The 50,830-nt window shown below is 37.0% G+C and overlaps 2 protein-coding genes and 1 long non-coding RNA gene across 4 annotated transcripts; 2 read left to right on the top strand and 1 right to left on the bottom strand.

Annotated features, from left to right (window-relative positions):
* Positions 1–29,126: 29,126 nt before the first annotated feature.
* ttc36 (tetratricopeptide repeat domain 36) lies at positions 29,127–32,508 on the top strand. Its single transcript, XM_039647366.2, has 3 exons — positions 29,127–29,286; positions 30,441–30,629; positions 32,015–32,508. The coding sequence occupies exons 1-3, from the start codon at positions 29,181–29,183 to the stop codon at positions 32,281–32,283; spliced, it is 564 nt and encodes a 187-aa protein (XP_039503300.1). The 5' UTR covers positions 29,127–29,180; the 3' UTR covers positions 32,284–32,508.
* A 613-nt stretch (positions 32,509–33,121) lies between these two features.
* LOC120459892 (F-box only protein 40) lies at positions 33,122–39,384 on the bottom strand. 2 transcript variants are annotated; one of them, XM_039647368.2, is made up of 4 exons: positions 39,040–39,384; positions 38,592–38,610; positions 36,650–38,482; positions 33,122–34,049 (listed from the first exon to the last, which is right to left on the bottom strand). In XM_039647368.2, the coding sequence occupies exons 2-4, from the start codon at positions 38,592–38,594 to the stop codon at positions 33,831–33,833; spliced, it is 2,055 nt and encodes a 684-aa protein (XP_039503302.2). In that variant the 5' UTR covers positions 38,595–38,610; positions 39,040–39,384; the 3' UTR covers positions 33,122–33,830. The 2 variants fall into 2 exon arrangements, with proteins under 2 accessions (XP_039503302.2, XP_088991474.1); XM_089135348.1 differs by lacking the exon at positions 39,040–39,384 and having other exon boundaries at positions 36,650–39,033.
* A 6,200-nt stretch (positions 39,385–45,584) lies between these two features.
* On the top strand, positions 45,585–49,548 carry LOC148977297 (uncharacterized). The gene is made up of 4 exons (XR_016169848.1): positions 45,585–45,695; positions 46,125–46,212; positions 46,349–46,443; positions 47,639–49,548. It is a non-coding gene; the product is annotated as an uncharacterized LOC148977297 (long non-coding RNA).
* Positions 49,549–50,830: the final 1,282 nt, after the last annotated feature.

The raw sequence follows: 50,830 nt of genomic DNA on the forward strand, positions 1-50,830 counted from the left end.
TTTCTCCAAAAGAGATCTTCGAGCAGCTGCCCGTCTCCTTTATGAAGACATTACAAACGCAGAGGAAAACTGTTCTAGGTTGTGCTGTCGAGTTACTGATGTTATGAAGTGTTAGTGCACCTGTCGCTCATATAATTTAAACTTACAAACTTATTACATACAAGATCATGGAAAGATACCATAACAGTCATAATGACAAAACAGAAAACACAAAGATCATTGGTTTGTGTACATAATATGACATCATAATATAATATTTATACACAGGAAAAAGGAACAATAACAAGGCTAAATATCTTTAAATAGTTCTTCATAATACATAAAAAATGTTGTTATAAGTCTGAGGGATGAAATGAGGTAAATTCATCAAGAAAAGGAGGAAAACTTAAAGGAGAAACTTTTTGGGTATAAAATAAAGAAATTAACAACATATATTCAAGAGGTGACGATTTGGGGGTTTCTTAATAAAAAAATATATCGTTATAAGAATAACACTGTGGGTCAAATTAGTAGGGTTTAAAATATAACAACTTAAATCAACCTTAAAGGCAGCTTTTTCTTCAACAATACCACAACAGAATGAGCAAGTTTCATCAATGTTAAGATATTTATAGATAGAAGAATTAAACGTGTCGTTCTTCATTTCTTTTAAGTTGTTGCGCTTGTGATAGCCTATGATAATAACGCGTCGTAGTAGGTCACATGATAACGTCAACATGGCAGATGTCCGGTTCTCATTCATACTCAACGAGATTTGCCTATAAAGTACCTACTCTTTTAGCGCTCGTTGAGTAAGTACTTATTGAAATTAAGTACCTACTCATTGAGTATGCGGTTTTGGACGCAGCCAAGCAGTTAGATCTGGTTGATGATGCTCTGGGAAAACAGATTGGGGGTTTTCAACAACAATAAATCATGTGATCAATGAGAGTTCATATACTTGTGGTGTTGTGGTGTGGTTGCTGCTTGAATTTCCCGTCACTGGAGGTCCAGTACAGGTGATGTTTTTATTGAGATTAATATGGTTTACTCACAGTCTCAGGCTGCTCACGGTCCATCCATTGACTGTCTGATACACAAATGTCAAGAGCTGACAGGAATCATCAATATGATGAAATTGAATCCTTGAGATATTGAAAGTTTTTTTTAGCCTTTTAGTAGCATGTGATATCGACAAGAATAACTGTTCTTTGTTGCCTGATTAAATAGTTTGAATGTGTTAGATAAACAAAAATCACAATCATTTTAGTATTTACTGTACAACCAGTGTCTACATTACCATTTAGTTTACAATGTATTGTGGTAAAATATAAATGAAACAATCTTAAAAACTTATTCAGATGTCTGCCAATATGCTGCATCTTATACATAGGCCCCACAGATTTGAGCTGGCTTCCAAATACATGAACTTTTGCCTCAGAACAACAGTCTCCAGTGTCTTTTCCTTGTGTTTGGGCACCCTCATTTGGTGCATGTGTACAACTGCACTGCCACCCATTGAGGACTGGATTTAAGCAAGAATGCACACGTGTGAAAATGTCTGCCTCAACCTGTATTTTAACCACAGTCTTTCAGAGTAAACCTACCGTCTGTCGTTAATGTGAAATTAGGTGCATTTCCCTGCGTTAACCCTTGAATGATCCTGTGAATAACCCTACTCTGTTTATCGGTACACAAATGTGGCAGGCCATAAACATCAGACATCTTTGAGACGGTTTGCTTTGGTCTAATCCTGTGTTTGATTTCACTTCCCTCTCCTTCGACCGCTGTCTCTTTTTTTACTATGTACCAAGATGAGAAATTAACTCTTTTTAGTATATTCCAGCAAAAAATCTAGTATCTAAAGTCTAGTAATCTAGTATATTAAAACACAAAAGCTTATAACGATCATTGGAGGGAAGGTGCAATATAAATAATATTATGTCAAGTTTCATGCATTGACTGTAAACAGCAAAACTCTTACACTCTTAAAATAAAACGTTATTTATAAGCATTGATGGTTCCACAAAGAACCTTTAACAACAGAAACTTTCAGATCACACAAAAAGTTTTTTATAGTTTTTTTGTGGTTCTTCATTGCAACAGTGGGCTGCCTGCACCATTCAGGTGCGTTTGTTTATTGATTTGAACAGGTATTATACAACGTATTTTTTAATTCATCGGCAATACATACTTTACCACGGTTCGATTTTGCATGTGTAACGCAAGAGATGCAAAGGCAATTTATTTGGAGACAAGCAGCTTTGAGAATGCATTATAGATTAATAAGTGTGACCAAGAGTGTGAAAAGATTTAAATTATGTGCAGTCAATAGTGGTTCTCTTCCATGATTTAGGACTGTCCAACTGCCTTTTGTAAAATACTCAGGTGTGTTTCAATGGTGCACATTCGGATTCGGAACACCTCATTCCCACACCAGCCAATCGAACAATCTTAATGACAAAGATCAGTATATAGTTCATTTTACTGTGGCGCAAAAGAGGAATTTCGATTTGTTTAGCATACAAATGCAAGTCTGTATAACACGTTTTTGACTTACGTTGGGATACAGACTCATGCGACATACCATTCATTTAGTCCTGCCAAAGACAGTAGCAAGATACATTGCAGGGCACTCTTCCATTGCATTGACTGGCTGAGAGGCATTTGTCTCTTGCACACTGGACGACTATTAGAGATGCCTCATAGCTGAAAAGAACTTTACATTTTCCGTATGAGTTACCCCGCCTGGACAAATGCTCTAGGTGCATGACATCAAGTGTTAAATAAGCTCCGGGACCAAGCTATTCATTCTACTTTATGGCTTCAATGTAATGTGTGTCCCACCATAACAATCTTATTTTCCACCCGGGGAAGGTAAATGACAGGCAGGGCTTGTCTGTATGCAAGTTTAATATGGAGATTTTAGGACTGTCTGATACACTTCTTCAAAGGCATCCATGTATGAAAGCACGTCTTGAGTGTGTGTTTTTTTCTTTTGAAGCAAATTTGGAAGGATCAAATGGAGGTCTTATCTGAAAGGAATGGCAATCCATAATGGTTTCCAGAAACAGTATCAGTGTGGAGTAAGTGGTTTCAAACTTTTGCATTTTATCCAAAATGTGTCGCATTTTTCTGCATAGTCAAATGTTTAAAGATTGATAATTTTTCTGTGAAACACCAAAGAAGATATTTTGAAAATCAGTCAATGGAGTAAAGTGTTGTGTTGGATTGCATTTACTTACGTTGTATGACCCAAATTCAGTTCACAGCAATGAATTACTGCAGAATTGGAGTGTTGTGAGGGTTAATTTCTTTTTTTTTCTGTCTTTTTTTTTTTTTTTTGGTGAACTAACCTTTTGTATAGAAACAGTTGGCAGAAAAATTGTTGACTGATAACTGAAGAATATTAAAATGAAGGGATAATTAAGAACATGTGAGACATTGAAGGTCTCAAATTATCTCTTTGCACAGGAACAATGTGAGGACTTGTGATTTTATTTTTAATCTTCATTTACAGATAAGATGACAGCTCTAATCCTAATGCAATTTGCACTTCTAACAAAACTTGGGAAAAAAACTTGGCAAACTAGTTTAAGAAATACACGACATTTTTCAGACATCATTGTAGGTTTTTTTTTAGGATAAAGGTAACTGCTGTACCTCTTATTACCTATATCATGGCTGTACCTACATGAATTGTAATTTTCTTAAAAGTAGAGATAGATTATAGGTGTCACGAACTGCTCTTTGAACAGGGTCCAAATCCAGGCAAGGGTCATACACAAACAAGATATCCAAACAAGAAAATAATAGGGTTGAGGCAAGGAGAGAAATCTGAGGGAACAGGCAGAAAATCAAGGTAACCAGAAGACACGAGAAACAGGACACAAAAACTTTCAGAAGTGAAAACCAGGCTTATATGGGGTGAGCTAAACAAGGTAATGACATACAGGTGCATGTGATCATCGCTGATTAATCTGGGCAAAGGATTATGGGAAATGTAGTTTGTGGAGGTGTGGTGATTGACCGGGTTGGAGTGCCCTCTGATGGCTATCCCGGGCACTCTCACTGGTGATTACAATAGGGTTCAATTTTGTATTACATTTTTATAATGTTGTTAAATTGTTATATCGTTGTTATACATTACGACTCTCGATTACATTACGATTACTAACCCAAAAGAATTGAAAAAGTGGAGATCCCTGCATTTATCCTTTTTCTCAGTCTTTATTCTGACTGAGAAAAGCTCTTGTTTTGGTATTTGCATATCATTTTGCAGTGTGATGACAGAGACAAATGTATTTAGTTTTTAGAGGGCATTCAAACCATTTTCAATGGCAGTGATGAAGTTTTTTAAGTAGTGCTGTAATAAATTACATTTTTCTTGGGTTCACTTGCAACACACTGTCCTCAAGTTCAACTGGATGATCTATTGCTGCTCGAGGTCATTTGCATATATGAATTACTTTGTATTTGAACATATAAAAAAGCCTGAATAATAAAGTGTATTATCTTGCATAAAGCAAATATAATCATGACAAATGGGGTATCACCAGGTATTACTAACAGCCTTTGAATGACCAGTTTCCTTATTTAACCTCGGCGGAAGTCAGGCAGTCAATCATTTTCCCCTATTAACATGTCAATTACAGCACCAATCATGTCTAACCAAATGTATGGCTCTGTCCAAAATCAATGGCTTGGCTTTACAAAATGCATCATAACACAACCCCTTCTCACTCAGAAACTGAATGTCAAGCCTTGCACGATAATAAGACGTTAAATTTAGCCCTTTGTTATTATTAATGAGAAATATTTGCGTCAATAACTTTATATTTTAACATTAATTTTATACTAATAACTTTTTGTTCCATTATGATAGTGGTATGATTTTCACTTTGAACATTCGCAATTGTGTTCAAACTATTTAGAAATTTCTCTGATATGAAATGGTAATAGGATGAAGAATGTGAAAACTCAAGTTGATACGTCTAAATTTCCACTACCTTTAGTCCCCATGCCAGTGTTTCTGTTACTGAATGGGTTCTTTTGTAATTTTGTCGCGCCCAATCAGACAATGGGGGGTGGAGTTAGTGCTGATAACTTAAGCCAACAAAACTAAGCCAAAAAAACCTTTTTGCACTTGGTGAAAAATAATAACTAAAAACTACGTATAAAAGACCCTTAAAATCCCCGTCAGTGTTGTAGTCGAAACCAGCTCACTCGAGTCCGAGTCGAGACCGAGTTAAGACCGAGACCATAGAGGGTCGAGTCCGAGTCGAGACCGAGACCAAAGAGGGTCTAGTCCGAGTCGAGACCGAGACTGAGTCGAGACCGAGACCAAAGAGGACAGAGTCCGAGTCGAGACCGAGACCATAGAGGGTCGAGTCCGAGTCGAGACCAAAGAGGACCGAGTCCGAGTCGAGACCGAGACCACAGAGGACCGAGTCTGAGTCGAGACCGAGACCAACGAGAGTCGAGTCCGAGTCGAGACCATAGAGGGTCGAGTCAGAGTCGAGACCGAGACCAAAGAGGACCGAGTCCGAGTCGAGACCGTGACCATAGAGGACCGAGTCCGAGTCGAGGCCGTGACCATAGACGGTTGAGTCCGAGTCGAGACCAGAGTGGCTGGATATAGATATACATCTTTAAGAATATGTCAAATATATGGTGGTAACAATAAAATTGGCACCATACTCAAACAGTAAACCAAATATACCATGGAGTCATGTACACTGTAATGGTAAAAAGGCCACATAGTGGCGTAAAGGTAATTTTATTACAATTATGACTTCAAATTATTAAAATCAGTAATTGCTCTTTAACATTGAACAATTGCTCATAAACTGAATTATGGATGATAAGGCAGACATTTTCAATACATAGTTGAGCTAGAGGCTCCACATCTCCACATCTCGAGTACACAACACTGCCCCCTGTAGTCAATAATTGTGCAATTGCTTAAATAATAATAATAATTGCTTAAAACTCATCTTTGATCATCAAAATGACACATTTAAAGGATTTTTCCCTGAAAAAAAAAAAAAAAAAAAACACTCTTCATGGGTTGAAATGTCTTGAATGTAACTACAACCTTGCCTCATTTAGTATGGATCTGTGAATATGTAATCTACTCCCTCGCACCAGCTCAGATCCACTCGTTGACGATCACAGGTTAAGGTGATTGGTAGTTTGTGATGTCAGAAACACCAGCGATTTCAAACCGGGTTTTTGAGACTGTTCACTGCAGTCTTTAGGAGAATTGCTTTACCTTTAAACGTCTTATTAGTGGCACGCAAAGCACTTAACCATCCAGTGAAAATGGGTAGCATAACATCATGTCTAATGATTTTTGAAAAAAAAAAAATCAATTTCATTCTACATGTAAATTCAAGGTTAAGTGCCAAAAGTCAAAAGTTCTTCCATGCAAATCTGAGTTTTGCTGCTTTCAACTAGATGTCAATCAATTCCACCAATCCTTTCTAACAACTGCAGAACTGAATGTCACTGATTGTGGAATATCCCAGGCAACAAACGGTCCATCTAAAAACCCACCAGAACAGAATGTTATGATAGCATTGAATTGATATTGCCTTTATACCTCCATACTCTGCGTGAATTTAGAAGTTTCATTTCAGGACACAGCCCATTAGTTTAGGGCAATGATTTACTTACGTTTATCCCGATTATTTGAGCTTTTTCTGTCTGTCACTCAACACTAATAAGGACTAATCAATGCATATTTGTGTTTATTCAATCTGTAGATCTGTTTCACTAATATGCATTCATTACAAATCACTCAATGAAATGAATACCAATTGTGCCCACAGCATTTGATAAACTGTAATAAATTGAGAAAAAAATCCTGGTTTCACAGACAGGACCAGATTGAGAGACGAATAAGCCTGATTAGGGCATTTAAATAGCTTTAATTAGCGTGTCTTACTGATGTGCATCTAAAGACAAAACAATGGCACTGACATATTTTAAGATATGTTAATGCAAGTTGCTTTCAGATAAGAAGGCTCAAACATGCATTTTAGTCTGGGAAACCAGACACGTGTTTTGCAAATGTATAGTACATTTATTAAATAATAATATTATATATATTTTTTTAAAGTTTTCCGTTTAACGACCATTCTAGAAATTATTTTTAAATTATTATTAGGGGTGGTGATGGCACATTGGGTAAGACACATGGCTTTGGTGTGAGAGCCCCAGGCTCGAATCCACTGTGAAACACCAATGTGTCCCCGAGCAAGACACTTAACCCCTAGTTGCTCCAGAGGCGCGCAACACAAATGCTATACATTTTGTCCAAACTTAATTTGATTGTGTTCAATCTACTTAAATATGTAAAATTTAAGTTTACTTAATATGTTTGTGTTAGATTATATGAAAGATTTGTGTTGGATTAACTGAAACTGGGCTGTGCTTGTTAGTTCCCAGCTTTGCATATGGCTGAATTAAGAGAGAATAAATGTCTAAATTAAGTGTTATTTTATGTGTTTTTGAGAAAATGAGAAAAGGGGAAGACTTTAGAGCGTAATAAGTCATGTTAATTGCCCTAGCAATTAACAAGACTTATTAATAGCAGTCTTCACCATTCCTTTATATGGATAAAATGGTGCCAATTAAATTACTTTATGTTGACAGCCTGCATTCAACCTTAAGCAGAAATAAGTGAGCAATCACATAACGTAAAATGAAGAAAGATATTATTCACATCTAATAAAAGAATCTCCAGAGCACTATTCTTTCACAGTGCTTGTGTATGTTTAAATTGACCTTAAAATGACCAGCCCTGGGGATATTGAGGCACAGGTAAGCACAGAGAGAGAGAGAGAAAGAGAAAATTGACAATCTTTTTTATTACACAAATATGACTATAAAAAAATAAATCTGCTAAAAAAAAAAAAAACCTCACATCAACACTTCTGAAATAACCAGTTCATTATCAACTAATGAACACAGCACATTATCACAGCACTACTTAAATAAAAAAAAAAAAAAAAATATTGATTGTATCATTTTCTTAAAAGCTGATATAAGTTGTTCTCCTTTCTGTTCAATTTATTTCTAATATAGTTATATAAATGGCTAATTTTGCAATGCCAACAATAAAATTAAGCAATTGCCATTTGTATTTCTTTCTAAATAATGTACATACAACCAAGAATACAATCCTGTTTTCTAAAACATACCTCAAAAAAGATGTCTGTTACAAAACATAAAAAAAAATTGCAAAGAAGACAATGCTCCCTTACATTTGGGTTCAACATTGCCACAAAAGAATTAACTGCTATAGTCCCATGGAGTATCCTCCACTGAAGATCACCAACTCTTTTAGGTAAGGAACTTCTGTGCAATTCTTTCCATTTAGCTTCAAAAAAATCAATTTGATTTTTCAACCAGGCATTGATATCGTTAAATGAAATAACAGCAGGTACAATACTTATATCTGGAAAGAAATCTTCACAGTCTAGAAATACATTTCTTATTATACTCATCAAGTAAAATTCTTTCTTGTACATTCAAAGCCCCATGCAGTTTATCTAAAAAACGTTTAAAGTATCGTGCTGATTTTACCTTTAAAAAGGCTGAAACCGCTTCTACATCTTTAAAATCAGGACATGAATTAATTATTATGTGTTTTCAACTGTAGAGATCCACTGCTGTACAACAAATATTTAAGACCCGTATTTCGTCCCCAGATAAATCGAGACATGCTCCACACACAATGGGTTCTTCCAGTAACCAGCACAGGAACATTAATGGTTCCATCATCCATTGAGGCTTAAACAGACTCCATATTTTAAAAAGACTTCGATAGAAAGCAAGAACTCCTCTACAATCAAATTTTGGTAAGGTCTCAAGGCGCATTTTTGTTGAACATATTTTAACTTGAGTGCCGTGTTTTGAGAATGAGGTGTGCAACAATTGCGCGCCTAGTGTGTACACACTGGAAAACATTGGAACAGTAGCAGAGGGTAATGGAAAAACTTGATCCGTGTGAACAGCCCTTAATGCCAAAGAATGCTTTAATCAAGACATCTATATTTAGTTTTTTTTTTTTTTTTTTTTTTTTTTACATAAAATGAGTTAAATGATTGTCAAATGATTTTTGAGATGCTGGACCTCAACCAGTGTTATCATGTCACTCACTCCATGCGAGATCGACTTTTGGCTTATGATAGGCAGCCTATATTAATTTCTATACAACTATATTCGACAACATATAAAAATGAAATAATCATTAGAGTCATTTTATAAAGGTAGAAGGTGTTATTAAAAAAAAAAACATGCTGAAAAACAAAAAGATATTTAAAGTCATCTTAAATTTCAATGTAGTGAAACAGCTGTCGTCAAGGGGTGCTGCAGCACCCTCAGCACCCTACTTCCCATGGCCATGCTCACTCCCAGCATGCACGAGAGAGAGAGAGAGAGAGAGAGAGAGAGAGAGAGAGAGAGAGAGAGAGACTTTGTATAAAACTGAATTAGCCATGAAAGCACACTGAAGGATGCAAGTGTTTTTTATTCAGTATAGTGATAAAAAAAAATCTGATTATCTGACCATTCAAATAGACAAACTTCTATAATCACTGTCCATCACTAGGACAGCATTGAGACTGTGAATGCCACTTGAACGATAAAAAATTACGCAGCTGGAGCCTACGGCTAGGATTAAGCACTCGTTTATACCGCAGAGCTTGATGCCCAATTTTGATTTATTGCCTTTATTCGATTTGTTTGACCATCCGTTTACACATTCTTTCAATTGTGACCCATTATCAATTAATGTGTTTTCAAAGGGGGTGCTTGGACAGATGGACGAATGAGAAATATGCTTGATGCTACATGCGAAGTTCGACAAACACCATGATTTTGAGACGGAGGAGGATGAAAAGAGAAATCATTGCAGCCTGTGCATGCGCTTCAGCTATTGTGTGTGAGAGAGATCTCAGGACTGGACGAGCAAATTGTGTCAGACGAGGAACAGTGGGTCCGCAATTTTAGGATGAGCCAACCTTTGATATGTCGTGTCAACGTTTGTCCACATTCTTCTCCTACGACAACATAACGTTTTGTCGGGCCCTCCCTTTGCAGATTCGTGTTGGGGTTGTTCTCGTCATTAAACTGCGGAGACGAGTAGCCTAAAGAACAAAATACCCCAGAAAATCCGGAAAAAAAGAAAAGAAAAAAAAACTTGCATCACAATAAAGCCGACCAAAACCCGGCTGTTGATGAACGAGTGAGACAGGCAATCTTAGACGAGGACCCTGAACTTGTCACTGACCTTCGTCATCTAAATAAAGGTCGTTCTCAAGACACCTTTGATGCTTTTTTTGATGAGCTGCACATGGAACTTGAGCAGCTGATGAAAGACGCCATGGGGTCTCCCACCTGTCCGAATTCAACTCTGTGAGGGATCTGATTGAAAGAGTAGCCAAGAAGTGTCCACCAAAGACTCTGATCTCCAGTGAGACCACTGTACTGTTTAACTTTGTTCCCAAAAATGCTTAAAGCAATTTGGCAAAGCTGTACAAAAGTAAAGTACATCACGGTCATCACACTACGGTCATCACACCCAGACGACCATTACTGTGCAGTTCTCTTTAAGTACATGCGGTCTTTTGCAGTCAAGCACAGGAATTTAACAAGATTTCTCCGTGTAGATGATAAGTCCAAAATAGATTTTGGAGAACCAGGATTAGCCATGTCATCTGGAGTGCGGGGGAAAAAGTCCTTGGTAGCATCCAGTCGTCTGCTCGGAGCCCTCGACCATGACCAGCAACAGAAAGTGTCATTGACTCCATCAGTGTACCTCAATGTTGAGATACCAGAGACTGTTGACGACTCCTTCTATAGGGGTCAGGTCACTGTGCTCATGAAGGACTCTGTCTTCCAGCCAAGCAGTGCCTTCCGGCACGCAACAGAGCTGATGAGGGTTCTGGGAGATGAAATGGACAAGGTGAAGCACTTTTTGATAATTTATTCTGACGGAGGGCCTGATCACAGGGTTACCTATGAAGGTGTAAAACTGTCCCTGGCTGCTGTTTTCAGGGCGCTAGACTTCAGGGCGCTAGCCGGGACACAGCTGGGTGAATCCAGTGGAGCAAATCATGTCTGTTCTAAACCTTGCCTTCCAAAACATTGCTCTGTCTAGACAGGAATGCTCAGCAGAAGTTGAACAGGTGTTGAGAAGCTGTGGTGGGATGCAGGATATTCGAAAGAAAGCCAATGGAGAAGCTCAGAGATGAGTGGAGTGGATCTGTCAAATCTATAAAAGATTTACTGGAAGAGTGCATCACTCGTGTTCAGCTAAAAGGAAGGCCATTCACTATTCTGGAACCAGCATCTGATATTGCAATCCATCAGACAAAGGCTGATATTATTGGCAAAATTCAGACTGATCCCATGAAGTAGAGTGTGTATGACACACCAATTCGTATTTCCATTTTTGGCGTGCTATCAACACGCATAATCGCTTTTCAGCGCGTTTATGAACGCCGTTGACTTAATGTACTATATAAATATATGACTTACCTCAACCCCGTCCCTAAACGTAATCATCACTGGGGTTAATGGCATTTATGACTGTTCCCTTACCATCCTAGGAAAAAAAAGATAGCTCCCCAGATGTAGATGTACATATTGCTTCATTTTGCGCAGACATTTGACGGCGTGTACAGACACGCGGAATGACGCAGACGTTAATGGCGTAGACGTATACGCGGATAGCTCAAAATGCGTAGAGATAACACGCCACTTGACTCGAAAGTGGCGTGTATGTTTACGCAAAAGTCATGATGTCATGTTGCAAAATTGATGCTTCAATAGAGATTGGCAAGTACCACAAGAAAGACATTGAAATACGGAAAACTACAAAACCTTCATGGCCAAACATAGTAGGGAGAGAAATTACAGTCTGCAATTTGGCAAATGTGAATGGTGCTTGTTGTAAGCCCTTGAGAAGCAGTGTTGAGGGAGACCTACCAGCTTGGATACCAGATCTAGGGCTGATAATTATCGCAAAATATTTTTTCTCGATTAAACGATATCAAGAGGCCGATAAATGTCCGATAATGTTTATCTGCCAAAAGCGGATCAAAACTCATTTGAACCGCACGCACCACACAGAGCATTTATCCGCTCGGCTCAAAGTCCAAATGGGCTCGGCTCAAAGTCCAAATCACGCAGACGCGCTTACTCTGATCGTCTCGCTCACGAGATCCAGTGAGAAGTGCTTGAGTTCAGCGAAGAACACAAATTTCAAGTTTAAACCAGTTCAAAGCACATGAAACACCGCTGAAAAAAAGGAGAAACACTGCGTGCAACTATAAGGTCAGAATCTGAATTGATACTGAATTTATTTAGCCTACCATGGATTTACTGTAAGGTTAGCCTATTAACTGCACCATGAAATGTGGGATATACATATTGAATTGTATAATATTATTAATGTTGACAATGTATTTAATGACTAATGGAATATAAGTACATTATTTAATAATGTATTTAACTGTTAGGCTACTTTTTCATACAAATACCACAGAAACCATAAATTTATGCCATGATAGTGAGGTGCTAAGTTATACCTGGTTTTATCTGTGGTTATCATCATCTAAATGCATGCGACTGGATGACCAAAGGTTAATTAATACAACTCAGACAGTCAAAATATTACTTATTACCAAATAAAAAAAATGGTCATTACATTTAAAAAAAAAAAAAAAAAAACAGATGTTACTGTTTTTGCAAATGAACATACATTTAAAGAGTAGTTTAAAAACACAATTAACACTCTGGTTTTTACAACTTTCAATTAGGAGCAAAAATCTGCCTTTAAACTTCAAAGAAATACAGATTTGACATATATTGTGATAATTATAGATATCGACTGATATATAAAATAAAATATCATGATATTTTTTTTTTGGCCATATCAGCTTCCATATTAGCTGCCCTAACCAGATCCTCTGCTTTAAGTTGGAAGTTGGAGCCCACTTTCAGTCTTTTGATTCCTTGTTTGGACAAGAAACATCTGAAAAAGACATGCCAAGTGGAAGCTTTATATTTTTCTTTAGCTCAAAAATAGAATTTAAATTAATTGATTTTTGTTTAACATGAACAATGTACTTTGTACCATGTTTTATAAAATAGTTTTCATAGACATAAAAAATGTTGGTTAGAGTACTTATTTTTCATTGGATAAAGTTCTAAAATATAGACGTGAACCCTACATTTTTTAAATTAGATGAATTAAAGTATATTTTCAGTGTAGTAGAGATGATTGGTTCATATGCCGTTTAAACTGAGGCCTGTGATCTGTCATGTCAAATTTACAAGCGCTTAAACTGTATTGTTTGAATATTATAATAAGATTGACAGAATCTGAGAGGTGAGAATTTGAACACCTTCAGCCGTGACATTCATGATACAGCACCAGTCTTGAGTAGCCTACCTTCCTTTTATAAACGGTTACAACACAATACAAGTATTAAAGCCACAAAATGTATCAATGCAACATTCATGAAGTAAAATTACTAAAAGCATTCCTTCCACTGGAAAAAAAAATTGTCCCTGACAGTGAACAGCAATGTAGGCTAATTTATTTTATTTTGCCATTATGGAGGCAAAGACTGTCAGTAGAGAAGACTTTCATATTGAAAGCACTGAATTTGTGAACACAGAGAAGACGCGACTGACAAATTGAATAGTGTCAGGGCACGGGAAAACCCTGTTAAAGGAAATTAATATATCGCGGCTGACATTCAAACTGATTTTTTATGATGAATATAGGACTGAACTGAAGGAAAATGCTATATCTATCTACTGTATAAGCTTCATTGAACAATATCAATGAGAAGATATTTAAGCAGGCCCGTCACGACAAGGCAAGTAAACCAAGCAATTGCTCGGGCCACAAGCTGGCTTGGGGCCCAAGACAACGACTGGTCAAGAATAAAATGCAACGACAAACTGTGTGAGCACCCCTTTGATAGTCAATGCAGTAAAGTGCAATGACACTGTTATCAGCAGCCAGCCAACCACGTGATCTCTGCTGGAAGCAACATACAAACCTCCTCGGCAGTCATCATGAAGCGGAATTATGCTTCAGGAAGCCAGAAAAGAAAGAAGAGAAAGGAATAGGAGGATAAGAAAAAAACAAGATAGTGGTAAAGTAATAAATTACACTGGATAAAATAGCTCTACTTGTCTTGTACAAATGGTGTAATTTTGCAGCAGGTAGGCTAGCAAAGATATGTTTACGTTAGCTACCTGCCTGACAGCAAATGCTGCTCGTAAGGAACAGTTAGTGCAAAATTTATTTTTGAACGGACGAATATGGTTACATACTGTTTTTGACGGGATAAGGAAGATGCAGATCTGTTCCAAAATTACTGTTAATCGTATTTAACAACATGACATTGGATATAGCTTTGTAATAGGTTTTGATGAAACTGTTAAAGCATGCTATACTAACTATTCCACTGTGATAAACAGTGGGGATTAGGAAAACCACACAATACATTTCGTGCATCAAACATTAGCTTTGGATGTTTTTAAGCATTGGTAGTGAAAGCAGCTGCATCCCTTCCCCTCTAATATCAAAATATGGAAATGCTAACATAGTTTTAAGTTTACAGTAACACTTTATAATAACCAGCATTAATATAGATGGTAAATTGATAGTTATTTAATATTTAGTTAACTTAATTGTCATTTAAACAGTCTTTTTACTTGATACTTTAGCAACCTTTCCAATCTATAAACATTATTTGACCAGAAAGAGGCAGGGGAACATGATTTTTTTCACAGCTTGTCTTAATGTGCTAGTGTGGGGATTAGTTACCGTAGTGACAGTTTATGCAAACTGGTGGGGTGGGGGGGCTTCATATATTTTTTGCTTGGGCCCCCAAATTCCTTCAAACGGGAGGCCCTGTGCTTAAGTTGCTAGGAGTATTTTTTTAGAGATAGAACCATTGGGTGAAGTGGACATTGCAGTGTTTATTGTAAATGAGAGATAAAATATCAAGTTCAGCTTACCTTTTGTCTCTGTCAAAGAAAAATAACTTCTCTGAGTCCGTTTTGTCGATGCCTTTGTGTCTGAGTCCGTTTTGTACAATGTCTTTTTGCCTGATGCCTTTGGTCTGAGGCTGTTTCATTTGATGCCTAATTGAGCCTGACACCTGACGTGTTTTGAAGCCTTTCAGTCTGAGGTGCAATGCCATTTTGTCCAAAGATTTAAGCCATTTAGTCTGTTCGTCATGAGTGAGATTGATATTGTCCTTACCGTTGGTGTTTTCCCGCCTGGCACGCGCTCGTCATTTTTCAGTTGCGCTCCTCAGTCAGTGCGAGTTCACAATCATAACAAGTTTCAGTCGTTTCAATTTAAAAGTCTTCTCTTCTGTCTGACTCACTCATAAAGACAGTCTTTGCCGCCATCTAAAGGCGAAATAATGTAGCTTATGCTGTTCGGTCAGGGACTTTTATTTCATGAAAGTTGCATATATATTTTTTTGGCTTTAATATATGGTATTGTGTGGTAACCGTTTATAATATCAAAAAGGTATAGTACGAGAGGCTGCGATGTATCGTGAATAACTTTATTGTTTACAAACGTATAGCTAATAATAAAAGCAAACTTAATATTCAGTGTTTCGAACACTTAATTGCAAGGTCAATGAAAATGTATTATAGTTTACAGTAGTTATAGCCTATTAAATTTAATTAGTTAAGGTGCTTCAAGAGTTTTTGACTGTTTTTACATCTTTCAATGTAATTTCATAATTTATTTTGTTGTCTTTATAGTTGAAGTGTACTGTTGGGTATACTAACAAGCATTTATGGTAAAGATATATACTTTAATTCCATTTCTATTGAAACATGGTTGTCATGTTTTTTAAACCTTTTTGTAATGATTTGTAAGGTTGCAATTTAGTTCACTTAATATATAACAACTTCTGTATAACAAAATACTTAAAGTAAAACATTTAATTTGGCATTATTAAGTGTAAAATATATCATTAAAGTGTAGGCCTCTTTACATTCACTTAAGTAGCCTTTGTTTCATTAATTTTTTATTACCTAAAAGTTTGGTAAAAATAATTTGAAAAATTTTAAATACACTACAAGTGCACACTTCTTTTTCACATGGTATGGAAACATCTGAGTAAAGATTCGTCAAAATTTTCATTTTATTTTCCACAGAAAAGACGGGTTTGCAATGGCCTGAGGTTGAGTAAATAAAGAGAATTTTATTATTGACTGAACTATTACTTTAATCAAAACAAATTAGCTCAAGCAGGTTTTATCAGGGCCAGTACCTTAATTAAATCTGAACCTCAACATTAGATTGTTAATATCCAGGGACTTATCAGTAATAGTTTTGATGCTTCAAGCATTCGATTCGGTGAATTCATTTTCATCGGTGAAACTTTTTGTGGGATAAAACAAGAGACTGAATAAAACCTAATTTGCATTTTTATCTCAAAGGCTTGTTCTATTGAAGCGAGAGAGCAAAAATATGCCGTCGTTTGACTGTTTTCCTCAGATAGTTCCACTTTAATTTTTCCACTGCAGTTTTAGGTGAATCATATATTGTTCATACTGTATAATGACACATCGCTCACCATACAACAACTTCACAAAAAAAAAAAAAATAAATAAATAAAAAATCACAGTCACAGTCTTACAGTGTCTTACAGTGTTTCTGTATGGGATAAGTGTTGTGGCAAGGTGGTGTTCATTTGCTATATCTTCATCCTTTCTTAACTTTAATGCATTGACTTGATTAATGTCACTCTGAATCACTGTATAAATGTCATCACTCACAGGAGGACTATAGCAATTGCTTTTAGGACTTCAGTCAAACAGAGACCTGTCTGCGCTGGAAACCATAGCAGCTCAACCTACGCATTGGCTCGGTTCCAGACAATGAGCTGCCTATAGCTAGACAGCGTTCATGATGTTCCAAAAAGTATAAGCAGCAAATTTTATATGTGACTTTTCAAAATGATCTCAGATCATTTTACAGCATTCACAACTGGGGAAATCTCGTTTGGTGCGATTATAAAATATGTTGGACTGTTACAGTTTACATGACAGATTAGGGCAATGAGATGTAATAAAATATCACTTTAAAGGGTCTTAATTTGCGTAACATGTGTCAATGCAATTACAAAAAGCAGAGTCAATGCAATTTTAATTGGGGTCGGTAAGATCTTTAAATGTTTTTGAAAAAAGTCTCTTACACCAAGGCTCCATTCATTTGAAATGCAGTAAAACAGTAATATCCATCTGATTGAAAGGGTATGTTTTCTTGGCAATTATGTTTTGGTTTATGTGTTTTAGGGATTGAGTATTGACTTTGCGTGACATGTGTCAGACACATAATCAACTATTGGACTTTGTGCACTGAAACTTACTTTAAAGGGATAGTGCATTTTGAAATTAATGTTTTAGCTTACCTCAATGGCATCTAAGATGTAGGTGTCTTTGTTTCCACAGTAGTTTCAATTTTGATATTTTTAGGTCAAATCGTTCTTGTCTGTCTATTGTCTATAATGGAGGTCTATGGTGAGAAGAGAAGTCCAAATTTAACATGATTTAATGACTCGTAAATGCAAGTACACGTTGATGGCCTAAGACACGAAACGAGGGGATTGTTTGAGAAAATGAACAGTATTTATATCGTTTTTACCTAACTACTGTACATCTTGGATGCCCTTGGGGTAAGCTAAAACATACCAAAAATGTATTTCAAAGTGAACTATCCCTTTGTCAAAAATGGCCAAACATTTTTTTTTTATTATTATTTCCATGAAATTAATGTAGTATATTTTATTTCGATAATGTTATTTATTAAATATTTTATATTTTAGGGGGTTTTTATGGTCCTAAATTATATTTATGATGTATTTATAATAAATGAATTCACTTTTTGAACATAGACCTGAAAATGTAATTTCCAACTTAAACTGTCGTAAATCTTGATTGCTTGAGTTTGATATTTTTTCAAAGACGACACTTAGATTATTTCTGAAAAAAGTTTTAAAAAGTGAACTTTTATTGTTATGAAAAATGTGCATAAATACTATTTTTAATTTTTATATGAAATATATATTTTCAAAAACATGTTTTACTCTAAAACTGTGAGAAAATCAAAGCCATAAATCTAAACAATTTGTGTTAATTTTTTTTAGCTTTAAATCTCCCATTAATTTCTGATGAGTTCAGGACCATGTCCATGATTTGTGTGTGTGTTCACATAGCAAGTGCCGAAACTTTTACCAAAATTCGTAGCATTCAAATGATGAAAAAAAAGGTAAAACTTTAATTGTCCCTTTTGAACATTCTGTTGACCACAAGTAACTTTGCAACTACATGTCAACTAGCAGTCATTAGAGCATTAGTAGACTGACTCCTTAAAGCTGCAGTAGGTAACTTTAATAAACAAATATTTGTTAAAACTGTCATTATGTCCTAACAGTAGACTATGAGACAGATAATCTGTGAAAAAATCAAGCTCTTCTGGATCCTCCTAGTGGTCCTATTGCCATTTGCAGAAATACACCGCTCTGCACAGAAAGTGTTGAAGGGACCAGAATAAACTGAAAGTGAAAAGGAAAAAAAAAAAAAGAAATTATAAAAAAAATCGAATAGCATCAACAGTTTTGCTTTTTATGGCATCAGCTGAATTTGGTTCTAAGTGTACATTTTTTTTAAGTGAGTATGGGGTTTGGAACAAAGCCAGTGTTTTCTGTTTATAAGCTCAACCCCTGTATGTTTGCGTTGGTGTGTATATATTTCTCACTGTGTCTTCCTTGAGCGGATTACTCCGCTTTAATCCCGCTTGAAATGCCCCTGCATAGCCAAATGACGACCACCCTTCTTCTCCGCACGGGTATCTACAGCTCTGCCGCCCAGGTATACACGCTTCCAAACCTCTGTTCAACTCCATAGGGCAGGCATGGATTAGCTAGTCGATGCTTTGATGTCAGATTGTCACACAGAGTCAATACACAGCAAGAGCCCCTCAGGATTAAACTGATAGCCACATCATGGTGTTACTTTAACTGAAAATTACAAAGAACAGATGCTATGAGAGAACGTGAGGGAATTGGAGAGATTGTTTGAATTGTTAATGTGTTGAGTCAGTTTTATTTTTATTTTTATGAGAGAACTGTATTAATGGCAAGCATGATGAAAAGCTACTTCACTCAAAGCAATTGCTTCATGCATTAAAATTAATTCATAAAAACCTATAATACAGTAATCAGAACATATTAGTTATTATTAAGTACAATTTACAATATGGAAAAGTCAATAAAATATGTACAAAAGTGCAGCTAACAGTTCGTACTGTTATCGTCCTTCCACATTCAAATCAGCATTCTATTTGTGTGTGGAACATTCCACCTTCCTGGAAAGATATTAAAGGGGTATATATTTTATTTTATTTTTTTAAAGCAACAACAAGTAACTTTTCCTCTGCGGTCACCCTACAGGTTGGAAGCGGAATTGTCCATTACTCCTGTCGTAAATAATTTAGCCGCAGCCTACTGTCACATGCACACTCTTTATCCAGCACCGGCTTTGGAATCATGATGACAGTTCAAAAGCCACCCGGCTGCTAGGTATCTAGTTGTAGTCTATACTGTCGAGTGCGCGCCACCTATCAGCAATTGGAACGCTTGCCACAAAGCAAGTAAAATTTGTAGTTTTCTTGGACTACAGAAACGCGGCCCGATCTGGCAAACTTACATAGCGTGGATGTATCAGATAAAGGACCGCAAAGTGGTGGCATCAGTGCATTTCACCATGTCACGACTTGATGAACCACTGAAACGATTTTGAAAACATTATTTTAAGGTAAAAAATCGTAGTGTTGCTTTATTATTATTTTTTTTTACTCTTCTTCTACTTTATTGATTTGATCAAAGCTACAGTAAAAAACATAACATTTCTGAACTAATATTTACGATTTAGAATAACGTTAATATATCGTGAGCTTAGAATTATAAGGTTCTATCTCCACTTTTGGTCGAAATTGAGTTTTTGACATAATCTGATCCATTAGGTGTTTATTAATGCCTGTGTGGTGTTATTTTTGTAAAAAAAAAAAAAAAAAAAAAAAAAAAAAAGATTAATTGATAAAGCTATAATAGAAAATTATACTACATAACAGTTTTGCCAGCTGGGATGTAAAATGTAAAAAACTTTGATGCTCAATATCTCCCAACTACCCTAAACGGAGATAGAACCTTATAATTCAAATCTATTTATTTTTTGTGGTTATATTTTGTGTCTTCATTCTAATATGTTTATTTGATGCACTCAAAAATTATTATTGAAAAGAGTGCTGCTTATTTATTTATTTATTTATTTTTATGGAGAAATTAATGTACAGATATGTCAACACTATCTCACGACCAATTCGTACAAATTTGACGCATGATTAAAAAGTGTCTAATTCGTACTAATTCGTACGACCTCACTCGTACTAATTCGTACGATTTGTCTAAACCCACGTGATGGTTAGGTTTAGGGGCGGGGTAAGGGGTAGGTCATTCGTACGAATTCATACGAATTGGCCAATTCGTAAAATATGTACGATTTAGCAAAATCGTATTAATTCGTACGAGTGAGGTCGTATGAATTGTTACGAATTAGACACTTTTTAATCATTCGTCGAATTCGTACGACTTGGTCGTGAGATCGGGTTGGATATGTTTGATGAATAGAATGCCGCAAACAGCATTTGTTTGAAATATTTTTTTTGTAACAAAAAATAATTAACTGTTGCTTTGGAACAATTAAATGAATCATTGCTGAATAAATAAATAAATAAATAAAATCTTATTCTCCTCAACATAATGCTTCAATTAAGTTCTAGAAGCTCTCCAAACTTGATAGATAGAGACAGCTGTGTTCTCACCCCACTTCAGACTCTCAGCATGTGTGGAATCCAAACAAGTTTTAATGAGGTACGTATGTTTTCTTCACTCCCCAGTTAAAAATAAATGAGACATTTGCAGTTTGACTCCAGATTGAATGAAAACCATAGCTAGCATCTGTCCCTAAGGTCAAGGTTCCTTTATTCCTTCTTAATTTCCCTCTTGTCCCTCAGCCATGTTCAATCTCCTCTGGCTTGGTTTTATTATCTGTGAACGCACAGATGTCAGCTGGTATTGACATAATCAGGAAAGGTGCCGCTGATGCAGTGACATTTGCGGTAATAGCATCCTGCTAATGTTCACATTCACACAGTACCACATGGGACAAAGGACAAAACGGTACAAATATGCACACAGGCAATGTGTTTACACACACACATACAAACAAAAGCAGGCTCTCTCTTGAATGCTACGGTTTGAGGCATTGAGCCGGCTGTGGTTTTGTGGCAGTAGTGTATTATTCAAAAACTAAATAGCATGGCACCATCATAAAATGGCGATAACAATTCAGTCAAATGTACAAGCTGCACTCCACAGAATTTAAGTGAAATAGCCTAAATATAAAGTTATGAAACTTAATTTTCCCCTTAACCAAAATCGATTTGCTCTGGAACAAGTAAGAGATTAATAAGACCAAAGATTGCCCGTTTGATATACACTAAATTCAATATATCTCATGTTTAACCACTATGGCAGATTCCAGAAGGACTGGTCCAGATGAAGCTGTTTTCTGCGGGTACATGAGTGCTGAACGCCCGCGGACGGCCTGGAGCTCGCATCTCTGAAAACGTCTAAACAAACTGTCAAATAGGTGCAATGTTTATATATAATTTGCATATTTGAGATCTAAATAACTACATTCTCACCTAAAAAACGTATAAAACTGCATTCCGTGACACAACAACAGCAGTATTGGTAAAGTGATGGTGTTTGCTCGTCCTCCATGACACTCGCTCAGAGAGATGCTGCAAGTGCAGTGATACAAATGGTGAAAGAGTTCCCATGGTGATACTGTTAGACTATTACATGACTGGAAAAGGCTCTCAGCCAATCAGAATCAAGAACCTGAACAAACTTTTTTTATAAGTATACATTTACTTTAAGGACTAGTACCGAGTAGACACCATTTTGTTTTCAGAACTGCGTTAATTCTTTATGGCATTGATTCAACAAGCTACTGGAAGCATTTATTTTGGATTTTGGTCCATATTGACATGATAGCATCACACAGTTACTGCAGATTTGTCAGTTCCACATCTATGATGTGAGACTCCCGTTCCACTAAATACCAAAGGTGCTTTATTGGATTGAGGTCTGGTGAGTGTGGAGGCCATTTAAGTATAGTGAACTCATTGTCATGTTCAAGAAACCAGTTTGAGATGATCTGAGGTTTGTGACATTGTGTGTTATCCAACACTATCTCACGACCAATTCGTACGAATTCGACACATGATTAAAAAGTGTCTAATTCGTACTAATTCGTACGATCTCACTCGTACTACTTCGTACGATTTGTCTAAACCCACGTGATGGTTAGGTTTAGGGGCGGGGTAAGGGGTAGGTCATTTGTACGAATTCATACGAATGGGCCAATTCGTAAAATATGTAAGATTTAGCAAAATCGTATTAATTCGTACGAGTGAGGTCGTATGAATTGTTACGAATTAGCCACTTTTTAATAATTCGTCGAATTCGTACGACTTGGTCGTGAGATCGGGTTGGTGTTATCCTACTGGAAGTAGCCATTAGAACAATCTGTAGTCATAAAGGGATGTACATGGTCAGCAACGATACTCGGGTCGGCTGTGATTTTTAAACAATGCTCAATAGCTGGGTGTCAGTCACGTGATTATGATGACGCGCGGAATTCAGATGGAGGGCTGGGAGTGAAGAGCGCAATGGACGAGATGGAGGAAAGTCCGTATTGTACTATTGTACACGCTATTACAAGAGAAAGAAATAAACAAAAAAATCAAACATATGTTGGATGTGATCCTTACGTTCTGAAGAGGAGCGATTTTTCAACTGAATTGAAATATTTTCCTGCCATTGGGGCTGTAGATATCAACTACCTAGTCTTACAGGCATACTTTGACTTTACAAAGATTGGAAACGTTACCCAAACAATCACTTAAGTTGTATTAACTCACCTTTGGCGAAGTGATCACTAACGTTACACACACACACAAGCATTATTACATTTGGCTCCTCCCGACCACAGACGTAGGTTTGCAAACCATTTTTTCCAGAGTTTTTTGATCAATTTCTTGTATTTTCCCCCCTTATGAACAACAATTTTTAGTACACAATAAAAACTCCTTGTGGTTTGATTGATTCAAGTAGCCATAAATGACTTAAAACACAGGCATTTTGAGTTTGTTATAGTGCTTTCTAAATACAGCAAATCACTTCCTGCCCTCCATTTGTATTTCGCACCATGGCTACGCAGTGGTGTGATGTCATATGAAAACAAGCTATTGGAACTGAGGGGTTTAAAGTGTGCCAAGAAAATATCCCCACATCATTCCCACCAGCAGTCTGGACTGTTGATCGAAGGCAAACTGTTTAAACTTCAGCAGATCGTTTTCACTCTGTTGCTGTCTTGTGATTGGCTGATAAGATAACAGTAAGTACCTGTTTTATATATATATATATATATAAACATAATTATCTCTTGTTAATACATTTGTTTTGAGTTTTACGTACTCAATATCTGTTTGAGTCACAAATGTTTCCAGTTTGACTGATTTTCACTCTAATTACTTTCAGCTGTAATAAGATTGAGTCCTGCCACCAGCTGTGTTGCATGTTTGGTGCTGCTAATATTATGCAAATGTATAAATTAATTGCCATTGTCCTTAGCAGGAGCTATTTTGTATTTTCAGTTTATCATGCTGAGAAATGACGGAGATTAAAGACTAACAGCTTCTGTATATAATTCAGGGGAGACCAGAGTTATACTTATTATGCAGTAGGCATTTCATAAACATATAAAGTCTCTACTTCAAAAAGCAATTGAACATTTCCATAATTATTTGGTTATATATGGAACAATTTATCCCATTTTGAGCCTGCCATTAGGCTTTTCAGCTAAGGCCCTGCTTACACGAGAAACGTAAAAATATTTTATCGGATGTGCCTTTTGTTTACACGGTGACAGCGTTTTTTGAGGCTTAAAAACGCAAAAAAGTGAAACCACCCTCCAGAGTGGAAATCTTAAAAATGCCCCACCACCGCATTCCCGTGTAAACGGTAAAAACGCAAAAGTCTGCTTGACAATGTGAAGGTTGTACGCATGCAGGCGCGTGGACTTGGTGTTGTTGTAGTATGCACTCCTAGCCGCCTGAAGTGCATACTACATTGAATTTCACACACTTTTGCGTCACCATTTGCACGCAGATTTCCCACACAAAACGCTCGTCTAAACGCAGAATAAAAAGTGATGAGGCAATGCCTTTTGCGTTTTCTCTTCTGAATCGTTTACGTGTAAACATAGCCTAAATTTAAACAGTACAACAATTATTGTCACGATACAATTTACAAAAAGTGGAGAGGAGGACTCAAGTGCAGTGAAGGGATGATTTTTTTTTTTAACAAAATAAAACAAAACACAAAGCAAAAGCCCGCAATGGGGAAATCATAATAAATGAAACATAAAACAACACTGAACTAAGAACAAATACTGACTAAGAACATGCCAGCCATCACAGGGAAACTGGGGTAACATAAGACAACCATCTGACAAAGACAGCAAACAAGAGGAAACTTAAATAGGGAACAAATAAAGAGGGAACAGGTGGAAGAACTCAAACACTAATCAGGTAATGAGGGGGAGGGATCAAACAATGACTACAGCACATGGCACAACATAACAAAGACTCCCATGTGCAATACAAGACAGGACAGGACAGACACTTGGCAATTATAGCATTCAAAACGAAAATACAAAACAAAAATGTCCAATAACTAGTCCCAAAAATATATTCAAATCCTCTTGTTTTGAGAAAATAAAGTTAAAATGAAGTTGACTGTAGCATACACTTAAAAACAAATATTTAATTATATTGTGGTGTGAACTATATGTTTTCATACTGTGGAACTTAATTAAAACTTTATATACAATTGCATAATTTTATTATTGAGTTTAAATGACACCTCTCTGAACTCTTTGATATATAGGAAGGAAAGCTTTTAGTGATTTTACTTCATGAAATTTGCACTAATACATTTTTTTATAAAAGCAATGATGTACTCGCGTCGTGCCTAACAACGCCCTTCAGCCGTTACTTTACGATACACCCTCTCGTACCTTATTGCTCACATAAATCATATTTTATTGAGCCTATACGTGTCCCAGTATTGAAAACTGAGGCATGTCATGTCGTGGACAGTCTCGGCTTCTAATAGACAAAAGCTGGTCTACTTTGAATAAGAGATTGAATCTGCCAGGCTTTGCTATGTAAATGCATGCTAATTTATGCGTGAGTGATGTGCAGATGTTGGGCCGATCAGATGTAGAGGGGCAAAGGGACGTGATTTCTGTTCCATGTTCATTTGTCATCATCAGTGTTTTTCACAAGGTGGCCAGAGAGTGATCTGATCCAACGATCCCTCTGAAACAAAATAGCGGTATAAATACTGCGCTCAAATATTTCCATTAAACACTTGAGGAATCACATTTTGTGTCCTCCTTTGTAAGCCCTAGTTGTTGTTAATTGAAGATGTATGACTACCTAGTATAAATACAGAAAAAGTCATGATGATTCAATGTCCATAATACAAATGTGTTCAGATTAGCGTGGCTTTTTTTGCTGATAGTTGCATTTTGTGCTTGACTTATTACCTCAGCTATTTCATAGTTATTTGTAGGATGCAGCAAATGGTTCGGAAACTCTGGGCTTTTACAAAGATGCATTTACATAAACAGGATAATTTATTTAAAAAAAAACAAAAAAAACTGATGACTAAACTTAAGTGTGCCTTGTGTAATCCTGCAATATGTGTTCATGTTTTTTTTTTTTTTTATACACATGGCAATAGCGTTTGTTCAGAAAAACACAAACAAATGCCCTAATCAGCAATTTAGTTTATACCCTTAAGCAATGGGCAATTACAGTCCATGTAAAGACAGAATTTAAGGCACTATTACACTAAAGCATTGTTTACAAAAATGTCCACTTTTTCTTGATGTTTACTATTTGTCTTATTAGCCTATATTAATGAGTGAAACAGTAAAAAAAAAAACATTGTACCTAATAAAAAATATATATATATATATATATATATATATATATACATCCATTTAAATGAGAACTAATGGTGATCAGGCAATCCTACCAGACTCCTGTGGGAATGTATACAGTCGTCCAAATATAAAAAGCTGTCTGCTGCCCTCATGTGGCTTTGAGAGAAAACACAACCACTTCCCACCCATCCACTTCAGGCGAAGGCAATTGGCTTTATGCACAGCTGCACTACTTCCTGAACTTCAGCCAGCTCCTTGTTTCCTGTTTGCCATTATTGGACAAATTGATTAATTCAGGTGTGTCTGACCTCATAGTCACGGCAACAATAATCAGGCACACCTAAATTAATCAAGTTTGCCCAATAATGGCAGACAGGAAACAAGGAGCTGGCTGAAGTTCAGGAAGTAGTGAAACTGTGCATAAAGCCGTCAATGTTTCAAACAAAAAGAGAAAGAATGTAGAATGTTAAACCATAATCACACATATACTTTTGAAGATACTTTAGTAACATAAAATTGTAATCAAGAAACCGAAATGAGTCTACTAAAGTTATAAGGGATCCTGGGGATATATATATAGCTGAATATTACAATCCAAAGATTGCAAAAATGCAAAGCGAATAAACACACTTAAATTGAGCAAAAATGTGTCTTTACTTTTAAATTACTCTTATGGTGCATTCACACTGGACTAGCGCGTCAGCGAGTGATTTCAATGTTAAGTCAATGCAAAGACGCGCTATGCGCATAACAAATTCCTGCGGCTCAATGATTTAGTTATTGATATTTGTGCATTCACGCGTTTGACGTGAATTCGCGCCTGCCGCCCGAGTTGAAAAATCTGAACTTTGGCGTCAATTCGCGCCAATCAATATAAAAAAAGATGGCCACCAACGGGTTTTGATTCGTGACGTGATGCGACGTGCGTAAATTTCGCTTCAAACTTTTGTTTTTATGCGCGAATAAATACAAAGTGGTCAAGCGTCAAACAAGACGTGGTAGACGCGAATTTGACAGGCTATTCGCGTCTGGTGTGAACGCAAAGTTAGTGAAAAAAAATTAGGAGTCCTAAAGTTAGGAGTGATACGGATTATTTTTAGGAGTTGCTCCTAAATTCGCCAGTTGGAGCTACTTTTAGCCTTAAAATTAAAAATTGTAATTTCCTTAAAATTCTTTGTGAATACGGCACCAGGTCTCCAACAACTCCTAAACAGATCTTCTGTTTATGGAGTGCAGGAGTTACAGTAATACTGTTCAATCTGGATTACGAAGACAGTCCCGAAATCGAAGCTGTTGACCCGAATCCCGAAAACGGCCTTAATTGTCCCAAAAATTATACTACAGCAAAATCTTGATATAAAACATTAAAAACTGTCCGTGGAAGTTGAGTCGTCCTGCAATCAGCCTCAAGTTGCAGCAGACGCAGCCGCGAGGACAGTGATTGTGCAGGCAGCTAGTCTAAACTTTTTTCTAAACTGACGCGCAAATGGATTCAAACTGTTCACGCATATAGGCTCGAATTTGATTTGCTATTCGCGTCTGGTGTGAAAGCATTAAAGGAGGGATTGATTAGGAGGAATTAAAGGAGGGATTGAATCAACAAAATTATTTAGAATCTACAAAATTATTAAAATTATATAATATAATTATTTTTCCTATTAAATTATCAACAATATAGTTGTAATAATATTTTTTGCATAAGGCTTATTTGCGTCAGGCTATAGCCTGAAAGGTCTGATTTAGCCTGTGCACTGTTACAACAGTAACACATTTATTTTAGGGCTGTGTAAAAGTTAATTGCGATTTATCACATCCAAAATTATAAGTCTGTGTTTACATAATATATTTGTGTGTGTGTGTGAATTATTTGCGCTTAAATTCTGTATATATTTATAAATACTATACTAATCTATATTAGATGAATATAAATATTTTATATATGAATAACCAACACTATCTCACGACCAATTCGTACGAATTCGACGCATGATTAAAAAGTGTCTAATTCGTACGACCTCACTCGTACTAATTCGTACGATTTGTCTAAGCCCACGTGATGGTTAAGTTTAGGGGCGGGGTCAGGGGTAGGTCATTCGTACGAATTCATACGAATTGGCCAATTCGTAAAATATACACGATTTAGCAAAATCTTATTAATTCGTACGAGTGAGGTCATATGAATTGTTACGAATTAGCCACTTTTTAATCATTCGTCGAATTCGTACGACTTGGTCGTGAGATCGGGTTGGAATAACACATTTTCTTAAATATATACATGCATGTGTATGTATTTATATATACAAAATGATTATATACAGCACACACAAATATATTATGTAAACACAGACTTTTATTTTGGATGCGATTAATCGCAATTCATTTTTGCACAGCCCTAATTTATTTATTTATTTATTTGTGGCAGACTAAAGACTAATGACAGACTGCTGATCTTTGAATAAAAAAATATATGTTTTGTTCATATTATTTAAAACATATTTTGAAGCAAAACCTGACACTGAACCAACCCCTACCCCCTTCTCCTCTACCCACACGATGATGATGATGAATGGGTCCCATCAACTGTTTGGTTACCAAATTCTTTCTAAACATTTTATTTTGTGTTCAGCAGAGGAAATAAATTCATAGGTCTGAAATAACTTGAGGGTGAGTAAATGATGACAGAACTTCCATTTTTGGGTGAACTATCCCTTAAGTAGTAGGCTATTGTTTTACCAATATTTTTTCTTAGCTTGTCAGTTTTTAGAAAAGTTTTAAGGTGCTACACACAATGACTGTGGAATGACTCCGTCCGTAACATCCCACAGACTTAATCAAACACAGACCATTTCAAAGTCCTGCTTCCACCCCCTCTTCTGATTGGCTAGTGTGGAGTGCTGGAACGTGTTTAGCAGGGAACTCCTCTTTTCCCACAAAAATGCAATCCATTTAAAAATTCTCTCCTTTTTGGATCTTGGTCCACTCTCGAAAAAATGGCATCAGCTCACGACAGGGCCGTTTTACAGGCCATCTTTAACCCTACCAGCCCTTTTGGAGATATTCCTGGATTAAATCAAGAAGATGATCTGATAGATGATGGTAAGAATACAATCCATAATCAGATAACACATGCATGGTTTGTGTAACTAATGATGATAAACAACTGTCTCATTTAAAGGATTAGTTCACTTTTGAAAAAAACTTTTGCTGATAATTTACTCACCCCCATGTCATCCAAGATGTCCAGGTCTTTCTTTCCTCAGTCGAAAAGAAATTTAGGTTTTTGATGAAAACATTCCAGGATTTTTCTCCATATAATGGACTTCAATGGGAACCGGATGGTTCAGGTCCAAAAGATAGTGTTAATAACAGTTTCAGATGCAGCTTCAAATGTCTTTAAACGACACCAGACGATGAATAAGGGTCTTATCATGCGAAACGATTTCAATGCTTATTCCAAAAATGTAACTTTTCTAAGGACAAATGCTAGCCTTTCTCCATTCTGTGAGGCGCGTTTGCAACGTCACGTAATACGTAATTACGTTCAAAAGGTCACGGGCGACGTAGCCAGAAGTACAGAGTCAGAGTGTTTACAAGTTGAACGCATAGATTGAACGTGAAAACTAACTCAAACGGCGTTTACAAAAAAGGAATTAAAAGGTAAAACAACGATGTCGGACGATTTTGATCGCCCGTGACCTTTTGAACGTAATTACGTATTACGTGATGTTACAAACGCGCCTCACAGAATAGAGCTAGGCTAGCATTTGTCCTTAGAAAAGTTACATTTTTGGAATAAGCTTTGAAATAACCGATCGTTTCGCATGATAAGACCCTTGTTCATCGTCTGGTGTCGTTTAAAGACATTTGAAGCTGCATCTGAAACTGTTATTAACTGTCGTTTGGACCTCGGTTGGACCTGGTTCCCATTGAAGTCCATTATAAGGAGAAAAATCCTGGAATGTTTTCATCAAAAACCTAAATTTCTTTTCGACTGAGGAAAGAAAGACATGGACATCTTGGATGACATGGGGGTGAGTAAATTATCAGCAAAAGTTTTTTCAAAAGTGAACTAATTCTTTAATGTTACATTTCTAAAGAAGTAAATAGATAGATAGATCAATAGATCGATCGATCGATAGATAGATAGATCTATTCTTACTTCTTTCGTATCTTGAAAGTTTCAAATGCTACAAAGATGGTTGAATGCGAACACTTCTAGGCAGTTTTTTTCTATTTCTGTCTATCTCTAGACAGTGCTTTTGAGCCAGAGCTAGTGAAGCAGGTGAAAGATCTGGAACTGCAGGGAGTTTCAGCTGCAGAGTCTGGAGACCTGCCTGCGTCTCTTCAGCATTTTAACCAGGCCATCAGAATCCTTCCTCAAAGGGCTTCAGCCTACAACAACAGAGCCCAGACCAAACGCCTGCAGGGAGACACGAAAGGTGATACGTCTCTTCCTTCTCACCCAGAATTGGCTATAATTTCTTTAAAGAGTAACTAAACACTTAACCAACTTTTTTTGGTTAATGATCTGTAAGAATGGATCTTTATTAATACCAGTCATTGATTCAAGTAACTTTTTTGACATTTGTTTATAAAGTGTTCTATTTCTACAATATATGGTGTAAAAGCGTCTTAGTGCTGCCCTCTTCAGGTTGAACGGTGGCTACTGCAGTTGAATTTTCCTATTGGATTTTAGCGGTTCTTCGTGACGTACGCAGCTTTCAGCTCACCACGCGAGCTACGCCCTTGGCAATATAAAAACCATCTTGTGTCGTCAAAACCACAGTAGGGAGTCAGGAATTGGAATTGTGAGTATTGAAAACGATCAGGATAGAGTGTTTTAGCATCTATTTCGTCCCCTCTATCTCCGCTGGGGTCTGCCCACTTTTTCAGCATTTTCAAATATTGCCAGTGGGTGGAGTCAGGCTCTGACCAGGGGTTTAGTTACCCTTTAAACTTTAATTTTTGCATTTCCGTTTAGAGACCATCATGGAAATACATTCTAAGTTCACTAGTGGCATTAAAACAACAACTTTTATTCCCATTCACACAAGTCATGATTAGCCATGGGCAGATTATCAATGAATTAAGACTAATTCTCATGCAGTTCCATGCACAATACTTTGATAATGTTAACATGTTAACCTTCAGCTCCACTAGGGGGCTCACAGCTGAAAATGACATACCTGGAACACAATTCAGAGTATAGTGCATGATTTGAAACCTTTATTTTTGACCTTTTAGTGCCTCTACCATCTTGCAATTCGGTTTTTATCTCACAATTTGGAGGGAAAAGGTCAGATTTGCATGACATAAACTCCGCTCCTCGGCAAACAACGAGAATAACATCTGCACTTCGTCCACTCACCACGATTCAGCTATTCATTTTTTGGAAGTTTTCTTTCTTTCTTTTTTCTTAAAGCAAGTAGTTTTAAAACAGGCGCAACAGCGATGGCTGTTGTTTAAATCTAGCGGGTTTGATGTCTCGCAACTACAATGACGCTGGTAGTGACGATTCTGTCTGACTAATCAGTAATCTGCAGTGTGTTAACGTCACATTTTAGTATCGGTACGGTACGCTTGTAACCTCAACAGTGGTGGTACCATTCAAAGCGAACTGAAGCGAGCTGTACCGTACCGTACCATGCAGTGGAAAAGCACCACAAGTCAGCCGTACCGAGACGAAACGAACTGCCGTAACATGCAGTGGAAAATCGCCATATGAAACCTGGGATCATTTTTGGTTTCATATACAGTTCCAAGGCAAATGTGAAGCTCATTTTTGGGTTATCTCACTTAACCGATGATCTATAATCTATCTCAGGTGCCGTTGAAGATCTGGAGCGTGCCATCACTCTCAGCAACGGCGTTGGGCGATCAGCTTGCCAGGCTCTGGTCCAGCACGGGCTTCTTCTCAGGTTGTCGGGTCGTGATGAGGAGGCTCGGGTGGACTTTGAGAGAGCAGCGACTCTAGGCAGTGAGTTTGCCAAGCAACAGGCTGTGATTCTGAACCCCTACGCTGCCCTATGTAACCGCATGCTGTCAGAGGTCATCAATAAACTACGCAACCCAGAAGTGTCAGAGACGCAATAGAGTATGAGCAAAATACTCATAAATAATGTATATTCATTGTATTGTAACAAAAGCATTTGTTATTGACTTTTTATTTTATTTTAACTGGTTTTCATAAGTGAATAAAGTCAAAGCTTTTTCAGGTGACTGGTCACTTTGGGGGATGTGGGGGATGCAAAAAAATTTAAATATATCTGTTTAAAATATATTTGACTATAATAAATATCTTTCAGGACTTTGCTCTTCCTTCCTGCAGTGCTGTCATAATTGTGTTGCAATGAACTTTATGAAGGGAATTTATGTCTTTATAATGAAAATAAACTAGGGCTGTGCAAAAATTAATTGCGATTAATCGCATCCAAAATAAAAGTCTTTGTTTACATAATATATTTGTGTGTGCTGTATATAATTATTTTGTATATATAAATACCTATGAATGCATGTATATATTTTAGAATTATTTGCGCTTAAATTATGTATATATATATATATATATATATATATATATATATATATACATAATCTATATTATAGAAATATAAATATTTTATATATGAATAACACATTTTATTAAATATATACATGCACGTGTGTATTTATATATACAAAACAATTATATATTATGTAAACACAGACTTTTATTTTGGATGCGATTAATCGCAATTAATTTTTGCACAGCCCTAAAATAAACTTATCTAAAAAAATCAAAACAACTATAAAATTAAATTAAGAAATATTTAAGATCACTAATTGCTAATCAAATAAGTAAATGTGTTAAATCAATCATGCTGAAGAAGGTGATCAGATTGGTAACACTTTACAATAACACATTTGATAACCTTAGTCAACTAGGTTAGTTCACATGAACTAGTAATAAACAGTATTTTTACGGCATTTGTTAAATCAAAAGATGTATTTGTTCATGTTAGATAATGCACTGTGAACTAACTTGAACAAACAGTAATTGCATTTTGATTAACCAACATTAGGAAGGATTAATAAATGCTGTAAAACGTATATTGCTCATAGCAGTTCATGCTAGTTAATATATTAACAAATGAGACCTTTGTAAAATGTTAACATCTGATTTTATACACACGTTCACCATCCCACTGTAAATGCATTTATGGTTATTTTTAAGCCTTTATGACCGTGCATTTTCTTAGCCAGTAGAGGTCAGCAAAGATCTGTCTGGATAGTCCACTGAAAAATAAGTAAATAAATAAATAAAAAATCTGCAGCATATACTCAACCTCATGTTGTTCCAGATTTCTGACCTTGTTTCTTATGCGGAACACAAAATCAGTTATTTTGAAGAATTTTTGGTAACCAAACCCTTTCATTGTATAGATAACTTCTCAAAATATCATATCTGACATGAGTGTGAGAGTAAATGATGACAGAATGATAATCAGTGATCAGAATTATTTATTTATTTATTTGAGTGAACTGTCCCTTTGACTTTAACAATTGACTATAACAATTTTATCTAGAAATATTTGATGAGGTCAGTGCATGCAGCATGCTTTTAAATTATAAGTCCACAGCTTGCGCCACACAGCCGTCTCTTATTCTCTGTGTGACTTGACAGTAGTGAGGACACTATTGACTAGAGTCTGGAATTCTCCTCTTCTCTCCTGGAGATCTGTCATGCTGGGTAATGGGACAGGTTCACTTCGAATCTCCTTCTGATAGAAAGGACAGACCTTCAGGTGCTCTGACATAGGCGGCATGTCTTCAAAAACCCATTTATCCACTGGCGAGTGCAGAGTGCTAAACTCCCATACCTACATGGAGATGAGAAGGGTCCCATATAAATCAGTGCGATTTCATTAAGGCTTTGCAATGACTGAAAACCACAGTATGGTCCTAAAATATTTGAACACTAAAGCATCACTTATGTCATTGCATAAAAAAAAGAAAATCAAACCAAATGGCATTTAAAAAAAAATACTTTTCAAGCAAAGCATTCCACACACACACACACAGACAAAAGAAGATGATAAAACTATAGTAAAAACTCGACGGCTGTGAAGAGATGACTCAACGCTGGCAATATGTTATGCCTTAAATTAATACATGATTAACTAACTCTATTTTTTTGATGTACATTTCTGAAATGCACGTTCTGTAAAGCTGCTTTGAAACTATATGTATTATGAAAAGTGCTATACAAATTATTTTGAATTAAATTGAATTGAACAGTACTGTGCAAAATAAAGTGGATGTCACTTTTGTAATGTTGTTTTTAGCAAAATTAGAAGGGCTAAATATATTGATATTTCTGTCCAGAGCCCTTTGTGAATATATCAATATGGTGATCAGTATTCCAGATTTCTATTCTCATTGGCTTCCAACAGTGCAGGTTACAGCCCCTACTGGTTAAACGCTAAAATCAATTGCTTCCAAAACAATGAGCTGAGAGAGAGAGAGAGAGTGACCACCTGTCATCCAAAAGTAAACCTTTACCAGTGTATAGCTGACTGACATGGAGCCAGAGAGAGTCAAATGACCCATGTACGCCCTCTCTGACCCACATACTTCAGAGAATAGATAACGGAGCACCAATGTACTTAGAGTGTTTATCGTGCCCTGCAACACTGCTAATGTTCCTGGAATAAAATTAGATATTGGATTGTGACTGTGCACATGGTTTCGAGACTTATGGGAATCTTTTTTTATGAATAATTAAATGAATAATACAAAATTAAACAATATTGATAATAATATGACTTCCTCACATAAGCTATAGTGGAATACAGTGCATGAAACATAAATAAAACCTTAATATATCCATTAGGGAATGTTGTGTATTTGTTCTTATTAGGTGATTGCATACACACACACACACACACACACACACACAATACCAGCAAGGCTTTAGTTTGAGGTTATACAATAAAATTAAAAATGAACGTTCCTAGAAAGTTTGGAACTTATTCCCAAATAAATAACCAAAGGGGAACCATTCACTGTTTGGGGAACGTTCTTTGTTTGCTCGGTTTATGGTGTAAAGTAGCTTAAAGATTATTTTGTGTTCAGGAAAAATAATATACAGGTTTTGGAAAATTATTCAGAGAATATTTACTGACCTATATTTATGTTTTTATTAGTGCTGTCAAGCGATTAAAATATTTAATCGTGATTAATCGCATTAATGTCATAGTTAACTCGCGATTAATCGCACATTTTTAGCTATTCTAAATGTCTTTTGATTTCTTTTTGTTACATTATTTTTTCTCATTTTAATGCTCTTATCAACATGGGAAAGTGGATTGGCTTGTTTAGTGTTTTTTTTTTTAATTATTATTATTGGAAATAACATTGGAATAGCGTTCAATTTCACACTAACATATACAAATAATCTCTCACACAATGTAACACTGTCCATCAATGGGTGAAATAAATACTGACGAGGTCCTGAAATTGGCGAGGGGGTGGAGAATTCGCTCCATCTGTGTGTGTGTGTGTGTGTGTTTGCTTGGCCATCATCAAGTGGTGTTTCGGACGTGCTGCGATGATGATAGCTCAGTTCACAACGACAAAACACACAGATCACTTGGTCTTGTTAGTGGGACAATTTGGCAACTTTTTAAAAGTCAACTTTCCATTCAGTATCTTAGGGCATCCATTTCAGCATCTCGCGCTCATCATCCACTCAAAACGTTACCTCGCAAGCCGAAACGAGTGTGTGCGGAACAAAACATCCTTGCATTTCAAAAACCCATTCATTTCAATGGCTTGCGCTGCGCGAGGACGTTTTGTTGCTTCTTCGACCAAAGCACAAGCGGATCTAGCTAGACCGTAAACAAAACAACAGGCACGCCGCAAGCACACGTTTCGGCTTGCGAGCCGGCTTTGAGTGGATGACGAGCGCGAGACGCCGAAAGACGCCGTCCTGTTGCAAAAGCATGTGAAAAAACTACAAAGTTTGCTAGGACAAAAAGACCGTTAATCACGCGATAAAAAAATTAAAATGGTTTTGCGTTAACGCCGTTAATAACGCGTTAAACCTACCCCATCTCACGGCCAATTCGTACGAATTTGTACGAGTGATTCAAAAGTGGCTAATTCGTACTAATTCAAACGACCTCACTCGTACGAATTTGTACGATTTGTCTAAACCCACGTGACGGTTATGTTTAGGGGCGGGGTCAGGGGTAGGTCATTCGTACGAATTCATATGAAGTGGCTAATTCGTAAAATATGTACGATTTACCAAAATCTTACTAATTCGAACGAGTGAGGTCGTACGAATTGTTACGAATTAGCCACCTCGTAAAATTCGTACGAATTCCCGTGAGATCCGGTTCCTAGTTTTTATGCTTTTGAATCTTGTAGGAATTAGTTGAAGGGTACTGGCTGATGACAAGAGCCAGGCGTTTACCTTTTTCCGGGCCCTCCAGGTGAATCCACCATGAGAGTATGTCTTTTTCTCCCATTTAAGGTACACCATACCCTTTTGCTGAAGAACAGTGCTGCACACCTCCCTCATTAACTTGGAAACTTGAGATAGACGACCCAAAGACACACTTTCCAGGTAACTCACAATGTGTTGTAAAACCTCAAAAGGAAGTCTGCTCAGAGAATCCAAATTCCTTGCTCGTTTGCGTTCACTGTCAGCGATTCTTACTCCTTTGTTAAGTGACGGTGCCACCTCTGGTCGTAAGATGAAAGTGCTAAGATCTGTATCATAGCTCACTGTAGCCTGATATTTAGACGGCCGAAATTGCTTCTGGCTGAAGGTGCAACCAAGGTAAGCCAGTGGGCACCGCTGTAAAAACCAGCCTGTAAGACATGACTGAATGTCTCCATGCACGTTTCTAAAGTGCCAGGGGTATTCGTCACGCCTAAAAGCATTACAGCACAGGTAACTAAAGGCGGAGCAGGATTTGTTGTGTCTCCTAGTCACACACTCTGTCTGAATCTGCACATGTAGGTTTTGCGGCTGGTCCTCAACAACATTGGCCAAAGATGCATCACTTTTGAATGGAGCAGAGTGAAAGTCATAGGTCTGGGTGCCACAGTCAACATATAGCCCGTCGATTCCAACTGACTCACATATCTGATGACCCTTCAGTTCTCTTTCTAGTGCACACAGCAGTGTCGCCTCTATCTCATTCGCCTTTGGGAGCTTTTCAATAGCAATACCTAATTCAGATGTGTCCACATTCTGGTGTGTCTTCTTAACTATTTTTGATGGATCCTTGAGGTGGCTACGCTTGGGTCTGTAGCTGGTTGGAAAGTTGAAAGAGTGTATGGTTTGAACTTCAATGGGCTCCAAATTGCCATAAACAAAATCTTTCTCTCTAGGTGTGCAAGCAGCCAGCTGGCCAAAGTTGATTAGCATGCTTCCGTTGTGCACAAGATACATATTATACTCGGCCACGTTGAGTTTACCGAGTCTGTCAAGAATGCCATCTTGCCAAGGAGCTAAACCTGTTCCGGAAATGTCATCGTTGGAATTCTGAGGGGTCACTTTGGGGTCTTCCTTATCCTTAATCGGACAACTTTTATCATCTAAATTCTTCACGGTTTGCTTGCATCCTTCCTTCTCCTTTGCAAACATTCTCTCCCACATCTCGTAGTTCTCCAAGCAGGTCACATCTTTACTCTTAGCAAGGGCCAGCCTCTCCTCTTGGGTTAGTTCTTGTCCTTCTTCCCCATTGAGACTATTCTCCAACATTTCTTCCGGGGGTAAGTTCGGAGACTCTGGATCAACACCTCCAACAGCACCATCGAGTGAAACTTCAGTCTCCTCCATCTTCTCTATCAACTCAGGGAAGAGTGTCTTCATCTGAATTGAGCTAAACAGAAGCTTCTGATCTCTAAGGGCCATAGCAAGGTCTAACTGGCTCATGCAGTTTGGATCCTGGATGGCATTTCTGTAGAAGGTGGTATCGGTCTCGTTCACAGGCCATCGGTTCCATTCGAAGGTACAAGTGATCACACTGGCAGGACACACTTCTAGGTGAGGGGCAATTTTTTGGCGAGTCATGGTAATGGGACAGCCATAGCCAGAGTTGAGGCATGGTACAGTTTCCTTAGGGCACAAAAGACGATGCTCGTCCTCTTTACAAAGATGGAAGGCTGCACCGCAGTTCAGCTGGCAGGAAATGAAGACACAGGACGTTGAGATGTCTATGGGAATCTTGCAGTCCTGGTTATGACATTTTTCACAGTGTTCGTGAAGACCTGAGTTGGTGGTCCTATTCTTGCCCTGAAGGTGACAATCCAAAACATGTATTTGAGGCCAACAATATAACCACATTATTGTACTTGTATTGTTTAATGCGTAACATTAGCTTGTTTGAAAGCTTGAAGCTTACCATTCTTGTGTTTAAGACTCTGAAATGAGACAAGGGAATAGACGCTGAGAGTCAACAAGTCTCTGAAATGTTCCGCTGTTGCTACTGTCTAGACTATTATTGACTTGCTTTTCAAGACTAGACAAAACATTATACCACATGAAAAAACAATTCTTAGACTACACCAAATATTTACATATCAGACAATGCTTTCAAGAGTGAGCCAAACCTAAACATTTGAGCTTTTTGACCATACAAAAATAGCACAATGCCTAAGAAAACTGTTTACAGCCATGCACTTTCATGCACTGCATCAGACTTTGAATTTAAAACAGTAAACAGGTTTACCCATTGTTACGACAATACATGTACACAATTGTTATTCCCTGGGAGAGAGCAGTAACACACTCCTAGACGCCTTTATCATTGTTAAGGGTGTCAAGCATAAATACAGGTCAGCCTCACTTACCCCGGGCTCCCCTTGTTGAAGCGTGCACAATGTGCGTGTGTGTTTAATGTCGTGGCCTAATGGTTACAGAGTCTGATGACCCGAAGGTTGCGGGTTCGATTCTCAATACCGGCAGGAAATGACTGAGGTGCCCTTGAGCTAGGCACCTAACCCCCCGGTCGCTCTCCAGGTGCCACACTGGCTGCCCACTGCTCTCTCTGTGTGTGTTTGCAGTGTGTGTTCACTTGTAAATACCTCTCCTGCATTCAGCTGTTATAAATAGACATTTGAGAAACATGGGTGCATTACATCACACACAAACACTGTCATTTGTATATTGTGCTGACTGATTGAAAAGGACGATCAATAGCTCTGAATCACCACTTAACAATGAGAACAATAGCTGTTTTTTTAACAATTGAGTTTTGGATTGGTGATTAAATATGAGTGAATTGATAACAGAAGGCTAACCCTTACAAAAAAGAAGTTTATTCAAGTGTGCCGTTAGTATACTTCTTTTAAACTAAAAATTTCAGTTTATTTTTCCTGTAATTCTCAGAAGTATACCATATGTACTTCTCAGAAATATACTTCAAATTACACTTAAGTGTACTTGACTTATACTGAGAGAAAAGCAAGTATATTTGTCCTGTTCTTGTACTCAATCTTTTGATCCAGAAATAGTTAAAAGTATAATTAAGTATTCAAAGTATACTTGTAGTATTACAGTAAAAAAGTAAACTACTAGTATACCCATAAATTCACTTGCAGTACACATGAGATACATAATTATGAACTAGTTGTGCACTCACTGTTACACTTAGAGTACACTTAAACATATACTTTTATGTACTAAAAGTGGGCCAATTTAGTCCCAAGCGATATTAAAATAATACACTTACAAGTTTACTACTAGTACACAGTGGCATTACTTACTGCATAATGTATACTTAAAAATATACTTGAACATTACTTAAGTATACTACATAAAATGAACTTGAAATATACTTCGTTTTCGTAAGGAAATATGTTGTTCCATAAATAGGAAATATGAAGAGTTCAGATGCAAAAGCCTCTAAATGCCATTTGAAATTTTCTTCTTTAATGATGATTTTTATCAAACTTGTATATTTAAGTTCAGTAATTTCTCTTAAATAACAATTAATAGGTAATTATCATTGCAATTTTAGTGAAATCACTGAACTTAAATATACAAGCTTGATAAAAAATGATCATTTTAGAAGAAAATTTTAAATGGCACTTAGAGGCTTTTGCATCTGAACTCTTCATATATTAAAAAAAAAAAAAGAAACAAAGAAATGCAATGCCTTTTGCAATACCTTTATACACTCTTCTGAGAAAAATGTTGCTGAATTGTAAAACACAAAATAATGATCGTATTAAACAAACTGTCCACTAGGTGCCAGTACAGCCCTTTGATGTAAATTGTGGAATATTACAAGGTACATTTTTATCCTGAAGATATTGCTATCCTGAAGTGATATAGAAATGAGCAGGAAGCATTAGAATGCAAGGAACGTGTATCTGACCATATTATTATGTATTTAACTTACATTATTGAACTCACACAAATTTTTCCATTTTAAATATTTATTTATTTACATTTTATCAAATTATAAATTCAATGCTTTAAAAATATTGTGTCTACAAAGCAACAATGACCCTTATTAGCATCCTTGGAGAATAAAAACAAATTAATCAGATGTTGGATCTGAAGTAAAGTCAGTCAATAAAATGAAAACTGCTGATGCCTCAATTAAATTGTTGGTTGATGAGATTTTAACTTTCACTCGACCCGAAGATCAAATAAATTTAGCCTATCAACAAATCTGCATCCAGTCTCATGTTATTAATGTTAAATAAGTAATTGAAGCCACCTTGCAATGATGTCTTTACTGATACTACCTAATTAAGAATGGGATTTTATAGGTTCCCCCGGGACATAAAACTTTGCCTAATTTTGCTACATTAATGAAGAAAGTTTTAATCAGGACAAAATTAGTGAAATTGAAAATGAGGCATTATAGTAAAGCTGTTTTTACAACCAGACTAATAACAGATTAGAGCACCAGCTAAAGTCACAAGAGGAAGACGTGACCGCAGGTCAGCGCATCAAATGGAAACAACATCAACTCATTATGGGGTCGGGATGCACTGAATGTCAGAGCTCTCTTTCTCTTTCTCAATGAAAGATGAGTTCAACAGAACTTGAAGATTTGAGAGACCCCTTCTTTAACATTTTGACAATGATGCACTGGGTCAGTGTTTGACTGGTTTGTTTTGACCCAATATCATGTTAAATTGGCAAAAAGTATATTTCTGCTTTGATTGTCATTATCAAATATAGCTTTGGAATAAAGAATTATGGATACAAGAAATCCATTATATTGCAGTAATTGCTTCAATAAAGGATTCAGGAAGCATCCAGCTCTCTTGCTTTCAGAAATGATAGCCTTTCAACTGCCATTTGAGATTAATGGAAATCCTAGCGCTTTCTCCAGGTTTATTAGAGCTCCTTGGGTGCAGCCATATGGTCTCCTTTTTGACCTTTAAAAATCTTCTTGTTTTAGGTGGATAATCAGGCTTGTGTGGACAAGTAACATTTAAACATTGGAACATTTTTATTTTTATTTATTTATTTTTTTTTGGAACATTTGCAAATTGGAACATTTGCAACTTAGACTTTTACCAATAAAACCTGACGCATCGCTTTTTGCCTTTGCTTTCATACTGCCAATGAGATAACGTGTATATCTCTGATTGACAAAAAAAGCAACCAAACGTCACCTAGCTACAAACTGATGAAGATAATTCAGCATCGGCCGAGGTGTTAGAACAGTGTGTGTGTGTGTGTGTGTGCGTGTTCTTGTGTGAGTGTGTTTGCTGTTATGGAGCTCTGAGATAAGAGGCCTGTTCCTGATAAGAGAACTGAACAGAATTCTGGGAGATGGCACATGCGGTTCACTTTGGCCGATTGATGGAAACATGGTCTATTTAACACACCCCATTTATCCTTGCTCTATATTTCACTTTCGGCTTTATGCCAGTCGCAGCAGTGCACCATGGTAATCTTTTCTTGTTTGGAATGAATCATAGTGTTTGTATGTTTTGAAAGGTGTGGAAGAATGGCTTCATCTGTTTATTCTCGTTGCATCCTACCTCGGTTTGTGGACCCGAACGCATTGAATTTGAAAAGTATGATGACACTTCACAAGGACGCAGAACATTTCAAAGAACTCCAGTTAGCTTTTACATGCCTTTAAGCCTTTTGATAAGATACTAGCAAACATGTAGGTGCCTCAACTCATTTTAGATTGATTTTATTTCTTCTGTGAACCACAAAAATTAGATTTAGGTTTATTATATTGGTTGATGTTAACAATGCTCTCCTTACAGTGGAACCATATTGCTAGAAAGCGTAAATAATAGTGCTGTCAAACGATTCAAATATTTAATCGCGATTAATCGCGATTAATCATACATTTTTATCTATTCAAAATTTCTCTTGATTTCTTTTTGTCCCATTATTTTTTTCTCATTTTAATGTTCTTATCAACATGAAAAAAGTGAATTGGCTTGCTTTGTGCAAATATTTTTTTTATTGAAAACAACATTGGCATATACTGTGTTCAAATTCACACTAAAATTCTCACTTGGAGCAAATAATCTCTCACAAAATGTAACACTGTCCATCAATGGGTGAAATAAATACTGACGAGGTCATGGTATTGACGAGGGGGTGGAGAATTCGAATCAGCTGTATGTGTGTGTGTGTGTGTGTGTGTATGTGTGCTTGGCCATCATCAAGCGGTATTTCAGACTGGACATGCTGCGATGATGATAGCTCAGTTCATATGTATGCCGTTAAAATGGTTTTGCGTTAGCGCCGTTAATAACGCGTTTAACTGACAGCCCTAGTAAATAACAACTAAAATAATGAAACTTTTGTGAAATGAGTGAACAGACTAAAATATCACTTTTAAATCTAATCTGCGTCATTTCGCAGCAAGTGAGTGACTGTATTGCTTCTGATGACAAACTGTGAGCACTAACCATGTCTCTTATTAAAGCACTTCCTGATATTTCTTGCATTAGATGCCAAAGCCTGAATAATTGATATTTGCCTGAAGTCTCTTGCAAGATACAATTGCAGAATTTAAATTCTCTCTTCAGTTAGACTAACGTTCTGAGAGGAATGACCCTGCTCCTACCACACAGCAAGAACCTAAATGCAGCCCATTGAGAGAAAAAAATGTGCCTTGAAGAAGGCTCCATGCCGCTACGCGTGGGCGCTTTAAATTTGTCCGTTTAGGACATGTCATTTTGTAATAAAGCTTATGTGGCCTTTTTACCATTACAGTGTACATGACTCCATGGTTTATTTGGTTTACTGTTTGAGTATGGTGCCAATTTTATTCTTACCACCAAATATTTTACATATTCTTGAAGATATCTTTAAGTCTGGTTTCAGACCCAACCTTAGGTTATCCAACCTCTCTGGTCTCGACTCAGACTCGACTCTCTTTGGTCTCAGTCTAGACTCGGACTCGACTCTCGTTGGACTCTGTCTCGATTCAGACTCCACTCTCTTTGGTCTCGGTCTCGACTCTGACTCGACTCTCGTTGGACTCGGTCTCGACTCAGACTCGACTCTCTTTGGTCTTTGTCTCGACTCTCTTTGGTCTTGGTCTAGACTCGGACTCGACTCTCTTTGGTCGCGGTCTCAGTCTCGACTCGGACTCGGCTCTCTTTGGTCTCGGGTTTGACTCTCTTTGGTCTCGGTCTTGACATGGACTCAACTCTCTTTGGTCTCGGTCTCGACTCGGACTCGACTCTCTTTGGTCTCGGACCCGACTCTCTTTGGTCTCAGTCTCAACTTGGACTCGGCTCTCTTTGGTCTCAGTCTCGACACGGACTCGGCTCTCTTTGGTCTCGGTCTAGACTTGGACTCGACTCTCTTTGGTCTCGGTCTCGGCATGGACTCAACTCTCTTTGGTCTCGGTCTCGACTCGAACTCGACTCTCTTTGGTCTCGGCCTCCACTCTCTTAGGTCTCGGTCTCGACTCGGACTCGACTCTCTTTGGTCTCGGTCTCGATATGGACTCGACTCTCTTTGATCTCAGTCTCGACTCGGACTCGACTCTCTTTGGTCTCGGTCTCGACATGGACTCAACTCTCTTTGGTCTCGGTCTCGACTCGAACTCGACTCTCTTTGGTCTCGGTTTCCACTCTCTTAGGTCTCGGTCTCGACTCGGACTCGACTCTCTTTGGTCTCGGTCTTGACATGGACTCAACTCTCTTTGGTCTCGGTCTCGACTCGGACTCGACTCTCTTTGGTCTCGGACCCGACTCTCTTTGGTCTCAGTCTCGACTCGGACTCAGCTCTCTTTGGTCTCAGTCTCGACTCTGACTCGGACTCGGCTCTCTTTGGTCTCGGTCTAGACTCGGACTCGACTCTCTTTGGTCTCGGTCTCGACATGGACTCAACTCTCTTTGGTCTCGGTCTCGACTCGAACTCGACTCTCTTTGGTCTCGGTCTCGACTCGGACTCGACTCTCTTTGGTCTCGGTCTCGATATGGACTCGACTCTCTTTGATCTCAGTCTCGACTCGGACTCGACTCTCTTTTGTCTCAGTCTCGACTCTCTTTGGTCTCAGTCTAGACTCGGACTCGAGTGAGCTGGTCTCGACTACAACACTGATATTGCGCAAGGAAATAATAATGATAATAATAAGTGTTTAATATTTGATAAACTGCCCCTGTTTGTGTGTAGAAAAATAAAAAAAAAATTGTTTTACTGCCAGTAATGTTAATTTCAGCTACTTATGGATGTCTTGTGTCAAACAGTATTTGTCTGAGTTCTGGCACGAGTCAAAACAGCCTTTTTAAATATATGCTTAGAAGTGTTGAGTTCATTTTAATTGTATACATCATTATAAAAAAATCCCTAAAATAGTTGACACTTTTCTTCAAAGTGATTGCAATGCAGAACAATGTTCTCACTTTCTGTGGAAAGTATTCTCATTTACCCTTAACATCACAGGCTACACTGTAAAAAGTAATTGCTGATTCTACTTAAGAAAAACTAGTGAATTTAACTTACTTTAGAAACTTAGTTGATTTAACTTGATTACACTGTGTACTGTGAACTTTTAGGTGGATGCAATAGTCAAACTAAACAAATCTAGTACATTGTACTTAAGATTGGTAAGTGTATTGTACTAAAGGCATTTTCACACTGTTGCAAATTTCTGGAGCACAGAATTTGGATAGTAATAATAATAATAATAGTGAAATTAACAACATTTTTAGTAAATACCATACAATTAGTTTGAAAATAGTTAATAGGTTAATATATAGTTAATAGGTTCTAAATCTTTTTTTCCTGCACGCTTAAAAAAATAACTGGGAAGATAAAAAGCAAGCCCATCGGCTGCTACTTCACAGTCCTTTATATTTTTAGTTACAAAGCTTTATATATTTACTTTGGTTATTAAGTTTCAGCATAAGACGAAACAACTCGGTTATTTTTTTTTCAACTCGCGCATGCGCATTTGCGCAATTGGACGGTTGAACTTGAGGAAGACGTCCAGACGAGACGAGATCGACGAGGGACTTCAGCTCGTGTTCGGGAATGGATGCGGCAGCAAAACTAGGTATGCTAGCCTCTTGAACAACTATTTATCAACTTTAATGTCATTGTATAGCTTAAAAACAGAATTTATTTTGCTCATTGTGCAGTAAGAGGAAAAGACACACTGAAGTAACGTTAGTTTTATGTCGAATGAGACCAGTTGAGACAAGCGGCATAAATTACTAGATTAAAAAACGATTTTTACTGAACACGTGTTTTATATTAGTTACAGTTTGTATGCTGTGTTAATCGTTTAAGTTTGGGGTTTATCTAAAATGTAAAAACCCTGGCTGTGCGGCCTAGATAACTTAGCAGCTAACGTAACTTTCCTTCTTTCTAGAAAGTTCAATGCTCACGTGTCGTTCAAATGAAAATTAATTACATGACGCATTAATTAAGAAGTGTAACTAACAAGCAGTTATTACCTTATTTTGTCTTTATTTTGTGACAGATTCGCTCAACGTTTCATCAATAAATTCAAGGCTAAATCTGGAGATATTGGCTCCAAACTTAAGATTCTGCAGCAGATTCAAAATGACGTAAGCTCATCGACATATTATCACAATTAACGTTATGTCTCGATTGCAAAACATATGTTGCTTTTACTGTTGTTTTTTGCTCTGACATTTTGCTAGTATCGAGTGCTATTCAATATACATTTTTATAACTTTGCAGAAATCTAATATCAATGCGGAACGAACATCGTTCTTCATCATGGCCTACCACTACTTTTCGAGGAGGACCACAATGATTTTTACAAGACATCTTTTGTAAGTATTTTCATCACTGATGTGATTCTTGTTTAACAGTCTAACTGTTCTTCAAACAGTTGATATCTGGCAAGAAGAAAGGCATGAAAAACTGTCAGGACAGTGAAACAAAGTAAGGGTTGGAGAAAAGAAAGTGAAAGATAAATTAAGAGTTTAGAAGAAAAAAGACAGTTAGAAGATACATTTTATATTAGTTTTAATTTATATAACCGGCCATCAGTTTTATTTGTCTTTTCATGCAGTGGTTTGATGAATGTTTTTCCCCCTGGATTCACTGCTGTGTCCTCTTTGAAAAGGCCTTTACATTTAGACACAAAGGGTTATTAATTTAGTTTCATATTTTAATGACTATGTGCTCTTAAAGGGATAGATCACCCAAAATGAAATGATGTTGTTATTTACTCACTCTTATGTTATTGCAAACCTGTTTGAGCTTCTTTCTTATATTGAACACAAAATAATATATTTTGAAGAAGTTCGGTAATCAAACAGTTGAGATTAGCCATTGAGTTCCATAGTTTTTTTTTCCCACTATGGAAGTCAATGGCTATTCTCAACAGTCTGGTTACCAACATTCATCAAAATATCTTCTTTTCAGTTCAGCAGATGAAAAAAAAACCTCATACAGGTTTATAACAACTTGAGGGTGAGTAAATTAAGACAAGATTTTAATTTTTGAGTGGACTATCCCTTTATAGTAACACTCCACCATTTTGTTCCACATTAAACTATGTTATTCCCTTAACAAAGACGAGTTGATGAATACCTCTCTATGAATACCTCTCTCGTCTCAGTGCCTGCACTCAATCGCTCTGGTGCATGGAGAAACATTGTTAGCACTTAGCTTAGCCCAGTTCATTCATTAGGATGCAAATTGAGATGAAGTTAGAAGTGACCAAACACCGCCATATTTTATTTTGTGTCGCCATACTTGGCCGTGTAACCACATTTGAATAGAGAAAATGTGGAGAGGTTTGGTCGCTTCTCTGTTTAAATAAACTGGGCTAAGCTAAGTGTTAAAGTGTCTCTGCACGCCAGAGCCATTGAGTGCACGCACTGAGACGACAGAGGTATGTATGAACTCGTCTTAGTAAAGAGAGTAACATAGTTTAATATGAAAAAATAGTGGAGTGTTCCGTTAAAATATGTCTTGTTCTATTACCTAATTTTTGTTATATGCTATTCCCATTTTTAGGACTGTGATGACAATGAAGATATTTCCAACATTGAAATGTATTCTGACAGTGATTACCGAATCGTCTGCAACCGCTGCCATACCCTACTCCCTGCATCTTGATGCCACAACAACGGCAATTATTCTGGAAGGTACAGTGGTTGTGGATGATCTTGAAAATCTTCCACAAGCAATGAGCTGCCTTTAAAGGAACACTCCACCATTTTTTTTACATTAAACTATTTTATTCCCTTAACTAAGACAAGTTGTTACATACCTCTCTCGTTTCAGTGCGTCGTACACTTAATTTCTCTGACGTGCAGCGAAACTTTGATAGCCCTTAACTAGCCCTGTTCATTCATTAGGATCCAAGCAGTGAAGCTACCAAACACCTCCACATTTTCCCTGTTTAAATACAGCTACACGAGTAGTTATACGACCAAGTATGGTGACAAAATAAAATGTGCCGCTTTTCTAAGCGTGTAAAGTGGAGAACTACAATGTATGGCGGAATAGCACTTGAGAGCGCTTCGACTTGGCACAGTAATATCATCACTACTGATGATGAGAGGATTTTTTTAGGAATGATGATATTACTGCGCCAAGTCGAAGTGCTCTCAAGTGCTATTCCGCCATACATTATAGTTATCCATTTTACACTGGTGTAATCATACACCATTCTCGGTCATGTAATTACTTACCAACGTGTAACTGTATTTAAATAGGGAAAACGTGGAGGTGTTTGGTCGCTTCTAACTTCATCTCTTTTTGGATCCTAATGAATAAACTGTGCTAAGCTAAGTGCTATCAATGTGTCGCTAAAGCGATTGAGTGCACGCACTGAGACGTGAGAGGTATGTATCAACTCGTCTTTGTGAGGAAATAACATAGTTTAAAGGGATAGTTCACTTTGAAATTAATTTTTGATATGTTTTATCTTCCCTCAAGGGCATCCAAGATGTAGGTGTCTTTGTTTCCACAGTATTTTCAATTTTTACATTTTTCGGTCAAACCTTTCTTGTCTGTCAGTCATACAATGGATGTTTAGGGGGTCCACGTCAAAAAGCATGCACAGAGAAGTCAAAATTAAACATGATTTAATGACTTGTAAATGTAAGTACACATTGATGGCCTAAGACAAGAAACGAGCGGTTTGTGAGAAAACTAACAGTATTTATATCGTTTTTACCTCTTGTTAACAGCCATGTTCAACTGATCTGGATCAGATGTCCAACTGAACCGAACTGAACCATGTCCAACGTTCCGCTGAAAGTGATCTCGCGCGCGTCTAAGTCACTCATTGTTTACACGGAGATTTCGGAAGTTTTACCTTTCACTGTGAAGATCTAAACATATTTAGATATACAGGAAATCGCAATAAAAAATGATTTCGATATATCTAAATATGTTTAGTGAACGGTAAATCTCTGTGTAAACAATGCGTGACGTAGACGCGCGAGATCACTTCTTGCAGAACGTTGGACATGGTTCAATACGGTTCAGTTGGACATCTGATCCGGATCAGCTGGACATGGCTGTTAACAAGAGGTAAAAACGATATAAATACTGTTCGTTTCCTCACACAAACCGCTCGTTTCGTGTCTTAGGCCATCAATGTGTACTTACATTTACGAGTCATTAAATCATGTTTAATTTTGACTTCTCTGTGCATGCTCTTTGTGGTGGTGACCATAGACCTGCATTATGTGACTGACAGACAAGAACGCTTTGACCTAAAAATATCAAAATTGAAACCACTGCGGAAACAAAGACTCCTACATCTTGGATGCCCTTGAAGTAAGATACAACATATCAAAAATTAATTTCAAAGTGAACTATCCCCTTAATATGAAATAAAACAGTGGAGTGTTCATTTAAGAGAACTCTAAAGAAAATTGTTCAGTACTGTTTTATAGATACTTCACTGTTTTTCAATTGTTGAAAAGAAAAAAAATCCTTATTTAAAAGGATGTTACTTGTTTGGTTTTGGAATAGTTTTATAAGAAGAGAATTTTAAAGAGAACTGTAGTAGGAAAGGAATTCTGTACCAAACTGTGTGACTTGCATGCTCTGCTTTCAACCACTTTGTAAAGATGTTAAAAACAAAGAAACATTGTTTTTATTGTCTTTAGTACTTTGTTTTTTTTCTTGAGTGCATTATGTGCTTTATTTCTAAAATGTTGTTGGCGGGCCAGTAATGTTTTAACATATTGTTGTTGAACAAATAAACATTCTAGTGGTTTGCCAAATGTGTTGTCTTTCTTTGTATTCTCAACTCAGAATTTTGAGTACAATTTGCTTGAGAAATTTAAGGCAATCAGTTTCCACACATTCCTCTAGTAAGTAGAACAAGCAGACATGTTAAATTAACTGTTTTGTGTAAGTTCTGCTTACAAATCTCAACTTAAATCTGTAAGTTGCCTTAACTTGAGATTATTAAGTTACCTGTACTCAAGTTTTATGGTAACCTCTACAAATACACAAGTTAACTCTACAAAGAAGTAGAGAGTAGTATCAACTCAAAAATGATGACCTAATTTGCTTGAAAATTTTGAGGCAATCAGTTTCCACAGCTTTTCCTAGTAAAGTCAACTTATTACTTTTTACAGTGTATAGATCTTATGTTATGATACCAAACTTAATTAAGTATGAAAAGAGCAAATATGTGGGCGACTGTTTCTTTTATATTATGTCTCCAGATAAGGAAAGCAACTCTAACAGACTGCTCTACTTTGTATGCTTTTTGATCTGAAAATATCTATTTGCTGTTTTGAAGTTTGTGTGTTTTACAAAAAATATTTCGTATGTGTTTCTAAATTATTTTAAAGGGTTAGTCTACCCAAAAAGGAAAAAAAAAAATCAAGTCATCATTTACTCACCCTATTGTCGTTCCAGATTTCTGTCCCTCCATTGACAGTCTACGTAGCACTTTGACATTTCAAAATGTTCGGTGATAGTTAACCTAATATAAAGAGCGGTTTAGTCCACATTTTCTGAAGAGATATGATCGCTTTCATTCATTCATTCAGGTTCATTCTCTTGTTACTCTGCACATCTGAGCTTCAAGAACCAATGAGGTTTGTTTTTGCACATCAAGCAGGGACGGTTAAGCTGATAAATGTTTGTATATGAAAAAAAAACTAAATTAAATCCGTTCATGAATGATGAATGAGGCATATATATAGCGCTTTTCACATTTAGGCTACTGTACAC

This window comes from Pimephales promelas, chromosome 10 (assembly GCF_988280905.1).
Source record: "Pimephales promelas chromosome 10, fPimPro1.hap1.1, whole genome shotgun sequence".
Taxonomy (NCBI): domain Eukaryota; kingdom Metazoa; phylum Chordata; class Actinopteri; order Cypriniformes; family Leuciscidae; genus Pimephales; species Pimephales promelas.

What these genes read in the sequence shown, in the direction of transcription:
- ttc36 (XM_039647366.2), top strand. Translation starts at nt 29,181, where the DNA reads ATGGCATCAGCTCACGACAGGGCCGTTTTACAGGCCATCTTTAACCCT. An exon ending in AGATGATCTGATAGATGATG is followed by an intron (nt 29,287 to 30,440) that starts GTAAGAATACAA and finishes GTCTATCTCTAG; the next exon opens with ACAGTGCTTTTGAGCCAGAG. An exon ending in CCTGCAGGGAGACACGAAAG is followed by an intron (nt 30,630 to 32,014) that starts GTGATACGTCTC and finishes AATCTATCTCAG; the next exon opens with GTGCCGTTGAAGATCTGGAG.
- LOC120459892 (XM_089135348.1), bottom strand. Translation starts at nt 38,533, where the DNA reads ATGTGGTTATATTGTTGGCCTCAAATACATGTTTTGGATTGTCACCTT. An exon ending in CCTGGAGGGCCCGGAAAAAG is followed by an intron (nt 34,050 to 36,649) that starts GTAAACGCCTGG and finishes ATCTCCATGTAG; the next exon opens with GTATGGGAGTTTAGCACTCT.